This window comes from Cryptomeria japonica, chromosome 4 (assembly GCF_030272615.1).
Source record: "Cryptomeria japonica chromosome 4, Sugi_1.0, whole genome shotgun sequence".
NCBI lineage: Eukaryota > Viridiplantae > Streptophyta > Pinopsida > Cupressales > Cupressaceae > Cryptomeria > Cryptomeria japonica.
In genome coordinates this window covers 48,426,859-48,498,947 of record NC_081408.1, presented here as the reverse complement: position 1 = coordinate 48,498,947, position 72,089 = coordinate 48,426,859, and the positions used below count along the sequence as shown (strand labels likewise).

At 36.3% G+C, this 72,089-nt stretch overlaps 1 protein-coding gene across 4 annotated transcripts; it reads right to left on the bottom strand.

Moving 5' to 3' along the window:
* Nucleotides 1–36,490: 36,490 nt before the first annotated feature.
* On the bottom strand, nt 36,491–56,647 carry LOC131056795 (phytochrome). Of its 4 annotated transcripts, XM_057991065.2 has the most exons (6): nt 56,366–56,642; nt 56,193–56,283; nt 53,745–55,734; nt 52,703–53,519; nt 38,004–38,294; nt 36,491–36,982 (listed from the first exon to the last, which is right to left on the bottom strand). In XM_057991065.2, the coding sequence occupies exons 3-6, from the start codon at nt 55,717–55,719 to the stop codon at nt 36,772–36,774; spliced, it is 3,294 nt and encodes a 1,097-aa protein (XP_057847048.2). In that variant the 5' UTR covers nt 55,720–55,734; nt 56,193–56,283; nt 56,366–56,642; the 3' UTR covers nt 36,491–36,771. The 4 variants fall into 4 exon arrangements, with proteins under 4 accessions (XP_057847048.2, XP_057847047.2, XP_057847046.2 ...); XM_057991064.2 differs by having other exon boundaries at nt 56,193–56,642; XM_057991063.2 differs by having other exon boundaries at nt 53,745–56,283.
* Between the last annotated feature and the right edge of the window lie 15,442 nt (nt 56,648–72,089).

Below are 72,089 nucleotides of genomic sequence, written 5' to 3'. Positions count from 1 at the left end.
GGTTCAATTTCAACAAAATGTCCAACCAACTATACAATGTCAACAAATGGTTCAACCAATGGTGGAATATCAATGTCAACAACCACAATCACCAATTCAAAAACAAAACTTGCAACATGCACCAAGCCGAATTTTGAACATGTCAAACCAAAATGATCAACATCTAGTTCAATATCAAAAAATGACATCGAATCAGAAACAAGTTCAAATTCAATCAACATATCAATGTCAACAACTACCACCAAACATTCAAAAACAAAGGTTGCAACACACACCAAGCCAAGTTTCAAACATGTCAGAACAGTTAAACCAAGTCCAATATCAAAACATGACATCAAATCAAAAACAAGTTCAAATTCCAAGTCCAACTATGTCAAAACCTCGAAAGAAAGGTGGCCTTATTGCAATGCTCTTAAGGAAAAAACTAAGTGAGTCTTTTGAGGAAGATAAAGATAATACACTTATGTCTAGCAATGCCTCATCCCCTCACAAGAAAATTGACTCTCCAGTGGCATCTATCCCTACACCTTTAAAAGTTTCACAAGAACCTTCCATATTGTCCTCATTAAACAATACACCTAAGGATGCAGTTATCCAAGAGCTATCCATAATTGATTGCCAAGATAATCCAATTCATGATGCACATCCTTGTCATGTTTCAGAAATACAAGACCCAATGCCACCATGCACTTTATTGCCATTACCTGTTTTAGAGGACCCCATTCGAAGTCCCTCTTCCTCATGTTCAAGCATTGATTCCTTGCCAGAATCCATCACAAATTTTCAAAGTGCCTTTCCTTCATGCCAAAGCATTAATCCCTTGTCAGAATCCTCCATGCATATCCAAAGTCCAACCTCATGTCAAGAGGATAGTTTAGAGCATGAAGAAACGTGTCCTAAGGAAAATCAAGATCAAGATCCTGAAACCTTATCACCCCATCCAATTGTTGACCAGGACCCCATGTTCCCAGACACTCATGATGATTCCCCTATTCTTGTCCATCTTATCCAAAGTCCTATTGACACTCCATTCCCCGAGCAAGATCATGATATCCCAGTCCATTCAATCCCAAATGATCCCCTTTCATTCCAAGAACACAATATCCTTTCAAATCCCATTGACATTCCACTTCCTGAGAAAGATCCAGATATCCTTTCCATCCTTTCCGATGATCCCATTGAAAGTCAAGAGCAAAGCACCTTTAAAGAAGATTCCAATGATCTTCCTCCTTGTCAAGATCAAATTATTCCTTCAGATCCTCCACAAGATCCACTTGTCCCTCCACCTCCAGGTCCTAATCCCGCATATCCACTCCAAGATTGCATTTCTTTTGACGATCCCATTATTTCTTCCATTCCATCTCTTGAAGAGCCTATCATTGAACCATGTCTACTACACAATCCTAATCCCCCTCATGATCCTGATACCCCTCATGATTCTAACGTGTCAGTGCAAGATGTTCATGAATCCTCGACATGCATAATGGGTTCTTCCACTTTGGTGCAATCTGATCCACTTCAGGATCCCATTATTTCTCTCATATCATATCCACCTCATAATGGACTCGCGTCTTCTTCCCAAAGAAAAGAGTCTCCTACAAGTCAAGATATTGATAAAGGCAAAGGGGTATATCTCCATAAGAAAGAATCCCTTCATGTTAAAGAAGATCTTAATGGTCATGGCTACAAAGCTCACACTCAAGGCGTTAGTATCCCTTCAAAGTCAAAATCCAAATGTCCACCTTCCCCATCATCGCTTCCATCCATTCTAGGTCCCTATATCCCTCCATCTCCTATGCAACATCAACAAAGGCACACATCTTGGAGAACCTTCCATCCATCCCACATGCCTCCATATCATTCCCATCCACACCAACATTCTTTCCCTCATCCAAGCAATTTGGATGCCAAGTATAAGCATCATAAGTCTAGAAATCCACATGTATTCAAGGATCAACATGTCCAATATAATCGACATGTCAAAACAAAGAACAATATGATCCAAAAAGAAAAAGAAATATCCAAAAGGCCACAAAGGCCCACTGAGCAAAATCAAGCAAAGTCAAAATATATATGGGTTCCTAAATCCCTTGTGCAAGCAATGCACTCCAAGGAACCACAAAAGCATGAAAAATCAAAAACCATGTGGATCCCTAAGAAGCTCCTTGAAGCACAAAAGCCTAAGGAAATATCCAACTTGGCATCCAAAATTGCTGTTTCTCCATCCAAATCATCCAAGTCTATTCCTCCATCACCTTCTTCATCTATTTTGGGCCCTTATGTCCCAAAATCCCAAGCTATTCCTCCATCAAAATCTCAAGATCCAAAATACATCTTTCCTCCATCAATTCACCACCCGTCAAGGTGTGTGCCAATGTCGATCTTGCCAACATTTCCATCCACTGAAGCCCAATTCTTCCAACACCTTATCCATTATCCAATGCATATTTTCCATCCTTCCATCCCTCTCGTTCAATCCTTTGCATAAATCCTTGCCTTAGTCTCATCTCATTTTCCATGTCCTTATCCTACCAACGTCTTTGAGCATACTTTTAAAGGTCATGGTCCATTCTTTTCAAGGCTACTATCCAAATAAAAAGACGCTTGAGTCCTTCTTCCATCCCCTATCATGTGTCCATCTTCTTCTGAAAAAGTCAAAAAAGAAAAAAAAACGTGAAAAAAAAAAGAAAGACAAAAGAAAAAAAAATAATAAAGAAAAATAATTCGTCCACTAGTGAAAACCTGGCAAACAGGCGCTTTGGGCAAGTACCGTGATGAAAACCTGGCAAACAGGCGTCATGTGTAATCTATGAACTTCTTGCACACCACGCTTGGGGGCAAGTTTTATCCTTCATATCCTTTTGTCCTTCATTGTTCCATTATCCTATCAAACCCCTACCATTACCCTTCATATCCTATTGTCCCTCATGTCCAATTCCCCTTTTCCACATTTGATCTTGACAAGGCTGAGGATCGTCATGAGCATCATGCATCTTGTTTGCAGCTTTTAGTCCATCATAGCTTTTGGTCATTTGCCCATTTGCTTATTTCAACCTTTCATCCATATTCCCTGTCTTATTGCAACTTTCTACCATTATCCCATAGCCAATCCCGACCTTCAGTCCATGTCCCTTATCCATTCTTGATCTTGCTTATCCTATCCATATCTTATCACTATCCAAACACTCTTTTTCATTCCTCGATCTTGATTTGACATAAGGACACAAAAATTTAAACATGTTTTTCAAAAACCTCTTGACATGTCCTTCATGCCATGTTCCTGCTTTACATTGTCATATCCAGTCTCTTGTCCCATCATGCAATAGCCCTTGAAAATTGCATCCATATTGTCTCCATAATAAAAGGCCTTTGTCTTCCCTCTATCCACCATCATTTCAGCAAGCCTATTTATTCACCTGTCATATTCCTTGCCTTGCTAGACACTAGGGGCAAAAAAAAAAATTGAAAAATTTCCAAAAAAAAAAATCAAATAATGTCCTGAAAAAATTCCAAAAAAAATCAAATAATGTCCTGAAATAATCTAAAAAAAAATCTCAAAATGTCATGAAAAAAGTCATAAAAATTGAAAAATGTCATGAAAAAATTCATAAAAATCGAAAAATGACCTGAAATAAGATCATAAAAATTGAAAAAAGTCCTGAAAAAAAAAAATTTCTAAAAATCAAATAATGTCCTGAAGAAATCCATAAAAATCGAAAAATGTCCTGAAAAAATCCATAAAAATCAAATAAAGTCCTGAAAAAATGAACAAAAAAAATTGTAAAACTCCAAAAACCAAAAACATGCATTTTTGCAATAAAGTATTCCCTTTATGCATTGTCAGATCAGTGAGCATTCCTCCAACGACTTGTAATCAAACATCGTGCTTTAATGAAATCATGCGTTAATAGATGAACCTTTTCAGTCAACTCAAACATTCAAACTGATCAAAATTGTCTTCTCACTCGAATATCAGCATCGAAAATCATTTGTCCTTGTCACATTATCATGGGTCTTATACAGGGTGTGGTATACTCGAAACCAGACTGTGTCCTGTCTTAGACGGGGTACCACATTTCCTGAAACCAGACAGCATGATCGTCCTATCAGCACGTTCAACTTTTGACAATGAAGATCAAGATGTTTGTTTGATTTGCTTGAATTTGTGAGTCTTATCTTTTTATTGATTTATCTTTGGCTTCGATCATGTCCCTATGTTGCTCGATGATGTCACTAAGTGATTTAGAGTGACCGGGATGGCTCATGATCCTTTTCTTTTTTGATTGTGATTGTTGCTTGTCTATGCTGTGTCTGTCTTTTGCAAAAAGAGTTGCATTTCAGCTATGGCCTTCAATGCCATGATGCTACACTCCAAAAAACCAAAAACATGCATTTTTGCAATAATTATCCCTTTTTGTGCATCGACAGATCACTGAGCATTCCTCCAATGACATTCGCAATCATACGCTATGCTTTAATGAAATCATGCTTTAACAGATGAACTTTTTCAATCCAAATCAAACATTCCAATTGATCAAAATTGTCATATCAATTGAATATCACCATCAATATCACTTGTCCTTGTCATCATTATCATGGGTCTTATACAGGGTGTGGTATACTCGAAACCAGACTGTGTCCTGTCTTAGACGGGGTACCACATTTCCTGAAACCAGACAGCATGATCGTCCTATCAGCACGTTCAACTTTTGACAATAAAGATCAAGATGTTTGTTTGATTTGCTTGAATTTGTGAGTCTTCTCATTTTATTGATTTATCTTTGGCTTCGATCATGTCCCTATGTTGCTCGATGATGTCACTGAGTGATTTAGAGTAACCGAGATGGCTCATGATCCTTTTCTTTTCTGATTGTGATTGTCGTTTGTCTGTGATGTGTCTGTCTTTTGCAAATCGGGTTGCATTTTAGCTCTGGCCTTCAATGCCATGATGCTACGCATCCATTTTGCTAAATAAAAATAAAGGTTCTCACCTACAAAGTGCATTACTGAAAGCAAATTTTCATCATCTCTAACTGTCTTCTATCTCATTTCTTCTTACTAACATTTCTTCCGTCCGGTCGGATAGTCAGTTCGGTCTAGTGCTCTAATATCCACGCACATATGCTGCATCCTGCATCCATTTGGTTAGTACATTTGCATTCCATCACATATTACATCAAGCATTTTATCCATTTCATTTCATAAATGCATCAAAAATACATAAAAATGCATCCATACATGTTCATAAACCAGTGCATAAGTCATTCATACATGCAAAAAAACATAAGTCATAACATATTGCATCCATCATGTCGATGCATATCATATCACATATCATAATAATATCGGAGTACAAAATTGGACTGTCTGTCCTAAGTATGACCCGCAGGCTGACTACAAAATGTCAAACTACATAATGTCCACTGTCTGTCATACGGAGCACGTGCCTTTGTCACTGGGTGCTTCCTCTGTCCTCCTCATCCCCGCAATGTCCCACAAACGCGTCAAATTCATGAAATTCAACACATGGGTTTTCGAGATACATACTGCTGCTCCTGCGTCCTCCGGTTGTCTGAATGTGCGTACACGTTCTCCAAGGTGATCCGTCGTTGGAATGTTCGCCATCTGTTTGCAAGTGTCCTTGTCCAGAGCAACAAAATCCTCCTCTTTAGCTAGTGCAAATGAGTCATTTTCACCCTCTTGGTCTCATTTATAGCTCTTTGTCATTGCATAGATAGACGTGCATCCTCTCCATCTTATGTTGGTTGCGGTCTTGTGCACATTAAATTGATTGTCCTTCATGCATCCGATCTCCGATTGTCAGTCCGTTCGATCCTGTCATTTTTATCGATCAATCGGCCTCTTTTCCGCATGCTTCCGGCCAATTCCTCGAGGGGGCATGCATATGTCATTATCATTGTCTGGGGCATTTTTATTATTGTTCTTTGAAACAACGCTCAGAATCGCATTGTCTCAAAGAGGGGCAAAATGTAGACACCCAAAAATGGTCAACGCTTGCGAGGTCATACTTTAACATTTGCGCATTGCCTCATTTTAGGTTTTTGCGTCGCATTAACATTTCTCCTATGTCACGCACTTGGTCTTTATCATTTGCGAACATCGAGTCATTCTTCTACATTATTCAATCATCTCGTCCTCGAATTTGGTCTTGTCGACAACATTATCCAGTCATGATTTTGATCAATTTTATCCTGTCGCATCAATGTGCGTATTCATTTGTCATCATTTTGGACATCGTCAATCCTAATTAGGGTTTTGTCCTCCTGTCAATCTTATCAATCTTATCATCAATCTTATCATTTTGGACATCGTCAATCCTAATTAGGGTTTTTGTCCTCTTCTCGATCTTGTCATCTGGCGATTAGTTTATCAATCCTTTCATTTTAAATGATCGATTTGTCATCAATCGTTGTCATGTTCAATCTTGCGATCAATTTGTCATTGATCATGGTCGTTATCAATCTTGTCATTTTGGCGATCGATTTGTCATTGATCGTGGTCATCTTCAATCTTGTCATCTTGCAATCCATTTTGTTGTCGATCCTTGTCCTCTTGTCGATTTTGTCATTTTACGACCAATTTGTCATCGATCGTTATCTATCTCAATTATGTCAATTTGGATCAATTTGTTATTGTTCCTCGTCAATTGGCGCATTTTCTCGAATCAAATCATTTTGTCGCATTGGTCATTTATCAAAATCAAATCATGACATTAATTATCTTTAATCAAGACCTAATTGTCATTTTTGCATTTCTAATTCGTCTTTTAGGGTTTTATGATTTAGTCATTTAACCTAATTTGCCATTTCTTCCTCTAGGATTACTAAATTATTTATTAATCCTAAGTCTTCTCATTACAATTAAATCTTTATTTAATTGGCTAATTATTCTTCTTTGTGAATTGATTAATAAATGAAAAATTATTAATTAATTCACTAATTCTTAAATCCTATTTTTCATCAATTTCTAATTCCAATTTCCTAATTTGTCATCAATTTCAATTTCCTAATTTTTCAAATTTCTAATTCCTTTTCCCTCCTAATTCATCTCCTAATTCCATGGGAATGGCATGTCAATTTGTCATGAAATTGTCATAATTGATAATCAATCAATTTTGACATAGAATGTGTCATAATTTGTCATCAAATTGTCAATCAATCAAATTGTGCATGGAAAGTGCATAATTTGTCATAATTTGTCATATTGATTTGCAATTTCCATTTGAATTGCATCATGCCAATTTTGTGATTTCTCCAATTTCTCTATAAATTGGATAATTTTTCTTCAATTACTTCTTCGAACCCCTTCAATTACTTCTTGAAATCCGAATTGCTGTCAAACTATCAAATCTTAGTTCTAGTACTCTTGAGCTTTTTGCTTTCAATTGTGAGAGCACTTGTAGGTGAGATCCACAAAACTATTGAAGAGGAAAGAACAACAATGGAGCCGCATGGAAGGAGTATTCAATCTTGAATCTGGTTTGCATAATGTTTTCTTTTGAATGCTTCATTTTCATACCTCTATTGAATGTGCTTTAGAATTAGGTTCATTTCAATGAGTATTTCTTTGATTGAGCTATCATGTCTAATGTTTTGATTGATCTACTTATCTTTTGATGAATCCTAATTTCTTACGCCACAAGATCCATAACAAATCCCTTGATGTGGACTTTGCTATTATTCCATCATCCGAACAATTTCGTGTGAAGCTAGGCTATCCTTGGCTATCTTCCATGAAAGCTATTGCTTCTCCTATTCACAAGTGTTTGAAATTTCCCCATAATGGTGAAGTTGTTACTGTCAATCATAGTCTCTTTAAACCAGCTGAAAGAACTTCTAGCGTTCCTATTGATTACTTTTGGCCTAAACAATTCCAATCTCTTCCTCCGCGAAGTGATCATCTTTTTAAATCTTATCAAAAGTGGAAGAAAGATATGATCCTATCTCTAAGTGAACCTAGAACACCCAAACTTGACATTCCTATCGTTCTTGAGAAGGAAGTTCTTCCTTTGAAAGATAAAACTAATGTCTTTCCTCAAGAAGATTCCCAACTCATCCCTATGAATGTGACTATGTCTATATCTAATAAACTTCCTAAAAGTAGACCTATCCCTGCTCGTCATGATGGACTTGGTCTCCTTCCTAAACCAAATATTCCTCCTTTATATGGAGCAGTTCCTCCTCCTTCCTCTTATGGAGAGAAGAGACCTTCCTCTTCTCCTATTGTTCAACCTAAGAGACCACAACCTAAACACCCAAGTGATAAGGATGAGAACATTCCTCCTCCTCAATCTTCGCAACTTCCTACTAAGACTAGACGAAATCGTTCTGCACGTGAATGCCAATGAAAGCATCGTCTTAAAGCTCAGGCAACTGCTTCTCAAACTTTGCAATCCCCAAAAACACCTTCAGCCAATATTATTCCATTTTCTCCTTAGCCAACGATTGAGCCAAAATCTCCTAAACATAAGATGCATGATGGTTTTGATCCTATGCGAGTTAAAGATCCTATTTTTATAAATCTTGATGATGATATAGATGAAAATGTTATTCATGATGAAAATGTTACTCCTGTTCATTCTGATAGTGAATATGAATATGTTGATGTTGATAACCATCTATCTAACGAATTTTCTAAAGCACTTATCCTAGCTCCTAGACAAGAACACTGTGGCTTGTAACATGAACATAGCCCTTGTTTGGATCTTGTGATAGCTCCATCTGTTGTGTTGGATGTTCCTCCTCTAGCGTGTTTCCTGCCTTCCTGAAATGTTGATTAGCAAGATCGGGGGGTAGATGACGTGCTGGACTAGTTTCATTAGCATAGCAGACTCTCTCCTCCTCTCTTGATCTCTTTTGTTACTTCTTCTATGTGTTATTCTCATTCTTCTATTTGTTGTCCTTAGTGTTGTCTACTTGAGGACGATGCAAAACATTGAGATCTCTTTTGGTCTCTCTCATGTTGACTCAAAAGACACATGTGTTCCCTTCTTCTAGGTGACCTTCCTTGATTGGGGAATGAAGAACAATTATGCATACATACATATGATATACATGAATTATCATACAACATACTGACCCCGAGGAAAGCGAAGTCACCTTGTGCTTTGTGTTTTGTGTCTATTATCCTTGGGCTTATCTCACACTTGGGGGCTAAATCCTTGTGATAACGTGCTCCTTTCCTTTCTCATTTCTTATATGTATCACTACCTTAAAGCAATCACCCCCGGTGAGGCATGTGCGATCGCTTTAACGTAGGGGGGCATACATCCCGTCCATATATTTTCAAGATACTTGAAAATTTCTTGACAAACTTAGCTTTGCCTTGAAAATTTTTGATATCTTTCTTGCATGACTCATAGTGAGGGAACCTTACTACTAATAGTCATGGTTCTCCCTCGTGATCTTCCCTTTTACTTTGTCAATCGAAGTCGTAAGATCCTTAGTCCACTGGGGGCTTGGTGTATCTTGCCTCCTTGACGTGGTGAAAGTTTTTCAATGTTGTTTCCTTGTACTTTACCGGAAGTATGAGCGTACGCTTATACTCCCGCTAAAGTGGGGGCTAAATGTAGCATCCTAAAATTGCGACACTTGCAATTTCGACTGCATTTGGGTCTTCACGATGGCGGCGCAACACTGAACCTGAATGGAGACCCCGAAACTTGTTCATGACACCAAAAACTGCATTTTTTAGCACCCTGGCTTGATCCTCCTTGCACCCCGTTGTCCCTGGAGGTGGGACCATGGCGCCTAGCGCCCTAGTCCTTCAGGACTAGGGCGCCCAGCGCCCTGGTCCCCCAGGACCATGGCGCCCAGTGCCCTGGTCCCTGGCCCTATTTTGGGCCCGGTCTCTTTTGGGGCTTCGGGTCTTTAAGTTTGCAAATTGGAAAATAATATTTCCTGGTCGGCCTATGGTCGGGAAAATCAGTCTTTCAACCTTGACAAGTATAAAAACTGCATTTCCTCTCTCATTTTGAAAAAAAGATGAAAAAAAAGGCGGAAGCGATATTCAAACATTCAAGCATTCAATCATTCCTTCAAGCAATTAATCATTCTAAGTCTCCATTCAAGGCTAAGTGTTGCATTCAAAACAAGGATTCAACCATTGAAGAGGAGATCACTTACAACATACAACATATTACATACATTACACCTTCGCATGTAAGAATACAAACATTCTTACAAGAAGGTATCAGTACTTGTTTACATTACAAACATTTACATTTACAACATTCTCATTTCTTGGTTAATTCCAAAACTGGGGTTTGACCTAAAGGCAAACCCCTCATCCCTAACCCCCCAATCATCCTCTCTTTTCTGTGTGTAGGTTGCAGGTACGCGGCTGTAATTGAAGATCTGGAATCCTTGTGCAGAGACGAACAGATCCCCCTTCGTTTTGCGGATTTTTCGGAGGATCGTGTGCACGCCGGGTGCTATCGTCCCATCAACTTTCACTCAAATTTGTAGAACAACACCGTCTCGACATTTTACTGCTAATTCTAGGTCTGCAGCTTCACCCCATATCCCTATCTCTGTTTATAAGCGAAGCTTTCCTACTTTACATGCATTCCTAGTTCAATCTTTCTATCTACATTCTTTACAAAAGAGGGTATCCTTGATGTCTCAACCCTTGAAACTCATATAGAATCCAATCTTGCATTGCATGGGATTGGATCTTGTGGGTTTCAACCCCTCTTTTGAATCTAAAGTCTCTCCTAAGTGAAAACCATCAACCCTAGTGACTCTCCCTTCTCTCTCCTTGGAGTTGGGGAGGGGAGAACGACTAGGGTTCAATTTTTCCGCTTTACAATAATGTCATTAATTGTTTTCATGAGTCAAATGAGTATGTTTCCACCCTGAGAATAAAGGGACAAGATCCTTCTTGTGCAATCACCACTCATTGATCCAAAATAGTCCTGAAAGGAGCTTCTGCAGCTCCTCCCAAACCAACTCCTGCAAGTCAGTATAATCTCTTGGATCATCTAGGAAAGACACTTGTGCAAATCTTAATCCTTGAGTTGTTGAAAATGTCCCCCATGCATTGTGCAATCCTAGATAAAGCTTTAATCGAGTCCATTCTCCCGACAGATATTGATGTTGACCAATTTCAAGCCCGGATTGGACATCTAGCTGTTTCCCAAAATGTCGCATTTTCTGACAATGATATCTCACCTGATAAGCTCCTCACAATGATCCTTTACACCTTGAAGTCTTTGTTCATAACTGCAAAATCCGACGAGTCTTGATAGATGGCAGAGCAGGTCTTAATATTTGTACCTTGAGAGTGGTCATTGGCCTTGGTTATACAGAAAATGACATTGATGCTTCCAAAAGAATAACAATCAAAGCATATGATGATGCTGAGCGCCCATCCAAAGGGATAATTACATTGCCTATCCGAGTCGGTCCAGTGACAGAAAACACTTTCCTGCAGGTCCTAGACCTTGATCTCCCTTATAATATGATCCTTGGCCGTCCATGGATCCATGCAATGAAAGCAGTTCCATCCACCTATCATCAATGTTTAAAATATCTTTACAATGGAAATGAGGTAACAATTCCAGGAGATCCTAATCCATTTCAATTTTGTGCTACTCTAAAGGGTACCCCTCAGCAGCAAGTTCCAGTCAATAGAGAGGCCAAATCACGTAGCTATGTGGATCCTAATGAATTGTTAGATGTTGTCAAAGGAAAATTAAAGATACAAGACCAAGGATGCGGAGAATATTCAATGGATCAAACATTCCTCATCGGGAATTTACCAATATCTCCAAAATCATATGGCAAACCGCATTTATTGCAAAAGGAGCCTAAGGTCATTATTCAATATTAGCCTCCCACTACATTTACAAGATGGGGTGAACTTGACAAGGAAACGTTAGATGATGATGTCATAGATTGGCTTTATAAGGATCCAACTGAGACCCCATCTGTCAAATTGCCCGTGGAACGGTATGACAAAGGATTCACTATGCTGCAAAAGAAAGGATATGACGGCTGCAGTGGTTTAGGCCTGAACAACAATGGAAGGCTAGAACCTGTTATACCCAAGAGACGACCTCCAACTTTAGGGTTAGGTTTTGTACCATTGCGAATTAGACCCTCATCTTCCAAAGTGACCACGCGTGGAAAAGGGCATGACTCTGATGATGAAATAACACCTGAGGACACCCAACCCGAAACTGATTCCAATGAATGGGAGTGGAGTTCCTTTTCTTCTAGCTCCTATGCCCTTGACAATATTTTCATTGACCCTGATAATTTGCCTATGGAAGACAAACATGAAATAACTCCTCTTCCTAAAACATGTCCTAATGCTTGGATAGAGTCATTCTGGGACCCAAGCTCCGAATCAGATACAAGCAGTTCAGATAGTGACACCACAGATGTTCACATCTTTACCATATCAGCCCTTTCTCTCCTTAACACTAATGATGACATGCCCCTCATCTATCCCCATCTTATCCAACATGACCAACAAGAACCGCTCACATTGGACTATTTTCAAAATGACGAAGCAATTGCAGAATTCCTTGGACTACGGGAAGGCATACCACAAGGTGATCATAAGGCAGGATTTGCTATTGACCTAGATTCCACCGCATATATTGGGGAGTCCACTCCCTCTTCCAGTCATCAAAATGAAAAAAGAAAAGAAAAAGTAAAAAATCAAAAGAATAGATCTCTGAGTGAAAACCGTAAGGCACTCTCTGATCATACAAAAGTAAAAATAAAAGACGTACCTGCGGGTGAAAACCTCTCTAAGGTGTCCAAAGGTGGAAGAGTGGACATACCCCTATCAAGTCAGGACAAATCAACATTGCTAGTGGAAATGACCGAGGAAATCAATTTGGGTACACCTGACAACCCTAAGGTCATTCATTTTGCTGCTTCTTTATCACAACAGGAAAAGATAGACTTTGTCAATTTCTTTCTTGAGAAGAAGATCAGTTTTGCATGGTCCTATGCAGATATGCCTGGCCTCGATCTAGAATTGGTTCTTCATCATTTGCCACTAAAATCCGATGCCAAGCTTGTCAAACAGAAACTTAGAAAGATGCATCCCCAGGTGGCTCTTTTGGTCAAGGTGGAACTAAAAAAATTACTAGATGTGGGCTTTATCAGACCCATTGATTATGCAGACTGGATTTCAAATTTAGTACCAGTTAGCAAGGTAACTAGGGGCATCAGAATCTGCACAGATTTTAGGGATCTCAATAAAGCATGCCCTAAAGATGATTTTCCATTGCCAAATATCGACATCATAGTGGACATGACTGCTGGATATGAGATGCTTTCATTGATGGATGGTTTCTCCGGCTATAACCAAATTCGCATTGCTCCTGAAGATCAACATAAGACAACATTCACCTATGCTTGGGGTACCTACTGTTGGAATGTGATGCCCTTTGGTCTTAAAAATGCAGGCGCAACATATCAAAGAGCAATGATGACAATTTTTCATGATTTCATGCATACTTTGATGGAGGACTATGTTGATGACTTGTTATGCAAATATGTCACAAGAGATAGTCATCTAGCCATCCTGGTCCCAATCTTTGACCGAATGGAGACATACAAGCTTAGACCTTTGGTGTCACAGCTGGCAAGTTACTAGGGTACATTGTTTCTCATAGAGGCATTGAGGTCGGCCCCGCCAAGGTTAAAGCAATAATGGATATGCCTCCTCCTTCTAATCTTTGTCAATTACGTAGTCTGCAAGGAAAGCTCTAGTCAATTCGTCGTTTCATAGCTCAGTTGGCCAATAAATGTCATCCATTCCAGCATCTACTGCATAAAGGTGTCGCTTTTAAATGGACTGAGCAATGCCAATCAGCCTTTCAAGCTCTCAAAGACTATTTGTTGTCACCGCCTATTCTAATGCCTCCTATAGAAGGAAAGCCTTTTATATTGTATATTTCTGCAACTGAAATGGCATTAGGAGTTCTCTTGGCCCAACAAGATGAGAACGGCAAAGAGCGAGCTATTTACTATATCAGCCGGACACTGGTAGGCTATGAGCTAAATTATTCAACTATTGAAAGGGAATGCTTAGCAGTGGTATTTGCAATGCAAAAGCTCTGACATTATATGTTAAGCCACCAAACATTGTTGGTTGCAAAAATTGATCCCCTAAAGTACTTGCTTAGTCGAGCAGCTTTGACGGGTCGCCTAGCAAAGTGGGTCATGATTCTCAGTGAATTTGACATTAAGTATATGGAGCGAAAGGCGATAAAAGGACAAGTCATAGCAGATCAACTTGCAGAGGCTCCTATTTATGATGATCCCATGTTGACCGATTTTCCAGGTGAACCATTCTTTGCTCTCACGTCCTCTAATGAATGGAAGTTATACTTTGATGGATCCCATACCAAGTTCGGGTCCGGAGCAGGCATCTTGTTTGTCACCCCTCAAGGTGATGCTATTCCAAAGTCCTACAGAATAACTTTCCACTGTACCAATAACATTGCAGAGTATGAAGCACTAGTCACAGGACTCCGAGTAGCGGTCCACTGGAACATCAAGCATTTGCAAGTTTATGGAGATTCTCAATTAGTCATACGTCAAGTCAATGATGACTACGAAACAAAAGATGAAAAACTTATTCCCTATAAGCACATGGTAGATTTCTTCAAGACAAAATTCACGGCTATCCATTTCAGTCAAGTTCCAAGAATGCAAAACAAGTCAGCAGATGCGATGGCTACGATTGCTTCCATGTTGAATATGCCCCACAATATGGACAAATGTGAATTTTTAGTTGAACAATTGTTGGTTCCTTCTTTTGACATTCTGACAGCAGATGTGATGTGCGTTCTTGTTGGTCCCAACTCCCCATGGTACAATGACGTATATCAATATTTGAAATCCCAAACCTTACCACCTAACCTTTCTGCTAACCAACGCCGAGCCTTTATCCGACAGACAGCCAAATATGTCATCATCACCGACACCCTTTACCGTCGTTCTTTTGACCATACCCTCCTCAGGTGTTTGGATTCTGACGAAGCACAAACGACTTTACACGAGGTTCACGATGGTATATGTGGGGGCCATTTCAATGGTCTAAGCTTAGCCAAAAAGTTGCTTCGTGCTGGGTATTATTGGCCCACTTTAGAAAAAGATGTTCATGATTTTGTTAAGAAGTGATACAAATGCCAGATTCATGGAAACTACATTCATGCACCAGCCCAAGAGCTTCATTCTGTCATATCTCCATGGCCCTTTTCTCAATGGGGATTGGATCTTATTGGCAAGATTCACCCGACATTTGCCAATGGACATAAGTTCATCATTACAGCCACAGAGTATTTTACAAAATGGATCGAGGCTATCCCCATGACCTATATCACAGGTGTCCAAATTTCAAAATTCTTGCTGAATTATATCATATGCCGGTATGGGGTTCCCCTTGCCATAGTCACAGATAATGGTCGCCCCTTCAAGAATAAAGATGTTAAAGAACTCTGTGAGAAGTTTCATATCCAACACCGTTTCTCCAGTTCATATTATCCACAGGGGAATGGTCAAGCTGAACCATCAAATAAAACCATTATCAAGATCCTAAAGAAGGTTGTCAATGACGCTGGTCGAGATTGGCATGTACAGTTGAAGCCAGCACTATGGGCCTATCACACTTCCATCCGCACACCTTATTCCTTGGTGTATGGTGCGGAAGCTATTTTACCTTTGGAGGTGGAGATTCCTTCCTTGTGTGTTTCCTTACAACATCTGATTGATGATGAGACACACAGAGTCTCTCAGCTGCACCAGCTTGAGATGTTAGATGAGAAACGTCAGACAGCTCTGACACATTTGCAAGCATATCAAAACCATCTCCGTCGCTCTTATAATAAGAAGGTCAAAGGGCGACACTTCGAAGTGGGAGATCTGGTTTTAAAGGCAAATCCCAAGAATGCATAGTCTACTGACATCATCAAAGGCAAGTTTGAACCTAATTGGGTTGGTCCTTTCATAGTGACTGTAGCTTATGGCTCGGGGGCATATCAGCTTGCCACTCCAGAAGGTGAACCTTTGTCTGATCCTGTCAACAGTATGCATCTTCGCAAGTACTGGGCATAATTTTCTATTAGCATTTCTTCAAATATGATCTTGAAAAAATACAAAAAAAAAATGCAAAGAACAGTGAAAAAAAAGAGCAAAAGAGTAAAGAAAAAATGATTCGCCCTCTAGTGAAAACTTGGTAAACAGGCACTTTGGGCAAGTACCATGGTGAAAACCTGGCAATCAGGCGCCATGAGTAATAAGATTATTGCTCCGTCATCTGTCATGACCTCTAGTTATTCTTTTTCTTGGCCAGTTTATCATGTCTATCTTCGTCTTGACCCAATGTCCTATTCCAAGCATGTTATCGGTCAACATCATTGTCTTGCATACTCCGGTTTCTTGTACATATGTTTTGGTCCCGGTTTATGTATATCTTTCAGATGCGCATTGGGTCCGTTCCTCTTGTCATGATCAATCGCTGGAACTTTTGCACTGAAAAAAAAATCTCATAAAAAATTGAAAAATGTCCTAAAAAAATCTCATAAAAATCAAAAAATGTCCTGGCAAAATCTCATAAAAATTGAAAAATGTCCTAAAAAAATCATAAAAATTGAAAAACGTCCTGAAATAATCCAAAAAAATCAAATAAAGTCCTGAAAAAAAAAAGCAAAAAAAAAAACCAAATCCAAAAACAAGCATTTTGCAATAAATATCCTCTTGATGCATAAGACAAATCACTGAGTATACATCCAACGGCAATCCATCCAACACTGTGCTTTAATGAAATCACGCTTAAACTAATCAACCCAGACATTCAAATTGATCCGAATTGTCATATCAATCAACCTCAAAATCATTTGTCCTTGGCACACTATCATGGGTCTTATACAGAGCGTGGTATACTCGAAACCAGACTATGTCCTGTCTTAGATGGGGTATCACATGTCCTGAAACCAGACAGCATGATCGTCCTATCAACACTTTCAACTTTTGACAATGAAGATCAAGATGTTTATTTGATTTGTTGGAATTTGTGCATCTTATCTTTTTATTGATTTATCTTTGGCTTCGATCATGTTCCTATGTTGCTCAATGATGTCACTGAGTGATTTAGAGTGACCGGGATGGATCATGATTCTTTTCCTTGTGATTGATGTTTGTCTGTGATGTGTCTGTCTTTTGCAAAAAGGGTTGCATTTCAGCTCTAGCCTTCAATGCCATGATGCTAAGCATCCATTTTGCTACATTAAAATAAAGGTTCTCACCTACAAAGTGCATTACTGAAAGCAAGTTTTTCTTCGTCTCTCATTGTCCTCTGTTGCATTTTCTGCTTACTAACATTTCTTCCATCAGTTCAGATAGTCAGTTCGGTCTAGTGCTCCGATCCCCAAACATACATGCTGCATCCTGCATTCATTGGTTAGTACATTTGCATTACATCAAGCATCCTATCAAGCATTTTATCCATTTCATATTATAAATGCATCAAAAAAGCACAAAAAAAAAAAACATCCATACATGTTCCACAATGGTACATAAACAGTGCATAAGTCATCCATACATGGCAAATAATATAAGTCATAACATGTTGCATCTCATCATATCGATGCATATCATATATCATGATAATATCGGAGTACAAAAATTGGACTGTCTATCCTAAGTATGGCCCGAAGGTTGACTACAAAAATGTCAAACGACATAATGTCCACTGTCTATCATAAGGAGCATGTGCCTCTGTCACTGGGTGCTCCCTCTGTTCTCCTCATCCCTGCCATGTCTCACGGATGATGTCCCTCCTGGTCCTGGCTGTGGTGGTCTCATAGGTCCACTCACCCCCATGCTACTCAATGACCTCTGAGAGCGTGCCCTGCTCTCTGTCCTCGATCATGCCCGATATGAAGGCGCTCTCTGCTCTGGTGGGACTGTACTCTCATATAATGTCCTCCAATGGCGTATCTCCTCTCCGGTCTCTACCAACATCTATGCCATCTCCCGTGCACTGGCATCCCAAATCAACCCAATATACTTAGTGACTTTGTGTTCCTCTCACTGTGCCTGAGCAATTGCTGCATCTCGAGCTGCTGTGAGTCTGGCTATCTCCGTTCTGAACTGATCCTGTTGTCTCTCTAATGTCGCAATGTGATCCTGCTGACTCGCTATGGTAGCCCTACACATCTCCATCTCCTCTGTCCTAGCTGTCTCCGACTCTATGGGTATATCCTGCAATGCCTCTTGCTCACCTGAATCTGGCTCATCTCTGTCCTCCTCCTCCTCATCCTCATCATCTCCATCCTTGTCATCATCCTCATCTCCATCCTTGTCATCATCCTCATCCTCCTCATCCCCATCATCACCCTCATCCTCCTCGTCCTCATCATCTCCCTCCTCTCCAGCGAGTGGGAAGTCCTCCTGTCGCCTAGGTACTGGAATATCCGGATCTGTCAATGGCACTGGCCATCATTGTGCAAACCATCTCTCATACTCCTCTATCATCCTAGCGTCCACCACATCTGATCTCCAATCCCATTGTCTCTGCTGTAGCTGTGAGAAGTCAACATATGCTATGTGTGGCTGAATCATACTCCCCCACTGACTCGTCTCTCTGTGAGATTGGGCAAAGTGTGCAGTCCTCCTAGGTACATCCTGCCTCTCTCCAAACTGTCGTCTGACTCTCTCTGGCAGGTACAACTCAATCACTCTCTACCGATTCACTGGTCGCCCAATCAAATACCTCTCCTGTCTACAAAACGGTAACTCCTCACTATTATCTGACCATCCCGGACAATCACGATATGGCCTCCATATGAACTCTCTCAGTAAATCTAGCTCATGTCGCCAATATAGTATGTATCCAAAAGGACCCTGTCTCAGTGCTCCCCCATAGCAGTACACATACGGTCGGTGTGGTACTACCTGTTTCTCTATAATCGGTCGACATATGGCTATGTGCTCAAATGCCCATACCTGTAACAATGTGACTCCACAGCTCAATGTCTGAACTCCCTGATATGCTATCTGATGCAACTGAAAATATAGCATAGCCAGTACACATGGTCCCCATGCGTACATCGTTCCCTCTATCGCCATCCGCTCTAGCACCCTTCCCCATCCAATAGGGAATCCATGTCCTCGTCTGTCTCCTACTAGTAGACATGCTATCACCACGGCTATCACCACATATCGTCGATCATACTCTGATGCCATGGTCTCCCAGCCAATCTCCCTCTTGACGATATCCAGGTCATCTGCGTCACACTCAAATAATCTGCACAATGCGTCTCTCCCTGTCACTGGGTCATACTCTATCATCTCTCCATGAATCGGAATGCGGAGGATACGCCATACATCCTCCAGTGTCACAGTTGCCTCTCCAGTCGCCAAATGGAATGAGGAAGTCTCCGAATGCCATCGCTCTACCAATGCGGTAAGCAGTCCTGTGTTAACCCTAATCTCGAGCATGAATGTGACATAATATATCCCAAGTCCTGCTAATGTATCTCTATCTGTGCTCCTGAGTCTATGTCGTAGCATGAAGCAATCTGGTCGGTTCTCTCGCGTGATCAATGGATACTGTCGACTCTGCATCACAAATTGGGGCACATTTTTGTCAGTATTAGGGTTTGTTCCTACGGGCTACATTTTCTTGTTTCATGGCCAAATTAGGGTGTTCTTTATCTATTTTGACCTATCCTACCCTTGTCCCCCCTTTTTCGAGTCATTTGCATGCAGTTTCGAACCCAAATTGAGTAATAAATGCACAATTGTGCTTGTGTCTTAACTCCTGCGCCTGTGTCACATAAACTGCACCTATGTACCCTTACACAAGCGTAGAAGACTTAACACAAGCGCAAGATTCGCCCTACACAGGCGCAGAAGTCAATTTTTGCAGTTTCTGTGGGCCCCGCAATGTCCCGCAAGCAAGTTAAATTCATACAATTGAAAACATGGGTTTTTGAGATACATACTGTTGCTCCCATGTCGTCCGATCATCTGAATGTGCATACATGCTCTCCAAGGTGATCCGCCATTGGAATGTTCGCCATCTATTTGCAAGTGTCCTTGTCCAGAGCAACAAATCCTCCTCTTTGTCTAGTGCAAATGAGCAATTTTCACTCTCTTTGCCTCATTTATAGATCTTTGTCAGTGCATAGATGGACGTGCATCCTCTCCATCTTATGTTGGTCATGGTCTTGTGCACCTTAAATTGCTTGTCCTTCATGCATCCGATCTCCGATTGTCAGTCTGTTCGATCCTATCATTTTTATAGATCAATTGGCCTCTTTTCTGCATGTTTCCGGCCAATTCCTCGAGGGGGCATGCATATGTCATTATTATTGTCTAGGGCATTTTCATTAAGTTCTTTGAAACAACGCTTAGAATTGCATTGTCTCAAAGAGGGGCAAAAGGTAGACACCTAAAAATGGTCAACGCTTGCGGAGTCATACTTTAACATTTGCGCATTGCCTCATTTTAGGTTTTTGCGTCGCATTAACATTTCTCCTATGTCACACACTTGGTCTTTATCATTTGCGAACATCGAGTCATTCCTCTACATTCTTCAATCATCTCGCTCTCAAATTTGGTCATGTCGACAACGCTATCCAATCATGATTTTGATCGATTTTATTGTATCACATCAATGTGTGTGCTCATTTGTCATCATTCTGGACATCGTCAATCCTAATTAGGGTTTTGTCCTCTTATCAATCTTGTCATTTTGCGATCGATTTGTCATCGATCGTTGTCATGTTCAACCTTGTCATTTTGCGATCGATTTGTCATCGATCGTGGTCATTTTCAATCTTGTCGTCTTGCAATCTATTTTGTCATCGATCCTTGTCCTCTTGTAAATTTTGTCATTTTGGATCAATTTGTCATTGTTCCTCGTCAATCGGCGCATTTATCAATCAAATCATTTATCACATTGGTCTTTTATCAAGTCAAAATCATGATCAAATTGAATCGATATCAATTATCCTTTGTCAAGACCTAATTGTCATCCTTGCATTGCTAATTCATCTTCTAGGGTTTCGTGATTTAATCATTTAACCTTGTTTGTCATTTCTTCCTTTAGGATTAATAAATTATTTATTTATCCTAAGTCTTCGTGTCACAATTAAATGTTTCATTTAATTGGCTAACTAATTATTCCTCTTTTCATGAATTAATTAATAAATGACAATTTATTAATTAATTTACCTAATTTCCTAAAAATTCCCTCTTTGTGAATTATTAATAAATGAGAAATTATTAATTAATTCACTAAATTCCTAATTTCATCATTTCTAATTCTTAATTTCCTAATTTCTAATTTTCTTAATTTCCTAATTTCTAATTTTCTAAATTTCCTAATTCCTAATTTCCACCTATTTTCTAATTTCCTAATTTTAATTTCCACCTAATTAACTTGTCTCTAGTTCTCCCTAGTTTTGTGCTTCATGCATCATACTCTTGACATAGCAAAATGTCATAAGGTTCTAGTTCTCTAAGCTTTGCATTGGCAATATGTCATAATTCATGACATAGAAGGTGTCATAACCTTCTTCTTTCCACTCAATTGTGCCATTTTTGAAATTAATTGCTTCTAATATCCATTTCATGCTAATTTGATCTTTTCTCCAATTTTTCTATAAATTGGATGATCTTCATCAATCAAAGCTAATTGGTAATTACTTTGTCGAAATAATCGCTTTGTCAAAACAATCACATTTCGAGTACTCTTGCGCCATAATCTTGTCTATTTGCTTTCATCTCATGTGTATGCACTTGAAGGTGAGATCCACAAACAAAGGCTATTTGGAGAGGAAAGAAGAACAATGGAGATTTCTGGAGGAGACATTCATGTTTGCGTTGGTTTGCATTTGCATTTGAATGTTTTATTTCCCTTTCTCTATTGAATGTGTTTAGGATAGATCATTACATTTAAGCTTTTGTGATTGGGCTAGATTAGTATTTTGATATTTGCTTGTGATGATTTCCAAATTCCTATGCTACACTTACCAATTGACCGATTGTTTCTCTCTGCTATACCATTTTGCTATGGTGTTCTCAGTACAAAAAGCTACTGCTTGATACCATTATCATCACAATATTTAGTGAACTCTGCAAAAGTGAATTCACCGCCTTGATCTATCCTTAGATATTTTATCTTTTTGCCACTCTCTTTCTTAGCTAAGGCCCTGAATGCCTTGAATTTACCAAAAGCTTTATTCTTATCCTTCAATAATGTGACCCACATCATCCTTGAACAATCATCAGTGAAGATCATGAAGTATCTGTCACCTTGAATGCTTCTCGTTCTTATTGGTCCACATAGGTCTGTATGAACCAAATATAACAAGTGCTCTACTAAGAAGGACTTTCTCTTAAAAGTTGAAGAAGTCATCTTTCCTAGTTGACATTATTTACAAAGAGCATTAACCAGTTTGTCTAGCTAAGGCAGACCTCTTACTATCTTAGACTTGCTTACTTTAACAATATTGTCAAAATTTATATGACAAAATCTCCTATACCAAAGCCAACTATCATCTATTTTTGCAATCAGACAGTTGCTAACTTTAGGATTGAGATGAAATAGATTACCTCTCGTCTGTTTCCCGGTTGCAATCAATTCACCTTTGTTGTCAAATATTTTGCATATACCATTTCTGAACTCCAGTGAGTATCCTTTGTCATTAAGTTGTGCCACACTTAACAGATTGTGCTTTAGGCCTTCAACCCAATAGACATCGTCGACACTGCTCTTCCCATTAAGAGAAATAACTCCCTTACCTTTAACCATACAGGGTGAGTCATTGCCAAATATGACAACACCGCCATCAAATTCCTTCAGGGAAAGAAATTTTCTCCGATCACCGGTCATGTGATGTGAACAACCACTATCAATGATCCAATCATCAGAGTTATCCATTCTGGATACTAGTTCCTTCTGATCTGATATTTCTTCCTTAATTGCTACAAACATAATATCTTCACTAGCATCATCATTAGATTCATCATCAGTAATACCACTATCAATAGCTACAAGATAATCTCTCTTTCCTTTACCCTTGTATTTCTTAAATTTGTCTCTCTTGTATTCATTTTCACCATTAGGGCAGTTTGCTTCTATATGACCAATCTTGTTGCATGCAAAACATTTTAAAGGTAGCTTACCTCTGTATTTACCATTGCCTCTAGGCACTCATTTTGCCAACAATGCTTCAAGTTCCACTAAGTTGTCTTCATCATCAACATCTTTGCTCGATCTAGATTCATAACTATGGCCGGTATCTCTACATCTTCTCACAGATGGGTTAGAGACAGAAGCTCTGAATGCAGATTCTAATTTCTGTACACTACCATCATAACCATTTAGTTCAAAAGCAGTAAGTTTGCCAATAATAGAGTCAAGAGTTACCTTTGTCTTGTCAATGGATTTCAGCTCATGAATAGCTGCAACTCGGATAGCATAGACTAGTAGTAGGGTTCTCAATACCTTACTGATTACTGTGGCATCTTCCACTTTCCCTCCTGCACTCTTTATCTCACCAACTATCTCTTTAATCCTTTGACCGTACTAATGGATGTTCTCACTTTCAGACATTCTCATGTCGTCAAACTTGCCTCTTAAACTCTCCTCTTTGGCAATCTTAACATGTTCATCACCGCTATAAATCTCTTCCAGTTTTTGCCATACTTCAAATGCAGTATCAAGACCATGAACATCTACATATTCAACATTATCAGATAGAGAATTGATAATAGCCTCTAATGCTCGGTGATTTTCTTGTTGTTCTTTCTTTTGATCATCAGTCAGGATTCCAGTAGGTGTAATATACTTAGTTCCTATATGATCCCAATACTAACTACCAAGACTCTTAATGTAAATCTTCATTCTGTCACTCCATATTCTATAGTTATCTTTGTTCAACTTTGGACCTTCTTTCTTCATCATGATCTACAAGATCTTTTCCTCAAGCTGTTAGGCTTTTAGATTAAGAGGACCTGAGACACTCTGATACCAATTGATGGTATGATGAAATAATAAGTATTTGGTAGAATACTGAGAGAGGGGGGGGGGGTGAATCAGTATATTGAAAAACTGATTCAAAGTTCCCAAACTCAAACTCAATCAAACAAAGTAAACATATCTTAGTCAAAATCAATATTCATAAGAATACTTGACATCAACCGGTTTAACTGTTATGACAACTTAACAGTAAACAAATTCAATCCTGTAAACATCAAAAATGCTTAAACATAACTCAACATATTCATCTCTCAATGCTTCTACTAAACATGCCTTATCATAAGTTAACCAAATCAACAAATAAGATCACAACCACAAAAGCATTCACCACTTGACACAAATGTTTATACGTGGAAAAACCAAATAGGTAAAAACCATGGTGAGATGGGACTCACAAGGATAGCTATCTGAACTCTTTTGAAGTTTGCCCTTTTAGGAGCCAAGCTTGTTAAAGCTTTACAATAAGTCCTGTTAAGAAGTAATTCTGATTAGGAATCACCCGGTTAAGGGATTTATATATATGGCTTGATGAAAAGCACAATACCCTGTTAGGAGTAACCTCGCTGGAGGATTTAAGAATCCAAGCTAATGGGCCACCTTGTTAGAGGATTTAATGAGTAACCAAGATTGTTAGAGCTTACCCAGTTAAGAGATTTTACTTTTGCTGTAATTATTAGAAAACAACAGGTTTTCTTGATCTGTTTGAGTAGCACTACATTTGCTTGATCAGATCCTTCTAAGCTTCAATTTGCCTTCACTCAAAGTGCAGATCCATTCACTGGCTGGGCAACTGTACACTCAACAAGTTTTCTACCAATCTTGCCAACAAACTTTACAAACAACTTCATCAACCTTAAATACAAATCAATTAGGTCGATAACACAACAAAAACCTAATTCTCATCATTGAGATTACAAACAATTCGGTTCAATCTTGACCGTTAGAAATCATGACAATCTCTTCACATTCTTCAAGAAAATTCCAACCGCTCCATTGGACTTGTAACTCATCACGTGCTTGTGCATTAAATGCAATCCACTTTTCTCCTTCCCTAGACAATAAGCAAATGCACCAAAACAATTTGAATCACACGTGTCTCCATCATTACCGCTTATCAGATAATAAACCAACAAACTTGATCAATTAGGGTTTAACAACTGATAGGGTTTACCGGTTACATTACGTACAAAGGTTTAACCCTTTACACCGGTTCACCGGTTCAACTCACAAATTTAACATACTGGTTTACAACATCTTCCACAAAGCTCTTACCGGTTACTAGCCAATGTCAAAAACAACAATATCAGCAATAACATGAATACCTTTTACCGGTTCAATTGACATCAATGACAACATATCATTAATGCAATCTATATGCAAAATGCCAACAAACTCAAAATGCCAACAGACAATTCATGCACTGAAGAGGATACGTTGATCAATATAGAGGTGAGAGACCTAGAGAGGGGGGATAGAGAGAGGATGGGAGGGAAAGGTGACATATACAATTCAAAGAGAGAGAATAAGTGTCAGTGGGGAAGGGAGAGAGAGATGGGGGTAAGGAGGGATAGGGAGATAGATAGGGAGAGGAAGAAAGAGAGGGGTAGACCTATAGAAGAGAGGGAGGGAGAAGTCGAGAGACAAAAGAACACACACACACACAAATATATATATAGATATATATATATATATATATAGAGAGAGAGAGAGAGAGAGAGAGATTTATGGGTGCTGATAGAGAGGTGAGAGACATAGATGGGGAGAGTAAGGTGAGATACCTAGATGGGGATAAAGAAGGGTGAGATATGTGGAGGGGGATAAAGAGAGGTGAGAGACCTAGATGGGGAGAGAGAGGGGTGAGATAGATGGGAGCGAATAGAGAGAGGTGGGTAATGAGACATGGATGCAGAGGTAGATATGTGGAGAGGAAGGGAGGAAGACACTTATAAATTAGGGGAGGGAGAATGTGGAGGGAGGGATGATGACCTAGACAATAGAGAGAGAATAAGAGAGGTTGGGAGAATAACAAATATACAAAGAGGGATAATGAGATAGGGAGAGAAGTGGAGAGGGAGAAAAAGAACTTGAGAGGAGAGATATAGGGATTAGAGACCGAGATCTTAGGGAGATAAGGGTGAGAGACCTAGGCTAGAGATAAAGGGGGGGGAGAGAATGTGGCAATGATATGAGTAGGGAGAGGTAGTGAGATAAAGAGAGAGGCAAATAGAGACCTACAGATGGGCATAGAGAGTGTGGGAGTGGAATGATAGAGATAATGGAGAGAAACAATAAGAGAGCGAGAAAGAATCAGGTCTAGAGTTTGGGGGAGAAAGAGAAAAAGACAATTTTTTATTCAATGCAAACCATTTGGCTTGTGCCCAATTCAGTGCTAGCCATATGAAAAATCTCAATCTTCACATTTGGTTACCACCAAATTTGGCGTCTAGCAAATGGGTTGCATTGGGAAATAACAAGCCTTTGTCTTGTATTTTCCTTGAGCATACAACCTAAAAGCTTGGATGACCATTTCAAGCCCATGACATGTTTTTTCTAGAAAATATGAAAAAAATTCTCACCTTTTTATTTGTTGTCTCCATCAGGCTTGCACGAGTTTCAATGCAAACAAAACACACCACAATGATGTTAAGATCTCTCTTAGCTATCTAACCATATATATATATATATATATATATATATATATATATATTAATTTTGATTAGTGAAAGTTTTCATCTCTAATTTCTTTTGTTAGTGTGTTATTTTTTTCTCAAAAATCAACATGTGCTATTTTGGGAATTTTTTTTTTTACTCATTCATCGTATTTTGAAACATATTACATTTTTATAAACTAGACTCCATTATACACGTATTGAAAAAAAAATTGATTAGTTTTCAAAAGATTTAGGGGGGAGCACACTCAAATTTTTATTTTTCAGGATGTGTCCACTTCAAAAATTAGTAAAAAATCACATATTCATTAAAAATTTAGGTAAAAAATCTAGCATAAACTACATGGTCTTAGCTGGTTTCTCATTCGAGAGTGCTTTTCAAAATTCTTTATAAAGTTAACATTTTAGGGGAACCACATTTGACGCCATGTAATATTTTTTTGATAAAAACATTACCAATTTGTGTGGTGCCCCTGAAATCCTTAATCTCCATTGTTTAAAAAATAATTATTTGTTTAGAAAGTAGATTTGGAGCACTACAACTCTTCTTCTCGTTGCATCTTCAAATTGTAAGTGTAGCTATCTTCAATTTTTCATTGAAGTTCAGACTTTGTTGAGTTTAGGAAAAAAAATGGCATCTTAAGACCCCCCTTTGGTTCCCCATCTTGGTGTATATACCCTAATAGGCCCATGGATGGGTAACACTTGTCATAACAAGACCTCACGATGAGTCAATTAAGGATTGTTAAAAAATGTATGAAATATTTTAGAGAAAATTAAGGCTTATTGTAATTTGTTAATAAATAATAAGTTGGAACTAAAAATAGACTCCAAGTTCTTGACTAGAAAAAATATTACACACGAGCAATGGTAATAAACAAAACAAGTTGGACGTGGTCTACAATCTATTGAAACTAATGTAGTTGACGATATGAATGAAGAAACTAACGGTAGTTGATTTGGAAAACTAGCTATTAATTAACCTAGCTTAAGAGTAATTGTCAACCCACTTGGTGAATTATTCTTTAGTTGGTCAATTGAATTTTAGGATTGTTGCTAACTTATGTTGATGTGTCACATACCTTGCATCTAGAAATACCTTGGTCTCCTTGATAAAGCTCTCAAGTCCTAAGTCTAGATTCAACAATTTATCAAATTTTGCATTCCACAAATTAGGATCAACTTTATCATTTTGGACATTTAATTTGACTAAAATTAGTATGATTTTTAAATTATGCTATTCATTGCACCAATGATTTCATGTCATCATCATTGGGAAGTACTAGTGATAATTTACATTCTTCCAATTCCTTGAAATTATTCATTTTTAAGGGTCAACTCAAATTTGAATTTTGATAGTAGGCAACCCAAATATGTCAAGAATTTGTGAATGATTTTGTGGAAAAGATGAAGTTCAAAAGCACAATAGTTTTGAATTCTATTAGCATGCATCCCAAATATATTTGGACTACCTTGAACAAGAATAGGAGTTTCATTTGATGAAGTAATTGTAACAGTGAGGGTAGAATTACAGGCATCTCTCCCAAGAAATAACAAAATGTGACATAAAAGATAATACCACACAAATAATGAAATCTTCTTTTTTTCTCTAAGAGGTATAAACTCCTTACAAGTTCTTTCTACAAAGAATAAGGAAAATTCAAACGATCTGCTAACATACCTATGTTGAATGTTTGTAGCTATCATCAACATATGTAATGGCATATGTGCTTTACAATCTACTCCCAAGACTTGAAAGAGGGTCATATAGGTCATAAGTGTCAATGTTAAAAGGCTTCAACTCTTTAGTGGGAATTGAATTTTTCTTTAAATGGGGTTTTCAATCTATAGTTTGGTGGTCATGTGGTCTTGTTATTTCTTTTGTCTTTTCTATATTCTTTGCACAACTCATCAAAGTTGATCTTATAATTGGCCATGCAATTAAGGTAAAAAATCTTCCTAATTAGCCTAAAATCACCCCCCTTTCCCTTTATTGAAGACAAGGTAATACATTAAATCGATATTTATAACGATATTTGACATTACCAACTTGCCAAAATCAAACTTCTAGACATTTGAAATTGAAATAAGTTGTTTAACTTTGTTATGAAAATGCCCAAATAAATCCCAACTATTAATTGAAATGATTTCTTCTTCGATCAATTTGAACCTAGCCTGTGTAATCTATCTTGAGAAAATGTTTGTGCCTTGTGAATGCTTGGTCCCTTTTGTAGACCTTGAGAATTCATTTATTAGATCTTGATCTAAACTTCTTTTGACTTCATCCAACTTAGAAGTTGATCAAACTCATTTTGAAGACTTTGGAATTCCCTTTATGAATTACAATTTACAAGTTCTAGCTGAATCATACGAACCCTAGACTATGAATAATTTGAAGTTTTCAATGTTATCAAGATAGCCTACTTGTTACCAGCTGTGATCAAATATTGGAGGAATCTCTAGCATATATGACAAAATGACTTACATCTGACCTAATAAAATTGTCATGTTTTGCCATTTCTACTACCTACAAGTATCAACTCGCCACCTTTTTATTTCCATTGCACATCACAGAGTTTGAAGTGGGAACCACAAGATTTAATTTACGATCCAAGGCGCCCATGCGATGCAATCAGGTTTCACCATTTGTCTTTCACTTGAGCTTATCCTTTCAAGTTTTCAATAGTTCAAACACACATTACATCTATGATGTAAAAGCAATAAGTGATGCTATAGGGACTGCTAGTTGTCAAAGCCATAAGGGGATCTTGAGAGCACATGAAGACACTGTCCAGACCAATCATGAAATGCCATGTCATCTTAAGACCAAATGACTCAAGACAAATACTCACTTGCCAAGGCCACGTGTCAATAGGTCACACCATCATGAATTTTGCCACACATGATTCAACAAATAAATCTGTCCACAAAGTCTTCCCTTAATGACTATTACACATTGCATAGCTAATGTTGGGGCCCATAACTGAGATTATAGGTGAAGTGTGATGTAATGGGAAATGACCATGTAGCAAAGTGAAAGGGAAATTTACTTCATTTGCCATACACATTATCAATTACATACTAACTAAAAACACTAACTTGGTAGAATAATAACAAAATGTCATGGTAGCTAGCAAATATAGCTGAAACTTGGAGACACATCGCATCATAGTGTTAATTCATAGTCTTAATGGTGGTTGTGTATGGTTCTAGGTCTTGTTTTAATTGTACTTACGCTTATGTTGTTTTGCTTGGATCAGCCATGCTTATCTCCAGCGAGTTCCATAGTCTTTTCCATGTGCCAAATCCTCTCCTGTCATAGTTTGTGGTGAAGACATTTCAAATAATGAGGATTTCTACCAAAGGCGCGGGCTAGTGTGCAGGTTCTCCTCACTCTAGCCTACTCCTCTAGCACTACACAACTGGGTCCAATTTTCGTGGAAGCCGATAGTAAATGGTAAGATCAAGCTCTATCCATGTGCTAAGGGTCTTTTCAAAATTGTGTTTGATTCTTTTGAAGATAGAAATTTGGTTCTTAGACAACATTGGGACTAGAGAGAGCATTCTCTTTCCATCAAACCCTAGACTCCTTCCTTCAATCCCCTCACTAAACCACTTTCTATGAGTCTTGTTTGGGTGAGGCTACCAAACCTTCTCCTTCAATTTTGGGAAGAATCTTGTTACAAGACCATTGGTAACTCAATGGAGCATCTTTGGAAGATTGATGAGTCTACATTCCATATGGGTCACTACACCTTCGCTCGTATTCTAGTTAACATTGACATTTTCAAACCTCTTCATGGGGATGTGGTTTTGATGGTGGGAGATAGGCCTTGGATGCAACCGTTGGACTATGAGGGCCTCCCCTTTCGGTGTTGTTTATGCTTTGCTACCAATCACTTGGCTTCAAATTGTTTTCCGTTGCATCAGAAGAATGTTGTTTCTTGGTGGATGGATGCTACAGAAGATCACCTTACCATTGAGCCTCCCATCTTTTCAACGGTTGTTTCTTCTTAGGTCGGATCTGAGCTCCCTATGTAGTGTACGACTTCATCTTTCCCCGAGGTTCCTACCATTATTCCTCCAACTTCATGTCCATCTCTAGTCACGTAGGGTGCTCCCTCTCAATTGGTGTCTCCCTTAGTGGTTGTTGATACTTCTTTTCCTCATCATCTTGTTGCTACTCCTTCAGATGTTTTTAGTGATTCCCCCATGGGGATTCACCTCTTGTTTCCCCTTGTAATGGTGTTTTGGATGACAAAATTGCTTGGACTATTGTTAATGAGAGGAGGAAAGATCCTCCCCTTTCTCTTTTGGAGGCAATGAAAGAGAGAATTATGCAATTTAGGGTAGTGACCCTAGTCTCCCATCAGTACCCAACTCCAGTCAATCTCTCTCTCTCTCTCTCTCTCTCTCTCTCTCTCTAGTGTAGGAGCACCTAACACAAAGGCACAAAAGAAGTCTATAGGAGGATAAAAATCAATTCATAAGTATATTCAATTACATTTTCATTTGTAATGTCATTTTGAGTCAATATGAATCAAAATGTAAGGCTAAAAGAGCCCATTGTAATGAGTTGTCCAAATTGTCCCAATAAGGTCTTGAATTAGTCATTTGGTAAAATTTGTATAAAATAACCTTGGAGGGGTAAAATGGTGACAAAAATACATTATTATTCCACCCTAATATGTTTTCAAGGTTCTTTTGAAGGTTTCAAGTCATTTGAGTCAAAAGTTGTAAAAGTTGTAAAATACAACTTTTGAAAAAGACCAAAATGGGAAGTTGTATGGTCATAAGAGGAAGCTGGGTAGTTGTAACTTCCATGTGAAGATGAAAAGGCTATAAAACCTCTGTAATGGTCATTCATAAGAGGATGTAAAAATTGGAGAAGGAATTGAAAAGCATTGGAAAGATTTTGGTATCATATTTTCATTGTTTTCAATCTCTTGTTTTGTGGTCTTGAAAGTTTTTTCTCGTGTTTCTAGGACTTGCACGACCATGCACAGCCTGGAAACAAGTGTATTTATATAATGATAGTGTATTATATTGAATCATATTTCCATTTTTTTTGGTTTGAGTTGATTTCATGCATTTTTGACAAAGTTATGAGAGTTTTGGTGAAAACCGTTTGGAACTACCCAAAACCCTGATTCACAACGACCAGTTTTGGAAAAATTATCATAACTTTGGATTTAACCGTTGGATCATTTTATAACTTGGGGAAACGTTCTATAACTAGAATTTATAGAATCTGACTGGAGAGATTGTACCGGTAGTTAATATTTTAAGAGTTATTAATGACTGTTCGTGACTGTAATTTCATGACCAAAATAGAGTAAATTTCATAGTTTGGGAAAATTATTGGTTTTCATTTGCAAGAAATGAATAGATGAAGGGTTTAAATGATTCATATTTAATGAATAACATATGGATCTACAATCATGATGGATTGATATCTATGGAGAATATTTGATAATGGTTATTTGATTGATGATTTTGTTGGGAAATATATGACAATGCCTCTAACATGTTGGAAGATTTGTGTTGATAATTGAACTTCATGAATGATTTGAGGTTCTTGGTTGGATTTTCATGATGATCTCTCTCTCTCTCTCTCTCTCTCTCTCTCTCTCTCTCTCTCTCTCTCTCTCTCTCTCTCTCTCTCTCTCTCTCACACAATCTCACCTCTTGTGAGATTTGCTCCTTTTACCTTGATGACTGACTTGTTATGGGTTTGGGCCCTTCCCATGCTTATCTAATCAAAAAATTTAGAGGGAATATAATATAATTTTATATTATTTTCCCTCAAATTTATTATGTAAGTTTTTTTGAATAATCATTTTTAGGACCGTAGACCTAGTGACACAATTTTAACATATTTATAACAATATTTTTATAATCAAATATGTCACCTTTTTAAAAAATGACATAAAATCACTTTTTGAGCATTTACATTTAATTATTTAATTATTCATCTTCGTTACAACCCTATTAACCCAAATGAAAAATAATGAAATAGCTTAAGGATCCTCATAAGTCTTATACTTGAGAAGGGAGTGTGATAATCCTCTCTCTTCAAAATTGGTTTTCCTCATGAACTCAACCCATTATATTAATCCTAGATCAAAATCAATATGATTCCAAGATCTCATATCAACCTTGGAGGTTTATGCATCCTTTTGTTTGAAGTATTAAGTTGAATAAAACCCTACCTTCAAATATAGATTTCCTTACTAGTTGTTCAACAATCTTTTACAAGGCTTTTATGTTGTCTTTGATTGTGAATTGAAAATTCTATTCAAGGAGTCTTTTTTTCTCTTCCTAAATCTTGATATGGTGACAATACTTATGTGGAGGTCTTCTATCCTAGAGACAAACCATTTAAAACAACAATACAACTATCTTTGATATTTTGAACATGAGGAGTAGCTTACTTGCCCATGATTATGATTAGACATTTATGGATAGAAACTTCCATTCATTTTGTTAAAATTTGGTAGGGTGACATATTTAGAAGTCATTTAAGTAACACTTCCTTTCTTTTAGATTGAAATTTTAGCTTCAAGGTTTGATAGTTTTGAATAAATTTTCCAATTTAATATAACCATAGAACTCCCAAAGCTATGTTAATCTCTTCTAAGCTCACAACATAAAAGTCATCACAAATCTTGTACTCGCCTATGAGTATGGTGAGCTAGTTGATCTTATAGATGATGATAAAAACAACAACTATTATGACTCCAAATCCCTCAAAATATTTAGCTTGAGTTGTAATTCTACATTCATACGAAACTCCCTAAAATTGTGAGTAGCTCCACTATCAATGAATGTTGCAATCCTACATCCATGTGAAACTCCCTAAACTTTGAAAGGAAATTATCCAATCCTCTTGAGAGAGGCAATTGTACTACCATTGATGTCACCACCATCAAAATTTAGATGTGGTTTTGGCTCTTTTACTAAGCAGATAGTTTTGAATAAATTTTCTAATGTAATATAACCACTGAACTCCCAAAGCTATGTTAGTCTCTCCTAAGCTCACAACATAAAAGTCATCACAAATTTGTACTCACCTATGATTATGATGAGCTAGTTGATCTTATTATAGAAGATGATAAATTCAACAACTATTATGACTCCAAATCCTTCAAAATCTTTAGCTTGAGTTGTAATTCTACATTCATATGAAACTCCCTAAAATTGTGAGTAGCTCCACTATCAATGAATGTTGTAATTCTACATCCATATGAAACTCCCTAAAATTTGAAAGGAAATTACCTAATGCTCTTGAGAGAGGCAATTGTACTACCATTGATGTCACCACCATCAAAATTTAGATGTGGTTTTAGCTCTTTTGCTAAGCAGTTAGATTCTTTGATTTCTTCCTCCTCATAGAAAGCTACTTCCATATAATGTATCATTTCCTTATTAAGACATCTAAGACCTAGTTCCCAAATTTCATTATAATGGAAATACAAATTCTTCCTTCTAACCTTGTGCTTTTTTTTTCTTTAATTGTTCTAGGTGAAAAGTTCTTTTGGAATGAAAAATGAAAAATGAAAATGTTCTTTTTAAAAAAGTTATATTTGATTGCTCTAGAGGTGGTGTCCTTGAGTAAAATTTATTTAATTTCTGGATACCGAAGTTTCCAAGTTTAGGGCCCTCTTAATAGAATCCTATAAGAATAGAGGATCAAAGGTATTTAATAAAACTTTGAAAGGTTTAATTAATCCTTCTATAAATAAGATAATTAGTAGTCTTTCAATCACATCGTGACTCATTACTAACAATATTTGAAATTCAACAACATGATTCTCTACATTTCTATATTGTTCAAGTCATACAAACTCCAACAAATAAACCTTAGATTCATTTCTATCAAATCTCTTAATCAACTTTCTATTCAATTCTTATGAAGTTATATTTTTGAATGGTTATCTTATGATAGCACAATTTAGAATTGTAGATTTTTTATTAAAAAAAAATATAAAAATAGTATCAAAAACTTACAAAACTTTTGGAAGCAAGGAAAACTTTATTGAATATTCTAGCAAGTTAAAGCCCAACAAAGTAAACTTGCAAAAACTCTTATTAAGTGGTTAGAAAATCAGTCTATAAGATTTAAGGAAATGCATTATTTGACAAATTTAATTCATTTCAATTGTATCCTAAAGCATGTAGAAATATCATGAACTATAAATTATGTTAAATATTTTATATGAATAATATTTATATAGAATTAAAACTAGTTATTGATGAGATAAATAAATGTTCTTATTTGTATTATTTTTAATTAATGTAACAAAGGAGTTTAGTAACATTAAATATTAACACTATTAGATTTTTGCAATTGATGATATTGTCTAATGGTGTTTATAGATTTGATTGTGTAAATTTTTTTAATCTTTTAAAAAATTCTTGATCATATTCCATTATCCATCATCAAAAGATAGCAAAGAAGATAAATAGAAAGCCAAATTATAGACCAATTAAGACCAACTAAGAAAGATGGGTAACACAATAACCAAGAAAGTAGTAAGGAACCTTAAAATCATACAATTCAAGACCAACTAAGAAAGATGGGTAACACAATAACCAAGAAAGTAGTAAGGAACCTTAAAATCATACAATTCAAGGGAAAAGAGAAACATCTTAGCTTAAAATTAAAAGAATAAAAAAATAAAAAAAATATAAATAAATTTATATAGTCTATACCTATATAGTTGAACTCATTTACATACGTGAATAATGAACTAAATGTGCATGATATCATAACAAACAAGATGGTGGAATAAAAGATGAAAAATAAAGAGAAGAATAAGATTAAAATGAGGAAGGAATTATGATATCATATCAAGATGGTGCAATACTCAAGAGAAGAACAAGATGAAAAATAAAGAGAAGAATAAGATTAAAATCCTTAGTACTTAGAAAATTAGGAAGGAATTACCTATATTTATATATAATTATATGTGGATAATATGAATGATTTGGAATTCAGATTTCTTAGTCATTTAGGACAACTCAGTTGTACATTTATTGCATGTCATTTATTTAAATAGCAGAAAAAATATAATCAAATCTTGTAGGGGAAGAGCACCACTAGTCATTATAGCTAACTTTACACACCCATAATCCCTAAACGGTGCATCAAATTTTGACGATTTTTTGTTGTTGTCTTTGTATCCCACTTAACTACTTATAATTCAAATCTTGTAGGGGAAGAGCACCACTAGCCATTATAGCTAACTTTACACACCCATAGATCCCTAAACGGTACATCAAATTTTGACGATTTTTTGTTGTTGTCTTTGTATCCCACTTAACTACTTTTTGTTGTTGTCTTTGTATCCCACTTAACTACTTATAGCTATTGTTCTGGCTTCTGGATAGTAAACATGAACGTTGTGGGATCTGTTGTGCACACAAAGATCAAAAAACAGTCATTTAGAAGTGTTGTCAGATTTTTACTTAAAATGCCCCAATAATTGTGCACTACAACCACCTCAAAAATTACCAATATTTGTGCAACAAATGTCCAAGTAGTCATGCACAATAGATACCAATAAAGTTGCACAAGTCCTCCAATTAAAATCTACGAATTTTTACTACTGGGATACAAGTGGGCGCAAGAAGTAAATGGTCATTGGAGACCCCTTCCCCTACAATATGATCAACATTCCACCACTAGTAGATACTTAAATTTAATATTCTTGTTAACAGGGTAGAGCTACCAGAAAACTATTTCAGTATATGAAATCCATTGAATCAAATCGATCTGTAATCAAAGAGCAAGAAACTTATATATCAAATGAATAAGAAACTTGTAAGCCAAATGTATTCATTTTAACAAATGAATTAGAAACTTGGAACCCAAATACTGAACACTTAAAATGGATAAATCAGTCACGCTGCACCTTTGGCCAATAAGCCCATTCACCCAATGTCCTTAAACTGTTCTCTTTGATCTTTCAACTGTAAAATCGAGTGATCGGCCAAATTCTCATGTCAAGATCAACACGAAAATGGCATAAACATTTATGTTGTAGAACAGGATGTTCTATGATTCATCATTTTGACCTGAAGCAAGCTCAACAATAATGATTAACGATGGTGTTCCCTCTTCTCGAAGATACTGCACAGTGCCATTCATAAGTTTCAAAAGCTTTCCACAAATTAGCAATCCAAAACCTTCCTGAGTGATATCCTGAGTAGGGTTGAGGATCTGTTCCACCATTTTTTCTGGCAGTCCCTCGCCTGGATGAGTAAACCTGCACATATACAAAAACTTCAGTATGGCTAATCCAATGGTTGCAGAATCGGACGCCAAGAGGCAAGCCCAAAATTTTCAACTAGGCAATTTATAAAGTACTAAAAATTAAAATCTCTTAAAAACATTTTTTTTTTTTTAAACATTCAATTATAAAATGTATTAAATTAAATATTGACATCTAGAAAGAGAAAATGCAATATTTTTTTGCATCTATAAAAACACCAGAGTTAAACTTTCCAAAACTCACCTAGCAAAAAATATAGAGAGTACTGGGCAACTCGGAGAGACTCACAGAGTTTGCAAACTATGGTTAATCCAATGGTTTATGCAAAATCCAGCTAATCCAATGGTTTATGCAAAATCCTTGTCACTGACAAATTAAGTAACAACGCATATTATTGATGCTTCTGGATTAAATTGTGTTCAGCTTTTTTTATCAATGTTTAGGATCACACTCCATCATGATGATATTTTTTGATTGCTTTGGCTCTATATCATCCTGATGATGGATCATAGAGTGTGATCTAAAACACTGAGCACAATTTAATCCAGAAACGGAATCATCTGTATCATGGACTCTGGAAATCTCTTATCATTAAAGACATATTGTACTACTCAGTTTTATTTGCTATGTATTCATAATATGCGTTCGCATGTTGAAACATTATCATATATGTGATTCTTTACCAATTTAAGACAATGCTTTTGAAATTCAAATTAACATAAATAACTTTTTATTACTCCTTGAATTCAATGAGCAAAAGATAAGAACACATCTCGTTTATGGATGAGATTGTGGATGTTATAAGAAACCCATAAATGTTTATGACTTACAATTTTCAAACTTCATATAGAATGCTATATAGAACTGGTTCTTAAATATGAAAATTGCAGAAATTGTATAGTTCCGGGGGACTTTTTATTGAACTTACTTTTCTCAAACAGAGTGAAGATATCATTGTGTGAAAGTGGTACTAAACATTGACAACATCCACAATAAATCTGCCAAAATTGCATACCTGAATTCTAGATGCACGACATGTACACCAACACCCAAACGTTTTTTGCTTGAACTGACTTTAGTTGCAACCCATCCATTTTGTGGTGTGAACTGTATCACAAGTCCTAGGAAATTGGCCAAAATTTGCTGAAGCCTCATCTGATCTCCGCAGAGGCAGATGGTATATATTTCTTTCGGTAAATAATGAATAATCTCCAGTCCCTTTTCTTCGGACTCTATCATCACCTGACTTACAACAGCATCAAGCAATGCTCCCAATATGAATTCTACAGTGTCTAGTTCCATATAACTGTCGATCATTCAAATTCACAAGATCAGAATCCTTTCAGATTCACTACTTCAAAATTATAAGAACTCAATGGCTTCAGGTTGTATCTTTATATTTTTGGCAAAGATGCCAACAAAAAGAATCATGGGAATTTATAATCAGAGATAATGGGCCAAACATGAGACACGATGTGAAGTATACCACAATATGCCTGATAATTTCTAAATAGTCAATACTAGGACCGGATTGTACCACTGTCCACATAATAATGATAAAATTGTAGTTTTTAATTGGCAGACAATCATTTCATGGATAGTACTGTAATTTTTAAGACTACATCTAGAGAAGAGATGCTGTTTTGATAGAAGATATTCTTAACAACAACATTGTAACATTGTTTACTGTTGCTCAAAGTAGACATAATGATGAAATCTTTCTTACTCCTCGCCCTATGTTTTACATGGAAATGCCTCTTCACCTTTGAGATTATGTGGTACAAAAACCTATACAACACATGATCATAAAATGTACAGAGTGGTTAACTGATTTGAAATCCGTCATCATAGATCAGTCATCAACCATTACCAACACTGACTTCTTAAAATTCTATTGCTTTAAGAAGACGGAAATATGGAAGTAACGAACAGACAAGACCATTCCTAAATTTAGTGAAAAAATATAATACAAAAAAATGCAGCAAAATCTATGTAAAAACTAAACTAAACGTTTTACAAGAAAAATGAAGCAGAATCTATATGAAAATCAAACTATTTTTACAAGAAAAATCCTAAACGGATGTTAGAGATTCTGAAAGGAAAAAGACAGAAAGGAGCAGGAAAATAATTAGGGTATAAAGAGAAAGGAATATCAGCACTTTAAGGATGCTCTTAAAAGAAGTTAACACTCCAGCGAAAAAGCGATCAGGAACACAAAAGTTTATATGTGAGAAAAACCTAAGAATTCAATGAAAAGTGACATGAAAAAAAAGAAGAAAAAAACGGCCCAGCTTTTGAATTGAAATAGATCCATAAATATCTCCTAGATGTGAAATATAGTGAAAATGGCAACACTATAAACAAAATGATAGTTGGCACGAGAAACACACCCTTGTATTTGGTAACTTCATCATTTGCCAGTAATTCTCATATGTTACCTAGGGATGTTTCCCTGGCTCCTTGGAAATGTCCTAGAGGTGTGGGGGCAAGTCAGAAACGACCCTCACTGTCCCCGAAAAACCCCAAAAAAGAGGAAATAACCCAAGCATGTTTGGGATTATGTAGGAAATGGTTAGGGATGGCTATCCATCCCCTAGAGCCCAGCCAATTTTAAGTTGCTTTTTAAAATAAGAACACGACCAGTAAAAAAAGGGGTGTGGGGCCTTTGTGTCAATATGCAAATTGTGAATAGCTATAGTAAGAAGATCACAGCTGAAGCAAAACCAAGTAAAAGAAAGAAAGAGAAGTGAGAAAAGGGTAAAAGAAGACTAAGTCTCCATCATTTGAGGTAAGTTCATTAAAGAGGAATAGGCTTACCTCTAGATGATTGGAGGAGCTGGTGGTTGTGCATATGTCTTGCAGTTTCAAGATCAACAGACACTTGAGTATCGTCAAACTCCAGCTGCATGTATGTTGATGAGGAGGATGCACGTGATGTATTGCTTGGGGTTCCATTGGATGAGACAGCTTCTCATAGTAGCAGTGACTCAAACTCTAATTTAGATGCAAAGTTAGGGGAGGTTGATTAGGGACATCATATTTCTATATTTGTCATTTTGTAGTTTTTTATATAATATATATGCACAAAATATCAATTGAACTCTAATATTATGTGTTAAGGTTCTATGATGTATATGATGATTGCCTTATCAATGCTATCATATGAATATTTGAAATTTTCTATATTATTTATATTTTCCTTTTTTTTTAATAGCTCTCCCTACCGTCCTCTAAAAAATGGCCTCCCTCTTGTCTCCTATTGTCCGCGTCCCAAAAAGTTGGGTCATAGTTAATATCTGTCGAAAGCTACTTACAATGGACTATTTGCTATTCTTAAAAGAATACTTCATGAAGGATATATCAACACCAAATCTACAATGCTCCACAATTTGCCACCATAATACGTATAACCTTAGTTCCAAAAATAGCCATGCTAGGCCCAAAATCATCAAAATAGCATTGAAGACAATTGACAAACAGACATCAACAACATGGGAATAGCAAAGATTGAGTAGGATATGTATGATAGATCTTAGAGGATGCTTCTCTAGTGCAAACAGTGTAAGACCAAGTAGACTGTGTTCCAAACCAAAACTATTTCAAGACCTTCCTACATTATTAGATCTGGTTGATAGCATAGGGTGACATTTATTCTAGCATATCTAGTCAAGAGCTCTTGACTGGTATGTCATTCCTAGCTTTTTACTTTTTTCAAGGAGTCTTAAATGTTTGGAAGAATTATCCTCTTTCCACAATAATGTGTCTAAGCTAACACCTCCTTTCATAGGAAGATGTCTCAAACAATTGCTCTGCTAATACATCTCTCTCCAAGTGGCCTTCCAAATGTCACCTTTAAATGCTATAGTAATACAAAGCTTGATAGGACCATTCCAAATGTTATACTCAAAATTTATTTGTAGTCGCATGATGGTTGATAGGACCATGATTTCCCTGATGAAGAGGAGCCATCATTTCCTTGATGAAGAGGAGCATAGTAGGTTTTTATCCTGCCTCTTTTGTCTCTGTACACTTGGATAAAACATATTTTCTCTGTAATGTGATCAGCTATTCAGATATAAATCCTTGAGGGTGTGTTGAGGATCGCCAAGCGCTTGCCACTATTTTAGCTTCTAGAGAATGCAATTTCTTTAAAGAAAGGGATGTTCTAGCATGGGGTTATGATCCAAAGGGTAAGTTCTCCGTTGCTTCCGGTTACTTGGAATTGGACAAGCAGGTAAATGGCAGAATAGGTGTTTAATGGTGGAAGTAGGTGTATAATAAATTCTCTTGGCCCAAATGCAATTTCTTTTTGTGGTTGGTTGCTCAAAATAAAAGTCGTACTTGGGACAATTTGCAGAAGAGAGCTTTATAGGGGCCTTCTATTTGTGTTTTGTGCACTCATAGTGCAGAATACTCCTCTGATATTTTCTTCTAGTGTCCTTTCTGTTGGGAGCTTTGGCACTGCTGGTGGGAAGTTTGGAATCAAACGTGTTCTCACGCTTCCTCTTTGGCTGAATTTTTGGAAATATTGAGTAAGCCTCTGGCTTCAGGTTGCTTGGCTTATTGGCCCTACATTTATTAAATGGAATATTTGGTTAGAAAGGAAATGTAGAATATTTCAGGGAAAGGAAATTGATGGTGCAGCATTTGTTGCAGAAGATTATTAGTAAGCTTCAAGAGACTATTATTGCAAAGTGTGATCTTACAGCTACAGTAGATCCCAATGATTTGGATATATTACACTGATTGAACACTTGTAATGTGGGCAATGGTCTTTATATATTTGGGAGGTGTCAACAAGGTAAGCGGAGGATTGATCAAGTGGGCCAATGGCTTCCTCCTCATTAAGGAGTGTTGAAGTTAAGTGCCGATGGTTCTTCTCGAGGGAATCCTGGACCTGCAGAAGTAGATGGGATTGGTAGAGATAGTTTTGGTGGTGTTTTCTTTTTCTTTTCCATTTATAAGGGGTCTCATATGAATAATCTCATGGAGGCTCTTGCTCTTCTGTATGCTGAGAAAAAAGATGGTGTACCCTTAGTTGGCACAAGATTATTTGCAAGTCTGATTCTCAAGTGATTGGATGGTGTTACTTCGCACTTAGCTTTAGTTGTTCAACAGATTTTGCACTTGAGTTCTTTGGAATGGGTTGCTTTTCACCATATCCATAGAGAGTGAAATAGAGTAGCTGATTGCCTAGGTAAATGGGCATCTGATCATATGGAGGGTTGGTATATTGAAGATTTGAACCGTTTGCCTCTAGAATTCTCTCATGTGTTGGAGGTTTTAGTTAGCAAGATGGGAATGTTTAGCCATTTTCTTTTGTTGGGCTGGTTGCCCTTCTTGTTATGTCTTTCTCTTTTCTGAGTTTCTAATAAATTTTTACCCCTTCTTTTGAAAAAAAATGTATACTATTTTAATACTAGCTCATAGTCCTAGGTCCACAAAGATTTGCAATCGATGTTGTAGAAAAGGGAATTTATATCTCACAAAGCCTTAATATAAGAAATACTTAATGTTACCTATCAAATAAAGATCAACTTATACTAAATGATCACAAGGACCTCATGTTTGGTTTTGTCCTAAATAGGGGTTTTGCCCCTGAGAACATGATTTTGAGTCAAATGTGTTCTTGAACATCAATGAGATATATTCAGCTACGTTTCTCATATTTTAGAGAAGCCTTTCCTTGATAACATCTCGGAAACATAGGTGCATTCCAGTTCTCAAATGTGCAGATACTTCTGACTTTCTTATGTTTTCATGTAGTTTTACTTATAAGTTATTATGGAAGCAAGTGGGCTAAACTGCCACCAGATTTTATCTGCATATCGAACCTGAGGAGTCCAAGAGAATTGAAATCAGTCAGACTATCACAAGGAGATGCAACTCAAGCCTAGAGGATATTAGAAGGAGCTGCAACATTTGTGAGTTAATCCCAAACTTGCCTAAACTGCATGACAAGTGCAGTACTGGAAATGATTGCTCATTTGTACAGATAAAACAAAACGTTGGACAAATAAAGCTGCAAATCATAGAGATGGAGTTGCAAACCATGATAAAGAGCTTTTAGCACAAGTGTCAATATAACGTTTGAAGAAGAGCCTCCAGAAGTTGTGGAGTGTTTAGTTTTACAAAAGGAATGAGAGATGGGACCCCCTTTGATTCTGAAGCAAATAAAAGGTATACAAGTCCTAGAGATAGGAGTTGCAAAGCCTCATAACGAACCTTTAGGAGGAGGAAAATGTTAATCTAAAGTTTGAAGAATATCAGAAAGACACAGAACATATAATTGTAGAAAAGCAATGAGAGCTGTGTCCCCTTTTGACTCAAAAAGAAACGAAGAAGAAGCTGAAGCTTAAGGAAAGCAGAGCAAGATGTCCAAACCCTAGGCTGAAGTCCCTTGTCCTCTACAAATTCTTGAACATCACATTCTCTAACACCATTCTGGAAGAGAGACTCTAAAGTCTAATCACTTAAATAATCCCTACTTACTCAAATATAACAATCATCCCCAAAAACATTAAGACCTTTGGCCTAGGGAGCAAATAGTCCATGCCAAAATACCAAAATAAAGTAGTGTCTCATTATACAACGATTCAATCCAGAATGAACCAAATGAGAAAAGAAAAAAAATTAAATGCAAAATGAGAAAGTGTCCATAGGAGATAAAGGATGCACTTTAAACTACGTCGCAGTTGAACATTAAGGCCTTTTCAGGGCATATTGGCCCAACAAAACATCCATTTTTCCCTTGCTCCCCTATTAGGCTTAAGAGAGTCTTTTACAGTAGGAAGCCAGGTCAAAAGAACTTAAAAGAGGAAAATGAGAAAGTATGGTTTGGTTTTAGGTCACAACTCATGGAAAATCATGTGAATGAACAAAAGGCCTAAAACCAAGTGAGTCCATCATTCAAATTTTGGGTGACAATTATTCTTGAGCCAGCAACAAGATTGTAACTGATTGAAGTCACAAGTTGACACTTCCCATTAGTATCATAAGAACAGTGGTGGCAAGCGGTTTTTGGGACCTTAACAAATTGTTTGTCTTGAATTTCCTTATCAAGAACCTGAAGAAAATGAATTATATCATTGTCTAAGACTATTTCAAAGGCTGGGTGGTACTCCAAAACATGAGATACAAATTTAGTATTTTTGTAAATGAGGAATCGCAATGTAGCTAATCCAAAATGAACACATCCCTGAATCTCTCACAAAGTGTTAAGTCAATTAACACTTCTAGATATCATAGAATCAGATCTACTAACACCGGTGGAGTTGGAGGATGTCATAGAATCATAGAATGAATTGTTGAAATTAAATAGCTAGTTCGAATTATTTGATGGCAAATATATATATTGTAATAACTTTAGTGATTACAATACTTGTAACTTGTAATAAAAAGGGCAGGCCCTATTTGGGCAATTGATTTAACTTGTAAATTGTATATGGGTCCTAACCCATATGTAACAGTGGTGGCAAGTGGTTTTTGGGACCTTAACAAATTGTTTGTCTTGAATTTCCTTATCAAGAACCTGAAGAAAATGAATTATATCATTGTCTAAGACTATTTCAAAGGCTGGGTGGTACTCCAAAACATAAGATACAAATTTAGTATTTTTGTAAATGAGGAATCGCAATGTAGCTAATCCAAAATGAACACATATCCCTGAATCTCTCACAAAGTGTTAAGTCAATTAACACTTCTAGATATCATAGAATCAGATCTACTAACACCGGTAGAGTTGGAGGATGTCATAGAATCATAGAATGAATTGTTGAAATTAAATAGCTAGTTCGAATTATTTGATGGCAAATATATATATTGTAATAACTTAAGTGATTACAATACTTGTAACTTGTAATAAAAAGGGCAGGCCCTATTTGGGCAATTGATTTAACTTGTAAATTGTATATGGGTCCTAACCCATATGTAACTTGTAAAGTCAAAATTATATCTTGGCGCCAGAATATGCAAGGCCAACCAAGGTTTATTGTTGACATGAATTCATATATAAGTAAGATGATTTGAGGATCACAAATTATCAATCACAAGCGAATATATATCTCTCTACCTTATATGATCTGCTTCCAGCTGCAATCATCATCATCAGCAAAAGGATATTCATCAAGTGTAAGCGAACTTCAAAGAATTGGTTTCTTGTTGAAGCGAATCTGATCTAGGAGTGCAAATCTGTCCTAGGGCATCCAAACCTCATATACCCTGCCGAATTTATGTTCTTGTGGCTGGGCGAATTAGTATGGAATCTGAGCTATGAATCTACCTTATATCTGGGCGAACTATTGATCATTCTGAGCTCCATTCCAGACCCGAATCTGATCACCATTGTGGAGCAGAATTGTGCCAATTATGGGCAACTATGCTGGGCGATATTGAGTTGTCTAACTCACTAATTTAGACCAGCGATCATCCTCTTTTGTGGTGCCGAAACCCTACTTGTGGGATCAGCGAACTAGGGCCTGCACATCAGTGATTTAGATTGGGCAAAGCTCTGCCCTAGGTTGATGACTTAATCAGATAAGTGATCTGATCTTCACTCTACTTGTAATTTTCTCATGATTAAAGGATTTTGATCTGGACTTGATGTTGGGCTTTTCCTCCAAGAGGAAGGTTTTCCCAGGGTATTCTTGGTGTCTTGTCTCTTTTGTGTTATTTCTAAGTGATTCTAAATCTGATCACTAAAATCAACATGGTATCATAGTTTGGTTCGTAAATAGTTGTGATCAGATTTATCAATTTTCAGTCTAACCTATTGTTCAAAGTTCAGTTTTCATGGCTTCTTATCTTAAGACTAAAGATAGGTTGGAAGGTTCTGTCAACTACACTTCTTGGAAGGTCAGAATAATGATGGCCTTGAATGACCTTGCTGAATATGTCAGTAAGGATGTTGCTGAACCTAGTGGCGAAGAAGAAAAGGAAGCTTGGAAGAAGGACTACCAAGTGCGAAGGATAATAATAGACTCCGTCAAAGATCATATTGTGACAAGCATCTCCAAAATGAAGACTGCAAAAGAAATGTTTTGTACTTTGGAAAAGATGTATGAGATCAACAACACCAGTCATATACTATCATTAAGGCAGCAGCTTAATCACATCAAATTAGAGAAGGAAGAACCTTTAGTTGCTTACTTCATGATGATCTCTGAGCTAAAGGATCAGCTCTCTACTGTTGGGAAGACTGTTGAAGATAGTGCCCTAACTATGATGGCTCTAAATGGTCTTCCTCCATCATGGGAACCTTTTGTTCAAGGAATCAGTGCAAGAGTTGAGCTTCCTCAATTTGATCGATTGAGGGGAGATTGCATTCAAGAAGAATCACGCTTGGCTTCTAAAGGAAAAATCAGAAGCCCTCATGACAATGTTCATCATGTCCTCTCAGCTAAGGAGGAAGGTGGCCATTGGAAGAAGAATAACTTCAAAAGAAACAAAGATTTTAGACCCTTTGCTCCTGATTCAAGGAAGAAGCGAAGGGACTTGTCTCGCATCCGATGTTTCCGATGTAACAAGTATGGTCACTTTGCAAAGGACTGTCAATCTCAGCTCGAGCAAGGAGAAGCAAACTCAAATGAAGTCTCAGAACAACAGAATAATGAAGATTTCCTCTTTGTCTTAGCCTTGTCAAGCAATGTTCAATCAGATAGTAACACGTGGTTGATTTACAGTGGTGCGTCTAGACACATCACAGGCTATCGGGAACATCTCTTAGATTTGGTGGAGAAGGAGTCCAACCTTCATGTGACTATTGGTGACAATGCTCGTTATGTAGTAAAAGGTTTTGGCTCTACTTCGTTAAAATTAGATTTTGGTATTTCCCTTCATCTCAGTAATGTTTTATTTGTACTTGGAATAAAAAGGAATCTAATCTATATATCTGCTCTAGAAGATAAAGGTTATCAGGTTGTATTTTCTGAAGGAAGAGTTCTTGCATGGCCTAAGGAGTCCAACCTCAAATCAGCTCGTGCCATCGGGATTAGATATGAAAGCCTATACAAGATTTCAACTCTCACTTTCAATTAAGGATATAGTTGATAGATTTTTTAAACTATGCCATGGGTCCATTTCATAAGTAAGAGTAAATCAACAAGTTTTATGAATTTATCACTTAGATAGGGATTAAGAGGGAGTTACATATTCCCCATAATCCTTAGTGAATGCATTATATTTAGTAAAACTTAAACATATTGTTGTTTTCTAACCATTGATGTTGAAATCTGATTTACATCTAGTGTTGGATTTGAGAGAGTATGGCTAAACATTTGAATTCAAATCAGTTTTGAATTTATAATTGTTATACAATTATTACAAGGATGTTCTTGATCATAATTCTATGTTTTATGATAAAACTAACATGTGTTCCTTGTTTCTGTGGAATATACTTTGGCTAAGAGGGAGTTTTCAACTCCTATGATACATTGTGTATATCTTCCACCCTCTGCGGAGTGCAAGGTGGGACCACCCTCTGTGGAGTGCAAGGTGGTAGTTTCTTTGAGGTATAATACCTCTCCCACCCTTTGCGGAGTGCAAGGTGGATCCATCCTCTTCGGGTGTGCATGATGGATATCATGGAAGGAATCCATGACTGTATTCTTTGAATCCATCCTCTGCGGATGTGTATGATGGATATCTATGGTTGTATCTCAGATCCATCCTTTGCGGATGTGCATGATGGATATCATGAAAGAAGTCCATGATGTGTTATTACAATATATGGTTACTTGCTATAATCCTCCCTAACTAAGAGGGAGTGTTGAAATTAAATAGGTAGTTCGAATTATTTGATGGCAAATATATATATTGTAATAACTTAAGTGATTACAATACTTGTAACTTGTAATAAAAAGGGCAGGCCCTATTTGGACAATTGATTTAACTTGTAAATTGTATATGGGTCCTAACCCATATGTAATTTGTAAATTCAAAATTATATCTTGGCGCCAGCATATGCAAGGCCGACAAAGGTTTATTGTTGACATGAATTCATATATAAGTAAGATGATTTGAGGATCACAAATTATCAATCACAAGAGAATACATATCTCTCTACCTTATGTGATCTACTTCTAGCTGCAATCACCATCATCAGCAAAAGGATATTCATCAAGTGTGAGCGAACTTCAGCAAATTGGTTTCTTGTTGAAGCGAATCTGATCTAGGAGTGCAAATCTGTCCTAGGGCATCCAAACCTCATATACCTTGCCGAATTTCTGTTCTTGTGGCTGGGCGAATTAGTATGGAATCTGAGCTGTGAATCTACCTTATATCTGGGCGAACTATTGATCATTCTGAGCTCCATTCTAGACCCGAATCTGATCACCATTGTGGAGCAGACTTGTGCCAATTATGGGCGATATTGAGTTGTCTAACTCACTAATTTAGAGCAGCGATCATCCTCTTCTATGGTGCCGAAACCCTACTTGTGGGATCAGCGAACTAGGGCCTGCACATCAGTGATTTAGATTGGGCAAAAGCTCTGCCCTAGGTTGATGACTTAATCAGATAAGTGATCTGATCTTCATTGTACTTGTAATTTGCTCATGATTAAAGGATTTTGATCTGGACTTGATGCTGGGTTTTTCCTCCAAGAGGGAGGTTTTCCCAGGGTATTATTGGTGTATTGTCTCTTTTGTGTGATTGCTTTGTGTTATTTCTAAGTTATTCTAAATCTGATCACTAAAATCAACATGAATAATAAGATGGACTTTCCACTATGTTCTATCATCACTATTGTCTATCATCACTTTTGGATGTCACAAAATTATATCTACTAGTGGTGGTGATCAAATTGAGAAGAAATAAATATATCTCAACTCAAATAGTTCTAATCCAAATAGTTATCAAAACAAATTCAATAGATCAACATAGATCAATTTGTCTTTGCAAATGGTTTATCAGATAATCTGAAAAATCATCACTTATAGGCTGAAACCTCTCAGGCCATAGATGATTTTGAAAGCCAACCAGTTTTGTTCCAACGAGACATATTACAGACAATATCATGGAAGTTCAAGGATTCCTCCATTCAACCAAATTTCAACACTGGATACAGTAGTAAATAGACTAATAGTTCAAAGTTCAAACCATTCCAAGGGCTATATCGAGGATATCCTCGAAGTCTTAATCTATAAAGATCTTATGCTATTAGCATATGGAACTCACTGGCAGGAAAATTCAATTGTGGTCCTGCAAAGGATCAACCATTGGTGCAAACACTGAAGGGCTGGACTAATATGAAAGCAAATCTGGATGTAATAACTATAATGCATCAACTAACTCTTGGCATATTTATATGGAACACCTAGAAAGAGCACAATCAAAGAATATTAGTGAACACATGTTGAGATATCACCACTTCGATTCATACTACTGCTAACCAGATCAAGTATGGCATTAATGTATTCTAAAACAGAATTATATAGGCATCGATCTGCAAATATGATGGATTTCCAAATTCCCTACTGGGGTAAATTGCCATTAGTTTACAATTTTAATTACTTCAAAGTAAATGCAGCAAACTAGGGCTTTGTTGGTTTCCTGAAATGAGCAACTCAGACTAGGAAAGGGCTAGAGATGCCGGAATGGAGGCAACATAGCCGCAGATGCTCATGCACACAGCTTTAAAATGGGTGAGCAACCTCCAAAGAAGGCCAGTTTCCTGTCTAAGCTAGAACTAAAGTAATACCAAACAAACGCTTATAAGGAAAATGGGAAGGAGGGGTGATAAGGGTTCAGAAAAGAGATTAAAGTTAGAGAAATAAAATGAAAATGGTAGGTGGAGGGGTGCCAAAGAAGGGATCAATCAGCTATTTCTTCACTACACAGCCAATCCTCATCCATGAACGTTTAGACACTTGTGGCAGGGCTGTCTCAACTTACATTAAGTGGACCTATCCCTGGAGACATAGATAGTCTACTTCTGCTTAGAGGCCATAAGCAAACTGACACCGAACACATTCAAAGAGTTAGATTGGGGGGCACTCTTTGAGACAACATATGAAGAACAAAATGTCAAAAATCTTACAACAAAATTTGATTAATCAAGGGCCCAAACCAGATCAGTGATTAGTTGACCCTTTTTAACAAGGAACATAGCTAAAAATGTAAAAGACAACCAAAAGATATTTACAAGACACGAAAAGCCTCTATAAATAGACTGCCAACAAGACAGAGAGGCAGTCTTAACCATTAATCAACTAGGGTGATCCAAGGGACTAGAAAACATAGAATGCAAACCCTAAAAGAAATTACCTCTTTAGGTAATGAACGTCATCCACTTGTAAAGGGGGACCACAACAGAAGATAATTTTCTTAACACACTCAAGCTCCAAAGGAGTATAATAAAATTGGAGATTTATGAAAATCTGAATGTAGTGAAAAAATCACTCAGGTTCACCACCTAAAGATTGGATTTAGACAAATTTTGATGGTGCAACCAAAATAAATCAAGGGGTTGTCAGGACATGTGTAATTCTTAGAGCACTGATAGGCAAACCCTTGTTATCATATCAGCAATATATGGCCAGGAAACTAAATGTAGATAAACTCCTAGTGAGAGTAAAGAACTATAGATAGCATTCTAAAAGGATCCGACACATTGTCTAGTCTCAATTTGTTTTGAACTTGTTAGGAGAGAACAAAATCAACAGCACAAAGTGAAAGCATAACTCAGCATGGGCTCCTTACCAGCTGGAAAATATAACTTATTATTAGCCATATTCAGAGGTCATTGGGCAGTTTTGTCAGAGAAAAAATCCAACATGGAAGAACGGAATATGATGTTATAGCTGATTAGCTTGACAAAGTAGAGGATACAAAAACCAATTATTCTCTCTTCCAGTAAATTCAAGCCATGATCACCGAAGGAAATTTTCATTTGTTTCACAATTATGATAATACCTAATGTGCAAATGGTCATGCCAAGATGCTAACTTGTCACCTCCTAGTCAATCCAAAATTACAGGTCAATGTCAATGGTATTTTGTTACAAAATACATGGTCATATTGAAGACATCACTTTTAGGAGTTAAGGGGCACACTGAATATAACTCGTAAACTACTATTTTGTTCCCCATTTATTTGTAGTCATAGAATCTCCAGAGTCTCAATATGCCACCGTCACTACAAGACTTGTCCATTTTCTTGTGTCTTTTTATCTAATCCATATGTATAAATTATCTATACTTGCTTGTCTAATAGCCCAAATACAAAACAAGCTTCTATGAGAACCTATACACCTTGCAATAATAAACGTATTAGTCAACTAAATTATATGCCCATTCTCATTCTACAGTTATGTGTAGTCACACACTCATTGTACATATATATGTGCTCTTACAACAGTTGTATGTAATTACATGTTTGCTCATTCTACTTCTTTATCCTCCCATATCAGTTATCTTTCATTCTACTACTGTATGTAGTTACACACTTGCTCATCTGTATACTTTCATTCCACAACTGTATGTTTTCATCCCACAGCTGTGTGAACATGTACAGTTGCTCATTCTACAGTTATATGCAATCTAAAAGAAGTGCATGGAATTTCTATTGTATGGACAATTGTTAGCATGAAATCAATAGAAAGATCTTTAGGGAAATTTATCAGTCATTTGCTTTCCAATTGTAGGTCAAATGCTGTCTAGTTACTTCTCTTTTCTCTGTTTGGTCCTAAAAGGTTGGTGGGGATATCAATGTAAACATACTTTTATAGTGAAAATGCCAACACCCTTGTGTCCAGTTCAGAACAAAGTTTGAGCAAATATAACCTTTTTAAAACCTCAGTTAATAAAATTTGCTATTTTATCAAAAAAGAATCAGGTTGTCAATTCCTGATCTAGTGTTTTGTTGAGGTTACTTACATGCCTGATGAGTAAATTGCAGTTCAATTGAGATAACTCACCCTCAATAACTGAAGGTGGGATTCAGTTGAGGCACCACGTACCAACAAATTATTGTCAAGTTTAGTTGAAGTTACACATGTCCCCAATGATTATTTTTGGGGTTCAGTTAAAGATGAAAGATTTTCCCAATAACTGATTATAGGGATCAATTAGCTTAGATCCCCAAAGATTAATGCAAGGTTTTGTTTGAACTAGGGGTTAACTCATTGATCAGTGATTTAAAATCCTTAACTGAGAAAGCTTGTGGATAGAGATATGTTCATTAATGTCAAATTCATATCAGATCATTATATCATTTGTGTATGAACAAGATGGAAAAGGAGAAGTTCGTTTGAGCCCTGAAACAGTAAGTTTTTTTAAACATAGTTTTATAATGGTCTTCTTCTGGCCTAGTACCATTGGGTTTGATTGCTAACTTGCATGCCTTACTATTATATTATATTTTGTCATTTATATAGAGTTATTCTTTTGGGACAGTTCACAGCAGGAAGTAAGAATAAAATACCAGAAGAAAGCTTGTCATTCTAAATATATATATAGATCGTTTTGAGTCTAGAAGATTTTTCAATTCAATGCCTCCTACATTGATACAGTTGAAACATTTTGACACATCCTAAAAGAAACTGCGATGCCATATATTAAATTACGTTACCGTTGCTGAAAGAAGCCATGCCAACAATTTTCACAAGGTAATTTGGTAAGTTGGTTTTTCCATGAACGATAGATTATTTTTGCAATTTTAACTAGAAATAAATAATTACAAATGCTCAGAAATCCCTTTAGTGTTAAGGAAACATACCCATCTTCGATGCTTTCTAAGTCCATATCATCCAGGATCTTTAAAAGCTGTCTTTCACAATGTAGGCTTCTTTCAACAACTTGTTTCTGTTTTTCATTCAAATCGGTACCTCCCAGCAGTTTCCTTGTAAATGTGATTCCAGAAAGTGGACGTTTGATTTCTATTCGAAGATATGCCAATGCCTTGAGTCTTTTGGTGGCTTCTTTTTCTAACACACGCTGCATATGCAATGCCTGTTGAAGCTCTGGGCTGGCAATATGCAAAAAACAGAAAACTCCTGTGATTCTTCCCTCTGCATCAGTTTTCTTGTGAGTAGAAAGTAAGGCTTCTACATATTTACCATGACGGTTGAAAAATCCAAAAGGAAATTTCTCTGTCTCTTGTCCTGTTATTGCACTTTTCAACACAATCCTGAACTCTGTTATTGCATTCTGACCTTTAAGATGACAGCATGTTGTGTGACTACCAAAAACCTCTCCCAGTAGCTTTTTATCAATTATCTCTTCCCTTCTCCAGCCAGATAACTTTTCCATAGCCAGATTCCACTCAGAACACCACCCAAATTCATCTGCTCCAACCATGGGAGGTATCAAGGGACTTGGATTCTGAACTATTGCCCTGTAATCCCCTTGAATGCGAGTAAACTTGTCCATCACAATCTTCTCTCCAGTCACATCCTGAGCAACAAAACACACTCCCAAAACTCTGTTATTTAGGTCCTTGCTTGAGCAAGCATTTACAATTAATCTTACTGAACCATTTTCCTCCAGTGAGCCATGTCTTTTCAGCTCAATTTCAACATTTTCCTCTTCTTGTCCTGTAGTAATCAGTTTACCCTGTAAGAATAATGCAAGCCAATAGAACTAAATGGGTAGAGTGAAAAAAAAAATCTTACCCCAGTGTCGTGCTTATATCATAAGTTTTTTGGTACCCATTAACTTTCGAGATCTAATTTTCTTCTTTAAAACCAACAGCGTGAATGATTTATGATTAAAATAAACATTAAGTTGGTTGTAAATGATAATTGAAATGATTTGATTACCTTGCAAAGCCAAATAAAGCATCCTTTCCAGAGTCCCAACCGAGTTGTCCTCAACAAGACTGATTAAAGGCTGCCCCAGAGCATCCTCCATTGACAACCCTGTGACTGTAGCAGCCTTTGTATTCCATCCATTTACAAGCCCAGCGGCATCGACGGCCAAGATTGGCACTGTTGCTGTTTCAATCAATCTCACCATCTCATTCGTGACTGCATATAGTTCATCTATTCCCTGCATTTTCAAATTATTGAACCGTCCTTGTATTGTGGCCATTGTAATATTTTCATTATTGTTTTTGAAAGAACCTCTCAGTATCAGCTGCAAGGAATGAATGGCATCCATCTCAACATCTTCCCAAGGTAAGCTCCTTTTTTTGACCACATCAATGAATGCCTTGAACGAGTTTCGTGGATGCATTTTCTTTCCATCATCTCTATCACTGGCACTGTGTACGGCACCTCCCCATTTTATTTCTCTTGCAGTATGGGATCTGAACCAAAATAACAAGTCTTCTGAATTAATTCTCACCGCAGCCATTCCACAAACTGCATCAGCCAACAATGCAGCTCCAGGATACCCTGCCTCAGTAAGGCTATCTGTGCACAAACCTGTGGAATCAATGTGGTGTTGAGAAATCCATTCAACAATATCAAGTAACTGATCCTCAGTAGGGGTTGTCCCAAGAAGCCAAATATTTTTACAATAGTAGAAGGCAGCACCATCACACCTGACAAGATCCATGATGTTGGGCTTCTCTCTGATAATCCCCATAGGTGCATCACGAAGCAGCATATCACAGAGCAATGTTTGGGTGCGCAAAATGTGCTTCTCTCTCAGCTGATCTGCCAATTCAACTTCTTTATTCAGCTGAATCGCAAACACTTGCATCAGGAATTCACAAGCATATCTCATAGGAAATGGAACAAAACGGGGGCTGGTGTGATGACAAACTACAAGGCCCCAAAGCCTCCTTCCTTTCTGCTGCTGTTGCTGTCCATCAGTATCTCCGTCTTCTTCCTTTGCATTGATTGTCACAGCAATTACTAGAGATGCTACGGAACCCATGTTGGACATGTATTCTGCATGGCAACCATGAGGAGCTCTCAAAGTAGATCCACACAATACTAATTCCCGAGGCAATCTCTTGTCCTCAACCACTTTTACAGGGGTTGCCTGACAATCACAAATCATTCTAACTTTGTTCTTCATAAACAAAAATCTTGAAGCCTGGGGAAGATCTGTTGCGGGATAGTGCAGACCCAAATAAGGTTCTAAATCTGATCTCCTAAGCTCAGATATTACTTCCCCATGATCATCATCATGGAATTTATAAGCCATGACTCGGTCATACCCAGTAAGTTCATGTATCTCCTGCACAACCATGTCGCACAGTTTACCAATATCTCCACTGGCCATATTTTGCAACCGTGATATCGCGTTTGCAGCAAGTTTATAAGATTGCAGTGCTCCAGCAGCATTCATGGGAACATGTGAAGCCTTAACAGGCTCAAAATCTATTACCAAACCCATATCAACTCTATGAAGTATGGCATAAAAGGGCTTACCTGAATTTTTGCAGTGGACCAGCACAGGATTCAGAAGGTTCACGTCACCAAGTGCTGCAGACTTCTGCAATGCAGCAGCACTAGAAGGTGTGAATATTGTCCTGGCATCAATACCCATTCCTACACTTGCCTGCTTCTCAACACTAGGAACAACATGAGGTGATGCTGTAAGCATTTCAGGGGCGTTTTCACTGTAAGCAATCACTGCAAAAGTCTTTTCATCAATTGCAAGCATGCATCCAAATGGCTGAAGCAGCTTTGCTTTCTGTATGTGCTTCAGGTAAGCAGTGACTGTGTTTGATGGACCAATGCTTGAAGACCTCCTCACAGCAGTAGATTGAGAGTAATCAAATTCCTCACTGCCTTCTTCAAAATCTGCATGAAGCTTTGCATCTATTGTTGTTTGGACCATTATTCTAGAAATGTGCTGTGATCGAACAGAATTAGTAGGTCTAGAGGATGATGCCATATTGAACAAAACTACTACTACTAATGAATTCAAAATTTCAATGACAAACACCAAGAAATTCAATTCAAAAACTGCTCTCTCAACTTCTTAGTGGATATGGCAAACTGATATAACTATCCAGAAGTCCTCAAGAATGTATTTGAGAATCTAGCTCCTTCTGAAAGCTTCTATCCCCATGCCCAGCTCAGTATGCATTGATAAATATGCCCCTCTTAAATAGATAAATACTACAGATTCTTAAAGGCCTGCAGGCCTGCAAGTGTATATATAAAACTATGCCTTTGTAGAATCCAGAGATCTTCTTCCTCACCGTATCAAGTCCATATATAAAACTATACATGTTGCAGATATAAATTCTTATTTAACAGCAAACACAAATCATATTAGCCTAGTATCAAAAGTTAGTGCCTTCTGACCTTAAGTACGATCTGTCAACCACAAGAACTATATACCATACGCTATTTTCCATTTCTTCTGTCCTTGCACAATCAAAACTTTTAGCCTTCTCTGCAAACAAAAACTATTTTGTTATCTCAAAAGCAGCAAAGTACTTACTTAGCACCTCACTTATCTAGTAAACTCCACCTACTCTGTACTGCATAACATAAGGCTATTGCTCCCCTGCATTGCATTACAAGGCCTATTACTGTAGGGCAGCATTCTCCAGTCACTACCCAAGTGGAAATATCCAATTGTGTGTACACTGGGAAACAGAGTCAGGCTTAGGGTCCTCAGATATGCAGATAATTATCTCAGATAAACTCGCCCTTTGCTTTGTGTTAATTAACAAATGTAGAATCTTGGTATTCGTATTTATGTATTCCAAACTAAAAGAATTTTTTATGTCCGTTCTCATGTTGAAAGATTCAACTGGTTTTATAGATGTTTCAGCAGTCAGCATCAATTCTTGCTGTCTGTGGCAGACACGTCTGAATTTTTTTAATCGTTAAATGTCTCAATTTGTACACATGTCCCCATCAGGATGACAGCTGTCCACTAAATGTCGCATTCAAGCGTTGCAGCTGCGGGAAAATTCAGTGGAAAGAGATCTTTAGAAGCTGCATTTCACTCCGAATGTATGTAACGTGGATTTCTGCTAGTGGGGTATCAATGTAATATCACGGGTAATGTAAAATAGCATTAAAATAGTCTTTGCTTCAGATTCAAGGATTTCTTTTCTTTATCTTCTTTCACCCGTTTCCTAATTAGAAATAGCATTGATTTAAAGGAATAAGTCTTTAATCAAATTATAATAGTATTTAAATTTATTTTAGAATAAAGAGTTGAAATATAAATTTTTAATGAATTTGATGTGATATTTCATTAGATTTTTAAAATATAAGAATATCTATTAATATGTTCAAAATTAAGGTTTTGTCAAGACAAAGTACTTTAGAATTTATCAATTGACAATAATTTTGTTGGTTTATATTTGCACTTGTAGCATTGATCGAGTGTGGATTTGAACTTAAACTACAATAATGAAGTAGTAGAGAATGGATGTCAATAACATATTTGTCTTAGCCCATTGTATTTAGAGTTGTAGCATTGACCGGGCATGTGGATTTGAACTTAAATTACAAAAATGAACTCATAGGGAATGGATGGCAATAACATATTTGTCTTAGTTCATTGTATTTGCACTTGCAACATTGATCAAGTGTGTGGATTTGAACTTAAACTACACAAATGAACTAGTAGGGACTGGATAACTATAGCATATTTGCCTTAGCTCATTGTATTTGTGTTTGAAATGCGGTGACAACTATGGATATTGTTTTGGAACTAATTAGGCAATGATTTATTCTTCTTTGGTTTGAGCCCCTATAAGTAGACCAATTCAATGATTTTGAACCAAAATTGAAGATAAACATAGAAGGATTCCTAAGATGATATTTGCTCTGACAATGTTGTTATGAGTCTTTTTTAAATGATATATAAAAATGCTTTTGTATAATCCATATGATTGAAAATGAATAATGAATATTCTTAAATACAACAATGTAACCCACAAATCCATACAAATATATGTTGAGTCGACTCATAATGACTAGTAAAAAGGTTTAAATTTGAATTTTGAATTTTAAAAGTTTGGAGTTTAGAATTGTATGTCCTAAGATGACTTGCACCAATTCTACACGCGTGGATTCAAATTGAGGTGGTAAATGAGAGATATAAGGATCAAAACTATTGTATGTGAATAAGTGATGTTGGGAACAAACTGGGATAATTTCATAAGCCAAATTTCACATAAAATATGCCACTTACATAGACTTCTTATTACATAAATGACACTCTAGTTGAAATGGGCCCAAAGCATAAGGGCAAAGGGCATGGGTATAGAATTGTCACCATTACATTTTACCTCCACCTTGATGTGCATGTGAGCTACTATAAGGATTTATTTCAAAGTAAAATACAGTTAATATGAAATTATTTAAATATTTTTCAAACACATACAAATATGGACGACGATTCTTATACTTGCGACAATGAGTGCTCCATTTGAAACCAACAAAATAAAATAATATGTAAGAAGTATTATTCGTCACGCATTTAAGCTAGGTGTTTGCTACAACTTCAGTTAATTTTGTAATTATTGTTGAGAAATATACAAGCTCAATATCAAAATACTGTGAAATTTGATCTCTATCCAAGAAACCAATCAAAGAACGAGATACAAGGCTTGGACAACTACAACATGAAAATGTGAAACTTATATGCAAATATGAAATTAAGTTGCCTTAATAAAGAATTACCATGATTAGATCCTTCATTTTTATGATGCTAAAAATTAGCCTTCATATCATGGTTATTAACACTACCTTATGTGAACTTATAACAACAATAAATCATGAATGTCATCATCATACTTGATAGCAGCAATGAGGCATAAAACAACACTTAAGAAAATCACATAACACAAGATTTGCATGGAGAAACCCTTGCTTGGAAAAAAAAACTCTACCAAGAAGAGAGACCAAATATACATTATCAACTAATAAATGTGATTACATACATTTACTCACATTCTCCTTTTTGCCTCCAACATGGTAGCACATTTGTAGCTGTGAACAACCTCCTTATGTTTCCCACCTTTCCTTGTTCATGTAGAGTAACTCTACATTCAATTCTTTCTAATAAATTCTCTATCCAATGAGTTATGTATATAGAATGACAAGAGCTCTAAAAACACAAAAGGAGTAAAAATAAATATCTTCATTCTAAACAACCCCAACCCTTGGATTATCTCCATGAAATTTGAAAGGACATCATTTTTTACTTAAATAATTTCCCTCCGAATTGGGTACCTAAACCTAGCAAATAAACATTACATTAGATGCAATAAATGATATAATAGTATTGACAGATGCTTCCCTTTCTAAGAGCCCACTTGGAGAAGCCCAAAGGTCACTCATTTGTCCACTTCTCATGTTGTTAATTATCTCATTCTAGATGTCCACATGTGGGGAAAACAATATTAAATGATTGTATTCACAGCTAACCTTACTGCTACTAGTAGAACCCATCACCCCTTATGAATGTGTTACAAACAATAGTGAGAATAAATATTACACATGACTTTTCCAATATACCCTTAGTGCCTTAGGACACTTTCCAAGGATGTTGGAACCATGCAATACATAGGATTTACAAGGTAGATGGCACCTTAATCCTAATTTTCTCCTTCTTGACATTATATATTGTAAATACACTCTTATAAATCACACAAACAAGGGAAAAACATCTCTTGCCAATCCATGTACCATTTGAATCTTCATCGTGCTCTAATGCTCCAACAAGGCACTTGCAAAAGCAACCACATGATAACCAACATCAAGTAAGCAATTCTTCACATCCTCCAACATGTCACCTATGGAAGAAAAAGGAACATGCCAAGTTGAACCAATAACACTGAAACCTACGTCAAACTTTACATAAACACAAGCATAAAATTCAAAGAATAACAAAGGCTTTGAGTAGCTACCTTACTCATACCAGTTGGAATAGAAACCACAAGAAATCACAATTCATCCAAGTTAACCATACCTCAAACTAGGGTATACCATCATAGGTAGAACTTGCCATCAACATATCAACTCTTAACTTAAATCATGTCTCTCTCTATATCCATCCTCATATCTTAATGCAACATAAAAAGGTACAAATGACCATAGACAAGATCAACTAACAAATTTTGCATTAACGCTAAAATAATCTCACATGGATGTAGACAACCCACATGAGTCATCCCACTACAATAAATAGGTTACCTCCCTATAAACTACATAGTTCTGATAGATCCAAATCCAATGAAATATGCACACTTATCATCACATTAGTAATCAACAAACCAATACATTGACGAGGATAACTAGGCATATATCTAGAAACTTCCACTGCATGAGTAATGCCAAGTCTGTTAATAGATCAAAGCATGCCAAGTCTAATTGTAATACTTAACATAGAGGATGTGGCTAACTACACTATTACACAATGTTAAAGAAACATATAAGGATACACATTTCCTACAAATAAATATGTTGCAATACCTCTTTCACCACCAATCTCCATAGATCTCCCAAGTTCTTCACACTTAGTCATGTGAATACAAACATCTAGGAAGAAAAACAAGACTAAAGAGAGAACCTGCAAACCAAACCATATCCTTGTTCCATGCTAACTTGTACCAAATTGTGTAATGTAAGATCTCCTTCACCATTCCTTAATGAAAGAATATCAATGTTAAACATCCAAATCAAAGGAAACATGGTATCAATAGGTGTAAACATCTCATACCAAAGGTAGATTAAAAAAACCAACCATTGCCATAACAAAGAAAATATGCCCAAATACACATACCATTTCTTGTACCTCTCCAAATAAGTCCTCAAAACTAGATCCATAACTCAAGACCAAAAACAAGGAGAGTAACAAAAATCCATAAAATCATGCATCTTCTTCTCAACAAGCCCTTGAAACTATTAAATTCAAGAATAACTCACATGAGAAGACAAGAAATAAATAAAAAAGAATGCATTTGATAATCCGTTGGGAAAATAATGCATTTGCCAAGTAGACCAAGAATGGGATATAAGATTGTCATGAGAATATACCACCAAGCAATTAAAGCTTACAATAATTGAAAATCTTCTCTTCAAGTCCATAATGGGTTCACATTCATAACCAGGTATAGGTCCTTTACTCTTAAATTATAGAAATCATCATCAAGGAGTAACCATCTCAACACCCGATCTCCATAAACAAGAGATCTCATAGCCTCACCCAAGTCTAGATCTAGTCTCCACGAGCATCCACCAATCAATCAATACTAAAAAACCCTACAAAATCATGAAGCTTCAAGAAAGTGATCAATACTCAAAAACCAAAGAGAACCAACAAGACCATTATCAAAGTTCCAACTACAAAATCAGGAACTCAAACATGACATCATGATCTAACATCCCCTCCAAGATGATCATATGCTCCAAAGAACATGTTGTTGGCAAGAAAGCATAGCAAACACAATCAATAAATCTAACTGCATTCCACTAAAAAGTATTCGAGGAGCTTGACACTCAAAAGTCATCATCTAGGATAGGGATAACATAGATGGGTTGCATACCATATGCTAAATATATGCATAGAAAAAGATGTATAACAATGTGTGAGTATAGAGAGGATATATAGGTGAGAATGTGTAAGGTAGATATATAGATGAAAATCTATAGAAAGGATAAATGTATATGATGTAAAAAGAGATATAAGGATAAATGAATGTACTTGATTACAAATTTATATATGAATTCTATATATGATATGTTATATTATTTTACATTCAGTATCTTAAAACCTTTTCCATAAAATCTATTAAAAAATTAAATAATAAATTAAATTTACTAAATTAACTATCAAATCTAATAAAGATTACATGAATGTAAATATATATTCAAAATTATGACAAATTCTAATTCTAATTCTTTAAACCCTCAAATTAACTATTCCGTTAACTTTTAAAACCTCTTCCACAATCTATTAAAATAATTAAATAATAAATTAAATCTTCTAAATTATTTATAAAAAAGTCACATCACTTTTATTTATTCTTAATTAAAATTCAATCTTGGACCTAGATCAACTTTTTTAAATTATTTATATTTATTCTTGCAATTAGAATTTGTATATCCATGTTTTCTTAACATACTTGTAGTTTCCCTTATATATGTTGTTAGATTTTGATAATTACATGTATTAGAAAAAACTTTCCTCTTTGCAAACGTGGACCACCTTTTAATTGTTAAATAAAATTAAAATTAATACATCAATTATTATGCCATAGTGGATGAATGTCTCCCTCAATAATATTATTTAATATTTATTTTGTTCATCTTCGGTTGCATCCACTTATTAATATTTTATCATTATACTTTCCATTTATTTTATTTTATTTTTATATATTTTTAATAAGGTAGAAAATGAAATCTTATCTTTTATAATTTATTTTGAGTTTTTTAATTGTAAAGCATAAGTTTATCTAATTGTTAATTAGATAAGTATTTGTAATTATAAATTGAATGTATATTTCTAATTAAATGTTTGTGGAATAAATGTTCATAATTATAATTTATCAATTCAAAAATATTAATATTTAAAAATGTAAATGAACATATAATTGTAATTATAAATTATCAATTAGACAAATATTTATAATTATAAATTGTTGGTCAAAAATTTATGTTTGTCGAATAAATGTTCATAATTATAACTTATCAATTCAAAAATGTTTATATTTAAAAATGTAAATGAACATATAATTGTAATTATAAATTATCAATTAGACAAATATTTATAATTATAAATTGTTGGTCAAAAATTTATGTTTGTTGAATAAATGTTCATAATTATAACTTATCAATTCAAAAATATTTATATTTAAAAATGTAAATGAACATATAATTGTAATTATAAATTGTTGGTCAAAAATTTATAATTAGGGATTATGAATTAAATGAATGTTTATATTTATAAATTATAAATTGGATAAATAGTCATAGTTACAAACATTTTTTTAATAATTAATAGATAATTTTTTATAATTATTGATAAGATAAGCATTTGTAATTATAAGTTGTCAATTGACACACATTTATAATTATGAGTTGTCAAGTGGTAAAGTATTTGTAATTGTAAATTGACATCATTATTATAACTTATCAAGTGGACATACTTTTGAAATTATAATTTTCTATTGTATCTACAACTTGCCAAATTGGGCAAAAAAATTTAATTATAGTTTGTCAGCTAGAAGACACTTACATTTTATATTATAAATGAACAGACATTTGTAATCATAAATTATGGACTTGACAAATATTTGTAATTGTAAAGTTCAATTGTATGAATATTTTTAAGTATAAATAGTTAACTAGACAAACATCTATGATTATAATTTGTCACCTAGACAAACATTCATGATTATAAGTTGAACTTTTATACTTATAAATGAAAAAGTTTTTGTAATTGTTAACTAGGCAAGTATTTATAATTATAAATTGTCAACTAGCCAAATATTTGTAACTATAAAATGTCAAGTGGGCAAATGTTTATTATTATAAAATATCAACTAGACAAAAAATTATATTTATAAGATGTCAACTAGAAGCAAACATATCTATTTATAAATTATTAACTAGACAAACATTTATAATTATAAATTGTCAGCTAATAAAATATTTCCAATTATGTTAAAAGGTGTAACTACAACTGCATCAAAGAATATATTATAATGGAAATAGTATGATACATGAATATCAACATAAATTTAAATTTTATATACCACATACTAAAAAATATAATATATATATTTATTTATCTTTACAATGATGAAATTGACATATTCTTGCCATTTCTCATTTGGTTTTGTACCCAACTTGGTCAAATATCTTAATACAATAACATATCAATAAGTGGCATACAGTTTTGCTTGATTTGACTTGTGATTAGATTTTTATCCATATCTATTTCATCTTGTTTTACACCAATATCTTTGCATTTTCCATCTATTAGATTTTAATTTCATCCTATTTGTGCTTACTTTTGTACATTCACTCTCAACTTAAATATGATCACTTTGACCTCCAGTTTCGCTCTTGTTTCACTCATATTTAAATTTTAGGCTTCTTTCTTCTTTTTACCAACCATTATGATTCGACTTAGAATATGTTTATGTAATATGTTTCTATTTGGTGGTATTTAAAATTTCAGTGTGTAATAAATTAAGTAATTAGGATCTAAGAATCAAGAATTAGAAATAAAAATAAATAGAGAATAATTCATTTCTAAAGGGATAAAAGATAATTGCATCTGCATATAGATTAGATCTACATGTTTTTGAAATTTTTTTCAATATTATTCATGGCCTTTCATCAAACCCACCAAAAGATTTTATCTAGGATAACATATTCAACTATTGAGCCAACACATTCTTAAATCATGCTCCTAGATACCTCCTTACGAAATATAAATAGCAAGAAGAAAAAGGTAAGTGGGTTTGTTGGTGTATATTATAAAAAAGCATTCTCATGTAGCCCACATTAGATTCACGTAGTAGATAAAACTCATGGTAGTTGGAATTGAACTCAATGGGCTTAGGATAGAACCATACAATTTCCAAGATAATCATTATACCAAGGTAAATAAATTTTATGAACTAAAAAATTGATTCAATATGTATTTAGCATCATTATTCTATCTTCAGTTTTAGAGATAAGTACCCCTAACCTTCACATTTAATTTTCATACATTTATTTTAATTATTAGTCTCAGTTAACAAATCCATATAAATTAATTCTTAGTCAATTATATCTATTTAAATAGCCTAGATTATTTATGTAAAACATTTAATTTCTTTATATTTTAGTGAGTCTTGTGTGTGATAAAAAATGATGATGACAAACCATTCCAAAACCACAAAAGATCCAACCACATAAAACCCTAGTTCTACATTAAAGCATTCACCATACACCAATGAGGAAACCTAAGAGCATGCAAATCAAGAAATTAAAATAATAATACCATTCATATGTCATGTAGGGTTTGATCTCCATTGTCTCCTATAATCATTGATCTTGTTTGATATATTTGCTCTTAGATTTTGTATGTGCAGAAGAGCTCAACAAAGAACAAATTGTGGCTGTAAAGTCTCTTGATCACAAGAAGGCTAGATAAACACATTAGTTAGGATCGTGAAAGGATGAAGGAATCCTCTTGTATAGAGAACACCTTAGAAAATGAAGGGATAGGATTAAGAGGTGAAAGGATAAATGGTCAACTAGGATTAAAGAGGAGGTAGAAAAAATAATAAAATATGAAGGGGTAGTTAGAAGAAAATTAAGAGATAAATGACAAGTGTCATGGAGGGAAAAAGCTAATTAATTAATTAATTAATTAGAGATTAATTTAATTAATAGAGGAAGTGGGACCAATTAAATAAATAAAATATTTATTTAATTAAGAGAAAGATAATTTTAATAAATAAAAATATTTATTTAAATAGGGAAAGGATAGAAGAGGATAAGTGAAATAAATAAATAAATAATTATTTAACTAATAGAAGGATTAGGATAAAAATAATTAAATAAAAATATTTATTTATGACAGGACAATTTTAGGCGTCTACATTTTGCCCCTCTTTGAGACAATGCAGTTTGTTGCATTGGCTCAAAGAAGATAAGATAAAATGATACAAAGTTTGCCCCAAGATGGGAATGATATATGCCCCCTCGAGAGATTGGAAGAATTTTTTTTGGAAAAAAATATCGTTGACAATCTCTTAATAAGAAAGAAAGGGTAGAAAGGGTGACGAGATAGGATGATAAGGCCACGTGGGAGAAAAACTGACTCAAAAGGGATCAATAGGAAGTGGGAGACTAACACGACGGAATAGGGTTACAAAACCTATATATAGAAGCCAGAGGGAAGAACATCCTCATTTGCATCCATAACACTCGAGAGATCAAAGAAAAGCAGAGTGCTTTATAGAGTAGTTAGCAGTCTAGGAGAGATGGTAGAGAGAGTTCATCGCTTCAATCATGTCTGACAGTTCAAGCGGCCAGAGGACATGGGTGAGCCGGTAAGTACATCGACCTTAGTACTTTTGCATTTTATTGTGCATTTAACACACTTTGTAGGCTAAAAAGAAGAAATGCGAAAGTGACAAAAATTCGTTTCAACGTATCTAGGTCATGTTAGAGTGTGTATGTGGTGCATAGGCGCATATGTGTTTGGTATGCACACATCTATTTATCTAATCACGTCTATGTGCTATGTACACATGTGCGTGTCATACATACACGTCTAGGTTAGGGGATTGCATAAGCATATCAGGGACATGTCTGGGTAGAGTAGCACTGTGTCTGTGCTGAGAAAGAACGTCTATGTAATAAAGTTACATTTAGGTTGGATAAAATTGTGTTTAGGTTGGCAAAATGCGTTTATGTGAAATAAAATTGTGTTTATGTCTTAGAAGGCCAAAATTGATAGTTTTGTGATGAACATACGTTGTCAATTGGATAAGTTGCTGAGAGGACTCACTCAATAGGTGCCCTAGGAAAGACAAACTAAAAACCAGGCTAGAATCGACAACCATGTGATACACATGCATCACTAGTTGGATAAGTTGCTGAGAGGATTCACTCAACAGGTGTCGTAAAGAAGGTAGGTTTGCTAAGTTGAGTATAAGATAATTCATTGAATTGATAAAATTTGGTGAGTACTCTAGCAAGAATGGATCAAGTGCAATGTGATAAACATATACATTAGGATGCAACACCATGTGATAAACATAAGCACTAGGATAGAGTCTGATGAGTAGCACCATGTGATAGGCATAATCACAATTAGGGTAGGACAAGATAAGTAGCACTATGTGATGAACATGAGTACTTCTAAGATTGACCCGATTGGTTTAATTGGATGCATGAGTACTTACCTTAGATACTCACGAGAGAGATTCCCGATGACTCGGAGATTATGGACAAACTTGACTGTCGATGATCATGTCGCAATTTATGACACATCATGTATATGCCTAAGATTCAGGAGAACACAAGATTGTTCACTACTCTTGTGGAGAGATGGTACTCCAAGACATGCACGTTTGATTTTACGACTAGCGAGATGTTAGTCACTTTGGAGGATGTTTACAGGATTATGCGGATACCCATAAACAAAGAGTTGGTCATATATGATAGGGAGGGGGATGCAAATGCACTGCGATGAGTCTTTGGAGACTTGGAGCTAGAGTTGAGGGGGGGACACCTAAGTTGGGAGGTTATGTATACCAATAGACAGACACTGACAACAGTGGTGGGAGGGGTGATCAGTGGGTTCTTATGTCTCGACAGGGCTATACGTGGAATTGTCTATAGGGTGGGATAGGGCACTAGAGATCATATTGACTAAGAGGAATAGATTTGCATGGGGGCCATGCATTTTGGTGCACTTGTACCATGAGCTCCATTAGTTTGTGTACCTCAATGGTTGCGGGTTGGGATACAGGGTCACATTGCTATAGGTTTGGGCCTATGAACATATTGCAGTGACGAGGCCAATTCACTTTAGATTCAGGCATCGGTAGGTCTATGTACATTTATATTTTATGATCACTTCCCAGCCACAGATTGGGAAGCTAGAGTACCGACAATGGATTTTTTATGATATAGATATTGTTACATGGAGGCCTTATCTAGATTGTGAGGCTTAAGAGGTGGATGCTAGGGAGTTACCATTTTGTTTCCATAGTAGGTATCTCATCGGGTAGATGACATATATTTTGGATAGACATCTGATTGACAGGGTGACTAGATAGTTAGATAAGGTGCAGCGGATGCCAGGGGATTAGGGGACTTTTCACGCACATTGAGAGAGCGAGTCCATTGGTGACCGATTTTGTCTTATGATTCAGATCTCACATAGTTTCAGGAGATGGTTCTGATGCCTTGGGATATATTACCTGATGTGGCCAATGTAGGCATGTCATAGGAGTATGTGGCCTATTTTGTGGCACATCCATTCCCACGATTGCTATCACCATGAGAGCCAACTCTGGGATTGGATGATGATGATGAGGATGGGGGTGGATGAAAAAGGCAACAAAGAAGAGGAGGGGTCAAGAGGGTTGTTAGGGGCAGAGGAGGATAGAGAGATGGAGGGCGGGGAGAGGGGGCATAAGGAGGTGATGGAGAGAGAGGCAAACCATCAAGGCTACCTAGAGGTAGAGGAGGACAATGACTACAGGTTGCACTTTAGGTATAGGCATAAGCTCAAGGTGGATAGAGACAAAGGGGATAGGGATAGAGAGGACATGGACAGGATGGCCTAAAGCAGGCTAGATAGGAGGAGGGGGGAGATAGAGGAGATGAGGAGGAGGATGATCATCTCATGATCAAGGAGATCACACAGGGACAAGTCGATGAGATTGACGGTCTCGAGAGAGAGGTGACTCGATTGAGGCAATAGATCTAGGATATTACAAGAGAGAGGGACACAACCATCTAGAGGAACACAACCATAGAGGATGCACTAAGGACAACGAGGGATACCTTACAGGTAGATACTACATCAAGATACACTTATTGCATCTAGGAAGGGGAGGAGATATCCTACTGGTGGAGTCTGTATGAGGTAGCAGTGCTACCTCACCCGAGACCAGGCAGCTACAGACGAGCATCCCACTCCACAATGGCAGGTCGGGAGGGACAAAGGGATTCTAGTAGAGGTGTGATGGGACCACCAACACCATCAGTGGGGTCTGCATGAGGGGATCAATGAGATCATCCAAGGGCTTGACCTTTGAGTGCTCAAATTCCTTCGAGACCTACTGGCTCTGAGGGAGGGAATTCATCATAGCTCTCTTGGATCTCTTTTTGCATCAATTTTTTTATATGATGATGTAGACACCTTGGAGTGATTTTGACATCATTGTATCATGACACTTATATTTTTTTTATATGTGAGATGAGATATTCTTTGTGGCGACTATATATGTGTTCTATGTGATGTTTCTATATGCTTATATGGTGTGATGATGCAGTGTATGCATGCTTTCTATATGATTCATGAGATATATCTATTATGTATGATGTTTGTAAAATGTGTATATGTGGTGCACTATTCTGATGTGATGATCTATTCTATGGATGCATATATATGATGATGTAATTTACGTTCTAGATAATGCCTATATAATGAAGATTATGAGATGCAATCTATGTGGATGATGCAATTATTTTTGTGCTTTTTTATGTTTATGTTATGCATGATGCACATGTATATGTACTGATGCAAGTGGATGTACGAAAATGGTACTTATATTATGTACTAATGAGTGGTGTGTGTAGGATGTGATGCTATTATGATTTCTATATGTATGCAATGAGATCATGTGCTAACATGTGGTACTGATGCAAATGAACACTACATGAGATGCAAATATTTTTGGTGTGTCATGATACTCAGTCATGTGATACCGGACTACATAGGAATCAAGGTGGATGATGGAGGAAAAAAGAGAAAGGGGGATGAAAGGTAGAAGATATGGAAGTGAAATAGGTTCTTGTGCTACTATCATCATTAATTTTTATTATGAAAAAATAGGTTATGACCATCCAAGTACAAGTTTGACCTAGAAAGTCATTGTATCGTTTGCATGGAGATCAACTAGTCACAAACAAGAAATGAACCAATTCACACTAGAGTCATAGTGTCCTCATATCCTTGGACAAGACATAGTATTACTAAGAGACAGTCCAAAGATAGCAAAAATAGGTAAACATACCCCATCCTTGCCTTTCTAGTCAAAGAAATCCTAGGGATAGAATCTCTAGTCAAAGACATCTTGGAAAAGCTAAAAGACATGTCACCATAAAAGATAAAATCAAAAGAAAACCAAAGAATTGACACCAACATAGATTGCAATCCTCAAGTTATTTGTGTTTCTTGCCACATATGATAACATGTTTGATCTAGTCACAATGTTGTTATCCTGATGAAGGACAAATTATGCTGAAAAACCATGTTGTTGCGCTGAAAATTTTGATTTGTTGAAAGCCCACTACTGCTTGTGCCTCATCTAAAACTGATTGAATCCATAAAATTGATAGTTTATTGCAAAGAATAATGAAACCTTATTGTGGATCGAAGATGCAAGTGATCTTTTATTGCGGATTGTGCGAAAAGGAGGAAAAATATGATGCTCCTCAAAATATGTGATGCTCAGGTTCTACTTCCATCAATAGATTTAGGATTTTGCCCCCACTTACAGATTGGACTTGATTTATTATGAAAAGAAAGAGGTATGGAAAGGAGGTTTATTATGGATGGCGAACCAATCTTAGGTAGATCAATAACAAGCCATGATGGGAATGGGTAAATTTATTATTGAATGATAGGTTGTGAGTGTGTTCAAAATGAAAGGGATGAAAATGAATCATAAAGGAGGGAGGAGCAAAGTCCCTACACATGACGTCGGTAACCCAGTTTTCACCATGGTAATTACTTAGGGCGCCATCAAATGTTGGTATTTTGGTATGGTTTTGTCATTGATGTCAACACCTACTAAAAATCTAGCACTTTGGAGATCCAACAACATTACCGGCAAGCAAGTGACTTTTGCACAGTCACTGGTATATGGTACACTGGCAGGAAATAATGATCACCGACACTTAGAATGGCTTGGAAAACACTTGGTAATGTTGAAGACATTGTTTGGACATCTTATCTTAGAGAATTGTTTATTGGCATATTCATATTTGCATATTTGTTGTTACTGGCAAATAGGTCTAGGTTATGCACCAATAGGTTTATCTTTTCCAGATCAGCACGACACACTATGGAGATGATTGATTATTGTTGTAAATGCATTAAGCCGACATGTTGAATCAGTTATTACATCGGATATTGTATTGTTTGTAAAATGATTTTATTGTAATATCTTGTAGAGCCGACCTACTAAAATTGGTCTTAGGTTATGGTATAAATGTAAGATCTTATTTGTAAGATCATGTGTGGAATGCGAAAAAAGATTTTTGTGAAGGTATATGAGAGATTAAGTAGAGCTATACACGAAGACATCATTTGAAGGTGAAGCTAGGTTTTTGTGAAAGCATATCAGAACTACACTGGTACTGAATCCAACATATGAAGATGCTATTTTGTGTAGTACATTCTTATTGGATTTAACTATCCAATTGTAGTCAGTGTGACTCCCATTTATGATTGAGCAGTGAGCTCTAGGCGCTTGGCCTTTCTGCATGTGCAGACCCCATTTATGTACACTTACTATCTGCAGTAGTATCATCTGATTGTGGGTAAGGTTTCCCACCGTAGTTTTTCCCCTTATAGGGTTTCCACGTACAAATATCGGTGTTATGTGTTGTGGATGACTTTGTCTTTTTGTTTCATGCATTAATCTTTACCAGTATTACATTTATCTGTTAAATCTGTCCACTGGTATAACAGACTGGTTCACCGGTATTAAGTAATAATTTGGTTAAGTGGTTTTGGTTTAAATAATATTGGACAACTGATTCACCCCCCCCCCCTCTCAGTTGCCTATGGGACCTAACAATTGGTATTAGAGATTAGTCCTCTTTTTGCAGAAGTTTAACAGCTTGAGGAGATCCAATGTCTACTAACTATTTCAGGAAGGACAGTCCTAAACTTGATGGAACCAACTATGGCATATGGAAGATCAAAATGGAGACACATCTGAATTGCATTGGTAAGGACATCTGGGAAGTTACAAAGAATGGTTATACTGCTGCTACTTCTAGTCAGCCTAATCCACCTAACTTGACTAAAGATGAGGAAAATGATTGCAAAGCAAGGGAATCACTCTTGAGCGCATTAACAGATCAGTAAATCATGGGATTATCAGATAGATCAATTGCTAAAGCTATTTGGGATTATTTGGAAACACTGAATGAAGGAGATTCCATAGTCAAAATTGCAAAACTTGAAAGCTTCCGAGTCAAGTATGAAAATTTGAAAATAGAAGAAGATGAAAGGATTTCTGCTTTTATGGAAAGAGTTAATGAAATTGTTTTGGGTATTAAATGTTGTGGAGGAACCTTAAGTGAAGATGAAATTGTTTCAAAAGTTTTAAGAGGATTTCCAATGACATATAAAATGAAGGTTACTGCTATAAATGAGTTAAGAACAATGCCTAATACATTAGTAACTAGGGATACATTGATTGGAAAACTTTCAGCCTTTGAAATTGAGGAATTTGTTCCTGTTGCTACTATAAAGAT

Coding starts and splice junctions, on each gene's coding strand:
- LOC131056795 (XM_057991063.2), bottom strand. CDS start 55,776: ATGGCATCATCCTCTAGACCTACTAATTCTGTTCGATCACAGCACATT. Junction 38,295..52,702: donor TTAGAAAGCATCGAAGATGG/GTATGTTTCCTT, acceptor AATGATCGACAG/TTATATGGAACTAGACACTG. Junction 36,983..38,003: donor GTCGTGCATCTAGAATTCAG/GTATGCAATTTT, acceptor GTATATGTGCAG/GTTTACTCATCCAGGCGAGG.